Source organism: Papaver somniferum, chromosome 1 (assembly GCF_003573695.1).
Source record: "Papaver somniferum cultivar HN1 chromosome 1, ASM357369v1, whole genome shotgun sequence".
Lineage (NCBI taxonomy): Eukaryota > Viridiplantae > Streptophyta > Magnoliopsida > Ranunculales > Papaveraceae > Papaver > Papaver somniferum.
In genome coordinates this window covers 60,366,172-60,438,260 of record NC_039358.1, presented here as the reverse complement: position 1 = coordinate 60,438,260, position 72,089 = coordinate 60,366,172, and the positions used below count along the sequence as shown (strand labels likewise).

Here is a 72,089-nt window from a genome sequence, read left to right as displayed (position 1 = left end):
ACTTGTGCATCAATGGCATGCTCCCGGTCTACAGGGCCTTGCTGGAGAACCTTCGATTCTAGACTTTCTCAGAGCTTCACGAAGCTGCGAAAAGGTCGGTAACCACTGCACCCGCTCTTTTGGAAAGAGCAAAGTCTACAAAGACTGAGGATTCAAAAGACACTCGAGGAAGCAGGAATTTGATCAACAAGCAGTACAACCTGGAACCTTCAACAAATGTTGTCGCAGAAGGGAGTAAGCGAAAAGCAGAACCACAGCACAAGCAGACTTCCTCCACCCCTTCAAAGGAACACAAGAAGGAGAACTCGAAAGTCCCTCCTCAGTATACGGAAGATCCAGAAGCACCTGATTTTCCCTGTTCAATGGAAGAAGTTAATGAACTACTCGATGCCTGGATCCAAGATGATGCAATCAAATTGCCTTATGTCAAGAAGAAACCAACTGAAGAAGCCATGGAAAATCCTCGGTATTTCCGCTTCCATAGATACGTCATCCATCCCACAAGTGAATGCAAAATTTTGAAGCGCGTATTCAAAGAAAAGGTCGAATCAGGAGAGCTCAACCTGGGGACTAAGGGAGTACACAAAAAAACCCTCCCAGTCCGAACTTTTACCATCTCTGAACCTCCTTTCAAGGAAGCGGTCCAATCTCTGATCGAACATGTCTGCGAGTTGTTGTATCTTTCGAAAGCTCAAAGGAAAGACATGTTTGATGCACTGAACCACATCGTGTCCGGAAAACGCCTCCTGATCCAAGAGACCACCACCAAACCTTCAGCCACCAACAAAGAAATGTATGACTGGGGACTTCTCACCACAGTTCACATTAAAGGAAATGAGTTCAAGAGGGCGTTCGTCGATGTTGGTACCGCTGTCAACATCATCCCTTTGAAAACTCTCAGAGCTGCTGGTATTACTCGACAGGAAGCCACCCACGCTCCCATAGCAATCAGGGACCACGAATGAATCTCCAGAGACGCATACGGCTTCATCACTCTCAAAGTTACGGAAAGATTGATCTGCACTGAGGCCAAGTTTTTCATAATCCGGGAAGACCCTGGATACGACATGGTCCTTGGAAGAACTTGGATTCATGCTGGAAGAATAACGATGCCTTCAACACATCCTGTCATCGACAAGGATTCCGAGTTAGAAGACGAAGCAGAGGACGCACCACTGTTTGAGCATCTGGAAGAAGTAAAAACTCTGATGGGACTTACGCAGGAACTTGGAGAAAATCCGCACACCTTTGTCAGAAGGTTTCGAGCTCAGACAAGTCTTATTTCTCCTCATGCTCCAATATTACCAATGTTCAGATATGCTACTATGGCCCAGGGACTCCTCCCCATGAACAATTTAGCAGTCATCAAAAGCTACGAGTGGGTAACTTCACCTCAGCAATATTACACCCAATGGTTGGGTTCAGAACTTCTTCAAATCGGTCACTCCATCGAGAGGTTTATTTTTGAAGACCTGGCTAAGCATGATCAACACTATGCTAGATACTCTCTTCCACGCGAGTGTCCATATGTGCCACAATCGTGGAATTCCATCAAACAGGAAATTCCGAATCAGTGGAAGATATTCAAGGCGCGATCGACCAAGCCTAACAAGTTTCACGAAGGGGACCTGGTTCTCAAAGCAGTTCAGCGCGGTTTTCATTCTACAAGGAACTCCAATTGGGAAGAACCATTCATGGTCGCTAAGTACGTGGCCAGAGGATACTACAAATTGATCAACACAGATGACAGAACCCTGCCAGTAATTCACGAAAATTGGCTCAAGGCGTTTATCTGAAATTATTGGACATTTGAGGTATTGGTCGTTCAAAGCATTCATGGCGTTTGTATTTAACATTTAGGATTTTCTTTCATTTGTATTTCAATTCCTCCAAAACGTTTGCAATACTTGCAATTAGTATTTGAATTCAGCAACTTATCAAAATTCTGTTCATATTTCGTAAAAGAATATCTCTATCAAATCTACAAGAAAATCCTTAACCATCAGTCAATCCAAAACCATCTAAATATCAAAACCCGAGTATAAACCTCACATCTCTCAGAAGTTCAGAAGTTCAAGAGATAATCAAAGGAAATCAGCAATAAAAGGCTTTCGCTCATCAGCATCCTTCAAGATTTGCAAAGCCTCCCTCTCCTTGTTCAACTCCTCGGTCATCTTGGAAATCTTGTCCTCCTTCTCCTTCACAACATCATTTGGAAAGGGTATGTTCTTCTCACATGAATCCTTGATAATGTTTATTTTCTTGCGAAGCCATTTCACGTTGAAGCCAAGTCTCTCTGAATTCTCCAAGTTAAACTCCCAATCAAAGAGTATATCTGGAGTCACAGTATTCCTAGGCCTGGCACGCATATCACTCACGACACGCAAGATAACGCCTACTTGCATGGTTAAAGCATAAGCACGCCCAGGATTCCTGTCAACGATCATGTGGCCAAACTTCTTCCATATTGTCTCGTACAAGCGTGCATATCCAATGGGATCGTTGAATCCACCGATCAGTTCATGATATGGGAGTGAAGTGTAAAATGGAGGATCAAAATCAACTCCTGCAGTTGGATATTCATACAATATTATACGGTTCTCAGTCACTGGAGCGGCTTCCACAACCAAAGCAATAATTCCTTCGGTATTCTCTGCTGCTGTCTCGGTTTCTCCTATCACTGAGGCAACAACCATATGGGTTTTCATAACATCAGTAGCGACCTTGTAATGGCCTTGAAGTGCAGGTATGGTTGTCTCTTCATCAATAACTCCATAATGGTTAGAGTTATCATCGTTGGCTCCAGTATCCTCAACTTCGGTATTTAGCACCTAATACGAAGATTACATGAGGTTAGAGTCACGAATCCAAAGGATATTAATAAACACAGTATAACAGCAAGGAAACATCATCAAGTTTCATCATAATACATTCAAGGCACGAGCAAATAACATAAAAGCCATGAAAACACGTTTTCGATGAGTCCGTCTGAAGAAACTGAACTCTGCTTTGTACTAAGAGACGAACTGGGAGCAATCTACAAGGAATTTGAGGATGGGTCATATACTATTCTCTTCGTATGGATGTCCTCTACGACATGTCAAAATTTCATGACAATCCGATGACCGAGCAAGTATACGTGGCCAAAATATCAAGTGATGCGCAATCTGAAAAAGTCCTGGAAGTTTGCTATTTCGCCTTTTTCAAGCCCTGAACGTTCTCAAAACTTAAAAGGATTCTTTGATAAATCTTGGAAATTGTCCGGGCTTGAATTTGCACATGCAGATCATCAAAATCCGATTCCGGACGAAGATTCTACGGTATTTCTACTAAAAAGCTGGGTTCTGAATTCTCTGACGACGAAATTTGACTAAGTTTTCATATACGCACATGGATTCACATTCATTCATTCAAAATTCAGCACTTTTATACTTTTATGAAGAAGTTACAGGGTATATGCTTACTTGAGAGGTATCCAAAGCGTTCAAGGAGTTGGGATTGTCCGTGTCAACGATGGGAGGATCATTACTTTCATTCGGCTCCAAATCCTTGGCACCGCCTGTGTCTCTATTCTCAAGAGACGGACGAGTAGCAGAACTCTCCATTTCCATAACGACATCCTCCTGGACATATTCTCAAACAATTAGCGTTTCATCAATGAAGCATCATAATCGAACATGTGAAGAGATACTAACAGCTTCTTCTTCATCGCCTAAGTCAGGAATTGCTTGCTCAAAGGCGGAGAACCGAAGACCATCAATACTTGATGGAGCAAACCTCTGCAACGTAATAACAATATCGGTTTCAGGATCCTAATAATATGGGCGAGAAAGAGTCACAACAAAGAAAATACTGGAAACTCACCAAAGAACCAACTGGGGACTTTACGGTATTGGGTAACAGCTTATAACCTTTATGCCTGCCTTCTCCGCCATGAATAACCGCCTCAGTCTCTGAGAAATCCACACCGATTCGAGGTTGTATATTACGACCGTCCTGTGGTGAAATCAAGTAATATAATAAGAATACAATTCTTATAATTTCGTGAAGATTATATGAATAAACATACCTGAGAGCATCCTGGGGACGACTTTCGTTTATCACTAGAAAGATACTTCAATCTTGGTTGACTGGAAATCATCTCAGCCGAAGGAAGATCCTTGAATGGAGGTCTGGGAAATCTTACAAAGCCACGCAAACGCCCAAGTTGCTGATCCCAGAATTCTACATAACCCGGGGTTACATAGGCGAATCTATAAGAACCAGGAAACCAGTAGCTACCCCTTCCACGTGAGTATGATCCAAATGAGTCCTGAGTTGCTCAACCGATGGCTTCCTTCTCCGTATGGTTGGAACACACTGATCCATACCCATTTGTCGAGCTGCTCTATCAATATTATACTCCTCCACTGAAAGCTCTCCAAACGTGGCTGATAGCAAATGACCAGGGGTGCAACTCAACATGAAAGATCTTTCGCCATCACTCAGATGCGCACCAGACGTCAAACACGTGCTTTCTCCAGTATTGAAAGTCATCGGCTGAGAAACATAATCAGGGACTGACACCCACGGGCGAAAATTGAACTCAGATTCTTCATTTAACACATCAATGAAGCGTATTTTAGAACGGGGTTGCTTTGTGGACCAACGCATGATCCTAGCATTATCTTTCTCAGGTAAAGTATGGCGCGCATCAGTGTTCGGTCCTTGCAGAACATTACGAGGAGTAGGTGCATAATTCTTAAAGTGCTCCCACATCAAAGCTTGAAGAAACATCGTGTTGGCATAACACTCAATCTTCATAGAGCCGTTCGACACACTGGAGTCTATAATCAAGGAGTCCAGGTTGTAATACAAGGAGCCTAAGAATAAACTACCTATCGGAAGTTGCTCACCTTGAGCCATCTTAATAGCAAAGGGAATCACAAAACGCTTCAACAAGTTTCCACTGTCTTCAAAAACGTCTCTGGACAACCATAAACATAAGAAGGCAGCAATGGGTAACATACCGTCGATGGGTTTATCAGAAACCTCGTCTTTGGGCCACCAGTGTGTCAACCAGGAAGCATAGCATCCTTTACTACCAGCCTTATTCGGTTTCTCCATTGCAGTTGTCAAGACATGAGAAACGGCGGTCTCCTCATCTAAAAGATCCCCAGGAAGATTTCCCGTGATTGGGAGATGCATCAGAGCTGCCACGTCTTCCAAGGTAATGGTAAACTCTCCCCATCTACATATGAAAGTGTGAGTGGGAATGCACCAGCGAGGAAACAGAGCCACAATACCACTTGTGTCATGATAAATGAACAACTCTCCAGAAGCTTGAATAACTCTCGTCACCTTCGCCTGGTCGAGCATAGTCCTCACATGAGGAAAACCCAACATATGCCTCGCCCAGCCGGCGAATTTCTCCAAAGGTCGTCGAGAAAGCTTAAACTCTATGATTGATGAGGTGATGATCCCTCGTTCAAGAAAAAATCGAATCACTATCTTAGGAGTTACCAATTTCTTCTGAGTAACAGTTCTGGGATTTATCAAAAGACGATACACTGGGGATTTCAAATGTTGCTCAGCTCCTGGAATATCTTTTTCAAAGAATGCATCATCTATGTTCGGGACATTCTTAATCCCAGGGGTTTCGTCTTCGTCTCCCCCAACAGAAGTTTCATCCATGCATGTCTAATCTCTAGAGATATCATCATCAACGCACATCTCTTCCCTCGAGGCGTCGTCAGCTTGGGAATTAGTCATCTTTGCTGAGTAGCTGAAAAGGTTCACACTACATTCTACTTTAGTATGCCGTCCAGGTATAAATCAAGGAAATACAAGCAAAAATGGTAACCCTGAACTCTTACCTCTTTACAATTCTACTAATGGTAGTAGTTATGCCGTAAGAGTTAACACGATAAAGTTAGTTCGTTTCCTAAAACCTGCGATAATGAACGAGACTTTATTAATTTTCGAAACTGATTTTCATGAAATCGCGAACACAATTTTCATAATGTGAACACTCACACAACTGACCTATGAAGTTTATAACAATAAAATATTTCATCATAAATATATTGTCTATCTTCGAAGGTTCCTCAAAATACACGTTTTGATTTTTTTTTTTTTTCAAAAACAACAATTAATGCAACTTGCGTACATAAATTCTCAAGGATTTTTATCTAATGAAAACAAATTCATACAAATAAAATATACCATCATATTTTGCACAATATATGTCACGGCTGCATATAAAAAAAACTATTTTTCCTTCGTATCAGTTCAATTACTGGTATTTTATTATGGCCGGAAAATCACCATTTAATGCTGACTGAGGAACACAACTTTCCTCAGTAAGCAGGGGACTTAATGTAGATGGTGGATTTTCGACAAGGGTAAAATCGTAAACTCATAATTATACGAAGCTCTGATCCAGCAATCAGACGTGAGTATGAGACACGGGTCTCTCATCGAATTCTCAACGAGAGTACTTTCTCTCGGAGTACATGTAGATATGTAGTCTCACGACTGGACAACGGCATATCTCATGAATACTGAACACTTTCAGTGATTATTTCTATATAGTATCACGAGATGGACGGCTCCTAGACAGCTTGCTCTGCTAGTATAGAGCGATAACGTCTTCAGGAACAAACAACGAGTTTACCCTGACTATATAAAGGATGACTTACCGACAAGCTCATATCGGGATATTAATGCTCCTAGACAGCTTGCTCTGCTAGTATAGAGCCACAAAGTTAATTATTCCTAATTAAGATTAATTCTGTCGTGACATTCACTATTCCCAGAATAATCTATTATTGCTCCTATTCCATGGTCGAATCCACGACTGGTCCCATGGAATGGCAATAACAATTGCTCTATTCCATGGTCGAATCCACGACTGGTCCCATGGAATGGCAATAAACAATTTTTCTGATTCTATGATCGAATCCACGGATTGATCTCATAGAATAACAATAACTATATTATCTCATTACTCCGATTTCATGATCGAATCCACAACTGGTCTCATAAATGGTAATAGATAAAACTTAATTACTCTGATTCTATGGTCGAATCTACGATCCCATGGAATGGTAATGCTCACTTTATTATTCTGAATTCGTAGTCGAATCCTCAGCTGATCCTATGAATTAATAATAAACATCTTATTACTCAGTTTTGTGAATTATTCTCCACTGAATTCCACAATTAGTAATAAATAATCAACAATCGGGCGTCTGAGCTACCTCTAAGTAAGCCCAGATTTATATGGTGAAAGCGTATTCAACGACAATGCACTAACAGTCACCGCACGAACGAGCATTTCAAAATACAACAAAACGATAAACCTATGCAAAATAGGGAAGAAAATAATAAATAATTAAAACTATTGACCAGGGTGCTGGGAGCACGGACACACGACCAACTGACCGTGTCGTGGTCAATCCCACGCCAGTTTTATATTTTTAATATTTTTTTATTATTTTCAATGATTTGATGAAAATTCTCTCGTTTTATCAAATCTCCTTCGTTTCGAGGAAACTCCTCGGCTTCATGGTGTTTTCATAAACCCATGAAAATAAGATAAAATTAAGGAAAAATAGTGTGGGGCGTGACCATTGGCCAACCGGCCATGCCTTGGTCCTAGCCGGCCCCACACCTTATGGTTCCTCATTATTTTATTATTATTATTATTATTATTATTATTATTTCTCTGATTTCATGAAAAAACTCCTTGATTTCATGGTATTTTCAAAAATTAGGAAATAAATAATATAAAATTATGAAAAACTTGTGGGACTGGGCCCTAGCCGGTCCCACAAGCCCCTTTATTTTATTATTATTTTATCTTCCTTGAATTTATCAAATTCCTTGATTTCATGGTATTTCTCTCAAATTAGGAAAAATTCCCTCAAATCATGAAAAAATACCTAAAAATTATTAAAAATTAAGAAAACTTGTGGGACCGGGCTCTAGCCGGCCGGCCATGCCTCACACGGCCCCACACGCCATTGTTTTTATTATTTTAATATATTTGACTTCCTTGAACTCATGAAACTCCTTCACTTCAGGGAAACTCCCTAAATTTATCAAAACTCTTTAAATCCATGATATTTTTCATAAAATCATCAAAATATTATAAAATTAAGGAAAAGGCACCACGGGACCGTGGCCACGACCGGCCGACCAGGCCTTGGCCTCGGCGGTCCCACGCCTCCTCATTCCTTATTTTATAATTATTTTCCATCATCCCATGGTGTTTTCCTCAATTTCGTCGAAACTCTAATTTTGGCATATTTTCTCGAATGGATGCTCAATTGCATGCCAGAAAATATCAAAATTCTCAGGACTGAGACGCGGATGCCTTGGGGACACGAGCACGCTATCTTGACCGACCAAGATTGGCTCTTTGGCTTACAGAAGCCGATCCCATCGATTTTCACAGTTTTGACCTAATTTGCACAATTGCACGTATTAGGTCCAAAACTCTTCCAAACACTTTGGATTTTCATGAAGTGATCGTCATTCGATCCCGTAACCACCCAGGCCCGATTTTATGACCCCTTGGTCGGTCCCTTACCTCTTCATAGTTAATTAGGTTTTTTCACCTAAGACTCAGACGAGCATTTTTGAATAAATGATTAAACCAGCATTTGATCATATCTTCACCAACTCTTCAGGAGTTCTTTGTATTTTCTCACGTGAGCATATGGACACTACATGGTTGATCCACGGTCCCATGTAGTCGCTCCCTCCTTCATCCCATGGTTAAAATTCTGACGAACCATGAATTGATCATCAATTGATCAAATTAGGGTTTCTGAATCCAAGGATCATCATTCCAGATTCCAACCTTAATAATTTTACGACGACCTCATGGTCATTAATTTTATTAATTATGCTCAGTTCAACGACCAGTATTCTAATTAATATTTTTGGTACACTGCCAATAATCCATCAGATGATCAACACATCAAATATTCAACAATTCATCACCTGAGCAACACTTGCTCAGATGATAAATATTTTCTCAAACCAAGGAATATTGGTTCAACAATCAATATTCAACGACCCATCGAATGAGCAATACTTGATCACTTCATCGTAAGAACTATACCTCTGTCTCATGGCATATTCAACTCATGAGTTTCAGAACATCATGTTCAACTCAGCAACTACATGGACTCATCGTCCTATCAAACCACGAAGTCATCAATTTACTAACATACCACGAGACGTCAATCGTGTTACTTTGGGGGGATATCACTTAGGGTTTTGCTCTGGCGGTCTACGGCACGTGTGTTCAAACACACGATGGAATGTGAGCAAGTCGTGCAATCAGTTGAAGGAATTCACGAGGTAGTGGGTGGAAAATCGACCAAGTCTCCACACGTTGAGCAACTGGTTTCAAACACGATCTCCACTTCCCCACTCCTTGATTCTATCAACTGTCACACTTCATGGGATCATGGTGTCTAAAATTCCAGCAATATAAATAAGTCTCTGAATCATGATTGAATCATCAGCATCAACAGTATCATCAATCTCACGTCTCATCGACAACACGAGATCATCAACTCATCAATTGAGCAACTACTCTCAATTGAGAAATTTCAATCATTCAGAGCTTATCATATTCAGAATTCATACACCCACAATCTTTGATTACCATTGATTCCAAACATTTCCCAGCTTCCCTCCTACAGATCAACCCATCATTTCTTGTGACCGAATTTACTCTGGAATGGTCATTGTCTTGATTTAGGACGGAGTACTACAGATTGATCTCTCAAATCTAAAGCACCCCCTTTGCAGCGGTGCATCTGTGTGAGGTTTAACATTTCGCTCGGTTTGGGGAGTCTCCTCCGTACGGTCGTCTCCTCAATTCCTCAAAAACCAGCAAATCGTTTTTCCCCATCTACACTAAGTATCGGTCTAGGATAGTTAGGAATAGTTGATCTCCAGACTCCATGGCGATTATCTTGCAAAGACGAAGAACTACTCAAGGAACCAGTGGAACTTCATCCGACCAAAAGGTATGTGGAGACTTGAACTCATCTTGTCACTCAAAATTCTATCTACTCTATCTCCTACTCTTGAGACAAAATTCGTATAAGTATGATAGTTTTCATACATACACATTTGCTATTTCGAGCAGAGTTTACTCGCCTATCTTTTTCTCGAAATACGTGTTGGTAAGATTTTGCTTTAACCATCTTCATCTTTACCTGTGACGAAAGTCATGATGACGTTTCAATCTTGAAAATAGCTTTGATGACGATAGTCGATTCTTTATGTCTAACGACTGTTATAACATTATACAAGAATGTTCCAACGATTGAAATGTAGAGTTGAGAATATGTAACCATCTATGGATGTAAGCATATAGTGTGTTCCCAAATTAGTGTATAAATCCATGTGCCGGAAAACAAGTGTCTGCATGCGGTATTGGTGAAGGAGACAGGTTGGGTACGCTTACCCGTACGCGTACTGGCGGAAATTCACGTCCGTGAAATTCTGCTGAGTTTGAAGTTTACGAACTCAAAAACCAGTCACCTTAGGTACGCGTACCCATACGCATACTGGAAGAACTTTTTCACCCGAAAAAGTCTGCTGAGTTTGGAAACTAAAACCAACTCAAAATCCGGTAGCTAGGGTACGCATACCCGTACACGTACCCAAGCTAGTTATTTCTCAAATCGGTAGTTCATGGACTTAAAACAATAAATTATAAGGAATGCAATCTTTGCATACCGTGGGTATATTTTTCATGAATTGATTCAAATGAATCAAACCGATTTTGTTTCAATTGTGTCTATGTATAAAGACCTAAGCAATTGAACAACTCTTGAACTAGTTCTTATGAGTCTAGTTATGAGAAAGATGAATACGGTTAATATGAAAGCACTCATATGGCTAACCATTGGTCAACCATTTGTGAACCAACCAATGTACACGTTTAGGTACGGTTACTCAAACCTAAATGAATACATTTCATTTGTGTATGACAAGCTAAGTTTCAATCTAACGGTTGAAATATATTAGCTTGGATAAATCAGGTTTTTCATCTAACGATGATTATTGAATGCTTTGTTACCAAGGTAACTTAGATTGCAAACCCTGATTTGAAAAATATATAAACAGATGTCTAACAACTGTGCAAAACTAATCCCCACAACTCTTGTGTGATACTAATTCGTTTGCTAGCGTCGATTCTATTTAATCGTAGGTTTCTTCTCGAGACCCTGTCGATTAACGACTGAAAGACTTCATTGGGATTGTGAAGCCAGACGAAACTACTTCTCTTGTAGTTGAGCGATCTGATCTTGCCATTTTCTATCGTACGAGTTCCATTGAATAATTGACTTGAGATTATATCTCCGATAGGGCAAGATAAAAAGAAATCACAAACATCTTCGTCTCATCGTTTGTGATTCCACAATATCTAGTTTCTCTACCATACGATTTAGATTATTGTGAGGTGATTGATAATATTAAGCTGTTCTTCGGGAATATAAGTCCGGTTTATCAATTGGTTCTTGTTCACCTTGATTTTTATCAAAAGACAGAACAAAACTTTTAGGTTTATCTGTGGGAGACAGATTTATCTATCCTTGTAGACTTTTCTGTGTGATACAGATTTCTTTATTAGAGTTTTCGACTTTGGGTCGTAGCAAGTCTTGGTTGTGAATGAGATCAGCTAAGGGAATCAAGTGCGTAGTATCTTGCTGGGATCAGAGACGTAAGGAGCGCAACTGTACCTTGAATCAGTGTGAGATTGATTAGGGTTCAACTACAGTCCAGACCGAAGTTAGTTTGTAGTAGGCTAGTGTCTGTAGCGGTTTAATACAGTGTGGTGTTCAATCTGGACTAGGTCCCGGGGTTTTTCTGCATTTGAAGTTTCCTCGTTAACAAAATTTATGGTGCCTGTGTTATTTGTATTCCGCATTATATTTTGTTATATAATTGAAATATCACATGTTGTGCGTTGTATCGATCAATAGTGAAATCCAACCTTTGGTTGTTGATTGGATATTGATTGATCATTGGATATTGGTCTTTTGTACTATCCAAGTTTATCTCTCTTGTATTTAATCGAGACTCGCAGATTGCTTGAGTAAGATTTAAATCAAGAGATAGAGATATTAACTCCTTGATATACTTTTTATTAAGATTGAGTCTGACTGTCTAGTTGATTCTCTTAAAAGTATATTAGAGTTAGTTCATACAGATTGTTAATCGAAATATTGGGTGAGGTTGTTAGACCCCCGCATTTTCAAAGTCGAACATATAGGTTCGGCTGATTCTATACTCAAAACACAACATGTTTTTCAGCCGAACTGTTCTTCGTTTGTAGAAAAAAAATTAAGTTCGGCTTCTAAATTTGAGTCTAACACTACTCTGGAACTACCAAAACCTAGAGGAATCTTCGATTACATTTCATAAATCAACGAAATACGAAAAACCAAGCAATGGGTTTGTGGTAAATACCTTTCTATGTGCAATTTTGTAGAATCAAGGTCTATTTCTCGCTCTCCAACACCAATCAATCCACTATCCTCTTCATCTCCATCTTTCCAAAAACCCTAGATTGAGATGCTACAGAAGCAACACCAGGATTCGACACCGTATTTCTAGGGCATCGCTTAACACGAGGTGCCATGTATGTGTTTAATCGAGAACTTAATCGAACAAAGAAATTTTCAGAAATTTTGGAGAAGAAGATGAGAAGAAGAGGGAGAGAGAAATTGGCTTTTAAAACTTTAAACTTTTTTTTCTTCTTAAGTAACAGTTTTAAGATTAATTAGTGGATTAATTAGTGGGTAACAGTTATTTTTTTTTTACTCGGTCAATAAAATAGAATAAAAAAGCGAAACTGTACAGGGATCAGGCTAATTTAGCGCCAAGCCAAAAGGTCGCACACTAAAAAACCTAAAAACGATAGTAAACCTCTCCAGGCCATTCAACAGATTGAATAAAACCTGGCCTACCCTCATAAAACTCATAATGATCCTCAGCCAACAAACATGCTTGTTTGGCCGAGATATCTGCTGAAAAATTAGCCTCTCTGAAGCTATGAACATAGCTAATATTGTTGTAAAAAGACTTCGCTATTCCCCATCTCTGCATTAGTTGCCACGGTAACTCTCCCTTTTGAAGAGCAAATATGCAACTCATCGAGTCTGATCTGATACACAAGTTCTTCACCTTCCAGCCTTGAGCAACAACAGCACCGTAGATAACCGCACAAACTTCAGCATAGAAGTTAGTCTGCCAACCCAGGCCAACGCATAAAACACCCAAGACTGACGAGTTGTAATCACGGAAAACAACACCAGAACCAGCTTGGCCCGGGTTTCCAAGAGAAGCACCATCACAACAGATCATAAGTTCACCAGGATTTGGTGGCGACCAAGTAACTTCAATTGGATCAGAGTGATCGCAATATCTATGCTTCACTCTAAAGAAATTAACAATACGCAAATCATCCAAAGTATTATGTATATGGCCCTTTATTCTAATAGAGTTATCACGAATTACCTGATGAACTCTACCTTTAAATTCAAGCCAACGAACCCGCATGTTCTCAAAATAAGCTTTGTTACGCAACTTCCATAACTCCGTGACTATTGCCAGATTAGCAACAAGCCAAAGGTCTTTTATCATTCTACTCCGGCCCTTTGCCACCTTGTAAGATGCCACAAGATCCTCATTTGGCTGAAGACCAAAAATAGCCGCTTCCCAATTCCAAATCCTCTTAGCAAGTTTGTAATGCCAAGTGATATGACTAACATCCTCGCAATCATCTTTGCATAAACGACACATAGAAGGCATCTCCCTACCTGTCTTCTTCATAACATTATCATCGGAATCACAACATTTTTTATGAAATAACTTCCAGTATTGAACACTCAAAGTAGGATGCACAACACTTCTAGAGAAAAGAGCTGCAGTTGGCGATACTTCAATAGGCCCACGGATGGCAGCCTTGGCAGACTTGACAGAGAAAACACCCTTACTGTCCAAGTCCCAAATCTTATAATCATCTCCACCACCAATAAGAGGCAAATTATCAACATCAATATTGCAACGTATCATCAAATCTTTAGTCTTTGGAGGAATAACCCAAGAGCCATCAACAATAATATCACTAACTTTGGCCTTAAAATCATTAGGCCCCTTTGTTGTAATGCCAAGGCGGCTTGCAATTGAAAAATCAGCACACCAATTATCAAAGAATAAGGAAGTATTAGCACCGTTACCTATAATTGAGCGTGTATGTCGTTGCACAAAGTTATGAACCAATCTGATTCCTGGAAAAACCGAAGAACCCAACTTATAATCAATCAAGTTGCCACTAACCTTGAAATATTTTGCCTTCAAGAATCTTTCCCAAGTCTTATTAGAGTCACGAATCGAAACCCACAACTTCATAAGCATGGCCTTATTAACATCATTCAACTTCTTTAGCCCAAGCCCACCTTCACGCCTAGAACGACATAAATCATCATAAAGGACCGTGAATTGCGGATGGCCCTCTCCACCGTCTTGATGGCTGTGCAAGGCCATTTATACACAGCCATGGAATGAAGCAAATAACTAGAGATTACTGATTTGATCAAAACTAACCGGGCTTGAAAAGACAAGAGCTTACCCTTCCAACCAGCCAGCTTATCCATAATCTTTTCCATAACCTGACGAACATGAATATGACGCACAATACCAGGTTTCAATTGGATTCCCAAATACTTATCCGGGAATAGCGCCCTCTCCATGCCCATAAAGTTTGCAATAGCAACAGCACGAGAATGTCTATCTCCACCAAAATAGAATTTTCTTTTGGCATAACTAACATACTGCCCGGAAGCACGTTGATACATGCCAAGCATCTCCTTCAAATTCTGCAAACTATGAAGATTGCCTTTACAGAAAATAAGAATATCATCCGCAAAGAGTAAATGAGTTGGGGCCACACCTTTCTTACTCACCATGTGATGCATACTTCTAGCAGCAAACAACTTGGAGAGATTGCGGCTCAAAACATCTTCAATAAGAACAAAAATCATAGGGGAAAGAGGATCACCTTGACGAAGACCTCTTGTGATACTGAAAAACCTTCAGGGCTACCATTAATCATAATAGAAATACGGGCAGAGTTAAGAATACTAAGCAACCACGAACACCAAGCCTCAGAAAAGCCATATTGACGAAAAACTTCAACAACAAACTCCCAACTAACCGTGTCAAAAGCTTGGGCTATATCCAATTTAAGGCCAACATTACCATGCTTCCGTTCAACGCTAATCTCATTGATCAGCTCCGAGGCCAAAGCTATGTTCTCATGAATATTTCTTCCTTTCATGAACGCCACTTGTTCTTCAGAAATCAACTTATTCAACACCGTGCCAAGCCTGGTCGCCATAATCTTTGTAATGATTTTGAAGAAGAAGTTGCTTAGACCGATTGGCCTATAGTCCTTAATAGCATCAAACTTATTATTCTTTGGGATCAGAACAATAAACTAGAGTTAATGCCATTAGGAATTTTTTTCATCGCCCAACAGTTAGCAATAGCATTAAAAAGATCTCTAGAAATAATGTTCCAACAGATTCGAAAGAAAGAACCTGTAAATCCATCAGGGCCAGGTGCAGAATCCGCTCCCAGATCAAAAACCGCTTCTTTAACTTCCTCCAAGGATGGGATAGCATCCATAAGAGTACTCTCATCTGCTGAGATGCTCTCATGCTCATAATCAAACAAGCTCGGACCAATATTAACAGCTCCACCATTGAACTTTGCACGATAGTGATCAACAATGTAATCTTTTATTTCATCCTGCAAAAAAAAAGTAGAGTTAGTAGAAATCTTCAGTTCTGAAATTTTGTTTTGGCTCCTCCTCATTCGAATGGCATTGTGAAAAAAACGAGTGTTTTGATCACCATCCTACAACCAACTAGTTCTAGATTTGTGCTTGAGCATAGTGGCCAGCTCGGAACGCACATCATCAACAGCTTTCCTGGCATCAGCAACCTTCAAAAATTGGATCTCACAACTAACATTATGATCCAAAATATCATTCTCCTTATCAAGATTCAATTCCGCTTGTTTTAAGCGAAACTTAACATCCCCAAACACCGTTCTATTCCAAATCTTCAAAGCATCCTTCAATCGCTTCAACTTAGACGTAAAAACAAAAGGAGGCGCACCATCCAACCTAACATTCCAATTGTCCTTAACGAAGTCCAAAAAAGATGGATGAGAAAACCACATCTTCTGAATTCTAAAAGGAGCCCTCTTCGGCCTTGGACTATCAAAATCAAAACCCAAAAGAGGGGAATGATCCGAGCAGATCCTAGGCATAGCTTTGCACCTCCAGTTAGCAAACTTATCATGCCAAGCACCATTGATAACTGCCCTATCATGCTTAGAAACAATTATATGAACTCCACTCCGACAATTAGACCAAGTATATTTCTTCCCAATAGCATCCGCTTCCACCAAACCATTGTCAGAGATCCAACTTCGAAACTCATTCATATAAATTTCTTTGATCGGCCTACCACCCTTCTTCTCATCTAGACGCAATACACAATTGAAATCACCTAACACCAGCCACGGAATGAATATATATCCTATCCCCAGTTGACGCCAAAGAGATCTCCTAGCTACCGCATCAGACGAAGCATGAACAGCCGTGATAAAATTACCAGAAAAATCCAAAGTGATAGCCTGTTTAGACGAAGATAAAACAATCGGCCTTGCAATAGTATTCCTCCAAAAGACCCAAATGTTACCTCTTTGACCATGCACCTCATTAGTGATAACATCTTCACAAAAATCAAGCAAATTAAGCTTCCTAATAAAACGTGTAGTGCAACGAACCTGAGGCTCCGCAATACAAATAACATCAGGATTGTGCAAGCGATAAAGCTCACCCAACTTGGCCCTTGCACCTTCTTTATCCAAGCCTTGAGCATTCCAATAAAAGACACGCATTAATTAACTCTACTCTTTGAAGGGCTTGCCGAACCCTGTCTAGAAGACCTTCCACCTCGTGTTTGAACTTGACTGACAGCTACCACAACAACTGTCTTCTTCTTAGGAGCTTTCGATTTTTTCTTCTTGTCATCTAACTCCTTCTTCTCACGATCAGCTAGCTCCTTATCAGCAAGGATCTCTAAATTCCTTGCATCCTCTTCAACTATGTTTGAGGTGTTGGTAGCAACTACATCCTCAATCACTTCATCAGCCTCAATAACCGCCTTATCAATGTCTTCGGTCCCAGCTTCAAACCTATTAGAAAGAGATAAGTTTTCTAAAGATTTAGCTGGTGTAGATCTTCTTGAAGTCTTAGTGGTAGCACTAAAACTAGCTTCCTCATGAGCATCCATAGCAATTGGAGTATTAACCGGAGAATGATGCAAATCCAAAACCTGCTTCCTCAAATTCTCTAGCTTTGTCCTAGCAATATTTTGTTGAATTTTGGCAGCTTCGGCATCAGCCTCACGTTGCCTAGTTGCTTCTTTCATGGCCTCATAATTCCTATAAGCTTCCATCTCTTGCATCTCCAAATCGATATCATCTTCCTTTGTTAAATTATCATGCACCATCTCCTCAAGCGCTGCACCAACACTCCGTAAAACCGATTCCGCATCTTCATTGCGGACAGATTCCGCACCTTCTTTATGCAGCCCAGGAGTAGCTTCACCACCAGCGTTTGCATCATCTCCGCACTGCTCAGATATGCCACCATCTATAAGCTGCACGGACTGAACATCACTCTTGTTGTGAGCTTCAACAGTTGGAGCTACAGCATCATGCGGCACGGAAAAAGCTGTAGCATCGGTAGGCACCTCCAATTCATTATCATCATCTTCTAAAGTAGCACCAGCACTATTGCTATGCTCAGGAAATATTGTACGTGTTCCAGTTGCCATCTCAAGCACTGATTGCTTCTTCCTCAACACTATGGGCTCCTCACCATGCTTAGGTTGTTCTTTTTCCAAGAGAGGAGCATCAGACTGCACATTCTTCTTACCTTTAGGAATTCGTTCTTTTTACCAGAAATTCTTAAGATCATCCATATCAGCTTCAATTGCTTTTTTAATCTCAGGATCAGTTTCAACTTCAGCCTTATCTTTCAAATCATCATACTTTTTTGTTCTACAATCAGATTTTTTGTGGCCGATAGATTTACATTAGTCGCAAAAGCTTGGCCTGTTAAGGATTTCATAGTCTTGAACAAAAATTTCATCATTCTCCTCACCATCAATCAAAATTCTTCCCAAAGGTTGGGAAAAATCGATGTCAATCAAAGCTGCAGCAAAGTAGCCATATTCATGACGCAAAGTACGCGGATCAACTGAGACCGGCTTACCAAGCCCTCTTGCCATCCTAAAAATCGTCTCTTCATCCCAAAACTCCATTGGCAAAGCCGTGAAACGAACCCAAACTGCAGCTCTGGTAATCTTATCTTTCCCAGGATCAAACATAGGCGTCCATGGATAAATTTTAAGCTGTTGTATTCCGTTTGAAGATTTAATCTTCCATGGACCATCATAACTTACACGTTTACGATCATCTTCATTGTCAAGCTTAATAACAAAGTAACCCTTCTTCCATGGAATAAATTGGACCGAACCAGATAGCTTCCATTGATTCAATAACTCTCTTTTCACATCTTCAAACTTTAGGGTTTTGAAAAAAACCAAACGACCAACCAAACTAAATCTCCACACAGCCTTAATCCTTGCATGAGTCTCGCGTGGGATCATAATCAAAACATCATTATTAATTGTGGAACGAATTGGAGGATGGGAAAGAGTTTCAGCATCAATTCGTGACAAAACATGAGTTCTCCTCCTTAATATAGCCGCATAAGATCCTTCCATATTCACGCCATGATTCTTATCTTCTTGTGAATTCCTAAACGCGCCATGAGTTCCATCTTCAATCTGAGAAGCGCCATGATTGTTGTTCAACGCGCCATGATTGCTAAATTCAATCCTAGACGCGTTATGATTGCCGGTCTCCATCAGATTCCTAAACGCGTTAGGATTTGATTCTTCGTGCTGCTTCCCAAGCTCGGATGAGTTAGGGTTCATAGCATTAGTGTTTGATGAATTATTCCTAGGGATATAGATACTTTTTGATCTTGATTGATTCCATATCCTTTTGCCAAAAACTGGTGGATTATTGTCTTGATTTTGCGCCATGAAAGCGCAAAATCAAAAGAAAACTAAAAAACGCAAAGAGAAAAGAGGGGGAGAAAAAACCGGAGCTACACGACGTTAGTGGGTAACAGTTAATCAGTGGGAGTAGGGGATGGGTTAATTAGTGGGAGAATTTTAGGATTAGAATTTAATTAAGTGGAAGGGTACTAATGTAATTTAAACTATGGAAGGGTATTACAGTAATTGAAGCATCACTAGGACACCCCTTAGCATCTTGCATTGGATGGCATAATAAGTGTGTATGCCCCAAAATTTTCTTGTATGCCCGAAATGATGCTTCGTTTGAAAGCCTAGTTTTTGATCTTATCCATCTTGGGATAAATTCTTCGTCGAACCTCACTGAATTCTTTGTATCTGCTCTTCGTCAAGGCTTAATATATCTCGCATTCATTCATCCTAATCGAAATCTAGGCTTTAATTTTAAAAACAACATATCTTGAACCCTAATACCCACCAAATTAGTCCTGGGTTTAACTCACTTTTGATTTTTTTTCTATCTAATTTGCACCCATGTCTGTGTTTTAATGATTACAATAGATACAGTTGAAAATTGCCTATCTCAATAAACTAATAAGGCGTTCAAATGCTAGAATTTGAATAAGGTAACTAAGTGCAGTTCATTGTTTTCAGAATCATTACGAAGGTACCCTGAATCTAATCTAAAACCGATCAAGGCGCTTCCATGGCTTCTCTAGGTGGAGCAGTTCCAAAGCGTCTGTTGCGCGCTATTGCTTTGAAGCTACAGTCCTCAAGCTGCAAAAAGAAAAAAAAAAAGAGAGAAAAGAGTTGTTGCACCGCTTGACTGCACCAGCGCCACCTGTCTCTCCTCTCAAACCTTCCACGAAGCACTTCCAGCTGAAGGCGCTTGAAAAAGCCCTCAAGACGCATGCCTTATCTCACAAAAGGCCAAGTACCGTCTAACTTAACTGCATGGTAACTTGCAAATGAACTGTTGCTAGGACGGTGTAGCTTAAAGATGCTTCAATGATGCAAAGTCAATACTTCCGCTTAGCAATGAGAGCAAAGACGTACCATGGCTAGGAATTTGTGGCTGGTTCATGAGTCTGTCGGGGATGTTTTACGCTCTACAGAACCTACGTGACTAGGAGTATCTCGCCGAGGATGCGTGCTAGGAATCACGGCATCACGACCAGAAGTGTTTCGCGGGGATGTATACTAGAAATCGTGGCTAAGGATGCCTTGAGGGCCAAGGGCTTAATCTCTCCCGTGAGAGTTGAATTCTGGCTATAGGGGTTGAAATATCGCTTTTGCCCCTTATCCAAATTTCACCATCTACAAGAAGGTATCATCTTTTTGTTTCACAAAATTGGTCAATTAACCCAATAACGTCAATTCCTAGGTGAAAAAGATATGTAAAATTTGATGCGGTTTAAATGGACGAGAATGTACAAATAGCCAGGATGTAAACAGTTTCATCCTACCCATTTTGAAATATTTTTTCTTATTTTTAATTTACATCAGGATGCATCTAGTTTCACCCTCGCTATTTTTTAAGTTTAAGCCAGGATGAATCCAAATTCATTCTTGCTATTTTTTTGGTGTCCATTTCACCCATACTAATTTTTACTCGTTCATTAGAACCATGTTTTAAAAATATTCGGGCAATTGACCCAATTTCTCTTTCTGTTTCTTGTTCAAAAGATTCTTCTTTAGCCAACTGGTAAGGACTTGTCGACAAGGTTAGGCCCATGTTTAGATCTTATAAACAAGTAGGCTTGTGAAATGTGTCATGTGTGACCGTTTGTGTGTCAACCGAAGAACTATAATTTTGGGCATACCAAAATCTTCCAAGGCATACTGAATGAAGACAAAAAAAGGTTGTGAAATAGCAAAATCAGATAACCCCTTAACCCAAAAAAATTTTAATGGCAAATCTGCCCTTTACGTATTAGTGTTAATAATCTTGATTAGTGATTAAATATTTTGTTTAGTGATTAAAATAATTTTCAGAATTATAAGAGTTGTTTAGATGAAAAATTTGAGGAAAAAAAATCAAAGTTTTGGTTTGGTTAAGAAGGAGAGAAAGAGAAGGAGAAAGTGAGAAAAATCTAATTCTTGATTCAATGGAGGATGAGGAGGGTCATCATTCATCTAAAAAACCTAGGAAAATACATATCAACTACAACAATGATCCAGAAATGGCTGATTTCTTAGATTATGAGAATGATTTTACACCCACTCAAACTCAAGCTCAAACTCAAACACAAACTCAAGATGATGATTTTTATGAGCCAAATCCTGATGATGAAGACATTGATGAGGAACCCAATGCTTCTAATACACATGTACACTTATATCCTATACTTAATCTCACTTCTATAGCTCTCAATTATCAAAAGTTAGGTTTTTTTGAATCATGGTTCGACGAAACAGGTTGAGGTTCGGCTCACATCTATGAGCCGAATCTACCAATTGATGAACGGTTCGGCTTACTGAATCTGTTTACTGCATGTGCCGAACTGTTTGCTAGACACTAATTCGGCTTATATGAAAGTTTCATAGTAAGCCGAACAACATTCTGAATAGCTCGGAAAAAAAATAATTACCGGTCCGGCTTATATTTCAAAAATCGTATGAGCCGAACATCAATTTGTTATTTTTTGGGTTAAAATATTGTTATTGGTTCGGCACATATTGAGAATATCGTAATAGCCGAACCTCGTTAATGTGCTAGGTTCGGCACATATTATGATTATCGAATACGCCGAACCCCTATGCATCTCTATCTGTGACTAGGTTCGGCTTGAAATTTCATGAAATTTCATGCCGAACTGTTCATATACACTTACAGGAAGCTTTTGTGAAGAACAGTTCGGCTAAAAACGCAAATCAATTTTGAGCCGAACCCAACACTGTAACCGTCATTTAATCGATGAAAAACAGCAAATAGGAGATTGGGTTTGTAAAACTTGCTTTCTTATCCTCATTTCCGGAGTTGGAGATGCAGTTGGTTCAATTTCTGGTTTAATTGGTGGTTGATTTTCAGTTTCTACACCTTCATCTTCAATTGGTTCTTCTTCTTCAATTGATGGATTAGAAGACGATTTGGTTTGCCTAGTCCCTGCTTTTTTTTTGTACGAGTCATTATGTGGTTGAGTTTAATCGACGATCAAATTTTTACGAATCGACAATTAATCACGATGATGAATTTTTTTTTCGCATGAGGGGGAAGAGTTCGGTTAGAGGAGGAGGAGGAAGAAGAGATAGTAAGGGAAATTGATTTTGATTTTTTAAAAAACTGATTTTAGATTTTTGTATTAAGGGTATATAGGTAATTGAACTATCCATAGGGTACCCCTTATAAGGTCACCCAAGATGGGACTATTGTTTTGTATGCCTAGAAAGATTTTGGTATGCCCAAAATCAGGGTTCCAACCGAATGGGCCATAAGGTATCCACTAGACACTGCTGGAAATGGTTATGGATAAAGTGTTTTTCACCCAGATTGGCTATTTCTCCTCAGATTTTTGCAACCCGTAGAACTGTTCCAAGCCATGGTGAGTGTCTTGTCTAATTGACAGGGTTGTGCTGCTGCTCAGTCGAACTAAATGGACTTCCTGATCAGGCTATGTTTGCATGAGAAAAAATGAAACCGAAGGGATCCTGAGAAGTGCTGTCATCAGTCGTCACCTTGTCAAAGGAAAGAAAAAAATGCGATGATTAAAGAAATCCATAATAATACACTTCCTTTTGATTTTGCTGAACAAACCACACGAATACAGGAGGATTAAAATTCATTACATGATCTAGAATCATATAATTTTAATGAGAAAAGGTACGTATATGTCGCTTTTTTGCGGAATATCTACTCATGTTCTCTTCTCTTGTAAATACATCATCTTATTCTTATTCAAAAACCCTTTACAGGCAAGGAAAAAAAATCGCACAAAATTATTAAAACATAGTTCAAGAAACAATGGCTTTTTCTTCATCAACTGAGTCATATCCACACCACACTAACACAAAATAAAATGAGATGAAATGAGTATGTTTCCTAGTTGGGTACTTGGGTTTCTGTTAAGAATCTTTACTTGTGTGGATTATTCATTTCTAAGTCTCCTATAATTCTCAATTTCTAATCAAGAAAAGAGTTTTTTTTTTCTTTTCAAAATATCACTAAAAATTTCTCTCTATTCTCTACTCTGCTTTTGTGGATAATCTATATTATGGAACTCCAGAGGCAAAAACTTTGAGAAAAGATGATTAGAATATGGAGTAGAATAAAGCCAAAAGTTTGCATAAATAATTTGAGCAAATGGAGCCCAATTGTCGAACAATCAATATCAGATAATACTACATGATGTGATGACTTTGATGGCCCATTTCCATTGATGTAAAAATGGAAACACCCCGAATCTCTTAAACAAAGAACAAGAACAATTTTTTGGTACCATGGTTTTTTTGGGGACCATGATTTTATTTTGAATAAAGGCATTAGAAGTAAATATAGGTCACCCCTTATCTAGATATTTATGTTAATACCTATATTATCCTCATAATTAATTTTGGATGATGATTAGTTAGTGTTAATAATAGTTAGTGTAACGATTAGTGAGATGATTAAGTTAAAGGTAATTAGTGAGATTAAAAAATCAGATGTTTTTTTAAAGAAGTAGAATTATTGAGAGAGTAAAGTTAGAGAAGATGAAGAAGGAAAACATGAAAAACGATGGATTTTACCAACCACAACCGGAGGAAGGGTATTTGGGTACCCAGGTAGGCTTCGAACTTAGATAATGTTGGTTGAATTGCTCCAAACTTTCAAAAAAATGAAATTTTTTATGTAGATTTGGGCCAGTTCGGTTACCATATGTCACCAACATGTAACCGTACACACCTGAAAGTGTAGTTCGGTTACGTTTTCCAAACACGTAGGTTACCGAACTCGCTCGTTAATGGAGATTTTGGTCGTACAGTGTAATGTTCGGTTACCTAGGATAAAATGGTAGGTAACCGAACTTTGAACTTAACAATTTATTTGGGTACATCTTGTGTGTTCTGTTAGTTCGTAAACTTCAACGCAACCAAGTTCCCAGCCGAACTGCAGGTTAAAAGTAACCTAGTGTTAGAAGTTCGGTTGGTTCGCAAACTTCAACATATTTTGCGAATCAACCGAAATGGGTTTATATATGCATATATGCAATTAGGCAAACGTTCGGTTACTATGAAATTTATTTCTTGGCGAATTAGGTAGAGTTCGGTAACGAAGTTTCAAAGGTAGAGTTCGGTTACAAAGAAAACTTAATATTTTTGTGAACGAACCGAACTTGTGGACTTCTCATTATTTTCGTAAACTAAAGTTCGGTGATATCCTTATTTTGCGAAGGAACCGAACTTATGGACTTGTGTTAATCTAATACAAGGAGTTCGGTTAAAAGTATTTTTTTGCGAATCAACCGAACTCTGAGTTTGGTTAAGAAAAAATTAATTCTTGATAACCGAACTTTTCTCTGAAAAAAAACCCTCCATTAAACCTCTTTGCAACTTCTATTTTCAACTCATTTTAATGATTACTTCTCATTTATTCAACCAAAAACGAATGACAAGCAATGGGTTTGTGAGAATATCTTTGTTAATGTTTTAAATTAAGCTATATATATATAGTGGTGGTGGTGGTAATCAGAGGTGGTGGGCGGTGGTGGTGGTGGTAATCGGTGGTTGGTGGTGGTGCTAATCGGAGGAGGTGGTGGTGGTAATCGGCGATAGTGGAAGGTGGTGGTGGGAGGAGGTGGTGGTTATATATATAGGTGGTTATTGGGTTGGTTTTAAATTAAATTAGGTTAAGGGTAGGTTAGTCATTTCAATGCTTTAGGACATCCCTTATAACTATAGGGAAGGTGGCCTAATAAAACTATGGTCCCCTCAAAAAAAATCATGGTCCCTAAAAATCGTTCAAGAACAAATTGGTTCTTTAGCTAGCCCACTACCCAGAGGGTCCCTCCATCCTCTGATTCCCGTTATTTCATTATAATATATTCCGATATCCCATCGTTTTCAATGGATAATTTTAGTGGTATGATCATTCAATGACTTTACTATTTTACCATAATGATCATGATTTTAGGAATAGTATGAATCTAGTTAAATTTTCCAAAAGTTACGGATCGCACTTTTGAATTTTTTTCGGTAAGAACTATATCATTTTAGATTCAAAACCTTAACTTGTCAACAAAACCAAATAAAAAAACTCTAATATATTGACCTCTTTCAGAAATTATTAAAACCCTATTACAGTCACTTATATCTTCATTATTAAAAACCTATTACAATCACTTATATCTTCAAATTTTCTGTTAACATCAGATCTAATGTTTCTGAGTACATATCATAGATGTGCCAAGGATGGTGAAAAATAACCACCACAAGTGTAAATCTCCCTTATAAAGCATAGTTTGGACAAATTAGTCAAGTTAAAGAGTGGACCGGATTCATTTTTGGGAAAGCTAAATTCATGGTTGTGCTTTGCTTTAATTAAAATTAATCATTACGAGTGTTTTATTAATTAGTGTCTCATTAATCTCTCATAATGAATAATTTATTAAATTTTCATCATTTAATGTCCTCTTAATTATCTAATAAATATGTATTTTTACATTAATAAATAATTTTAATAAGAATTATATCAATAGAAATTAGTGGTTAGTAGTTGAAGAAATAGTGGCTGGTAGAAGCAGTGTTGGTGGAGGCGATAATATCAGTGGTGGTGGAAAAACTAATGCCGAAGGGTGGTTTTATGGTGGTGATGTTGGTGAATAGTCGTGAACATTAATAGTTCTGTATATTTACAACACAGGCAACATTGTATCGTGAAAGATGTAGTTCGTCATCACGATTGATAAAAACAGATATCATATTTTGTGAAAATATGAAAATTTGGCTACAAAAATTTGTGATTGGACAGATCATGAAAATTTGGCTATCACAGGTCGTCGGGGTTCAATTTATTCAAAAATTTTGGTCTAGAAATGTGAGATTTTCTCAAGAACCAATTTTTCGTTCATATTTGTTTAGACTTAGTAGAAATAAGATTTTGGTTTCATCTTGATTCAAAAACGAGTTAAAATAAAATTGATTGCAATACAACAGAGTATATAACAATAAAAAATATAATTGAATAAATTAATTAACAACCTAAGTTTGTTCAATCAAAACTTTACTCATGATGTGTGTGATTTAAAATTAGAGGTACGACAAACGGCCAACGGGAGGACGCGGCGTTTGTGGTGGAGAAATAAATGGTATTAGATGGTTTTGTAGTGGTGGCGGCTGGTGAGTAGCAATAGGCTACGTTAATTTTGTGTCGCTACAAAATGAGTAACATTATAAATTAGAAGTTGTGGTTGATAGTGTTATTAATAAAATAATCTCGGTTAAAATACGTGAAAGATCAATAAAATAAAATAAACCAAACAATGTCATGTTATATAATTACTACAAACAATCGGGCACAAGGTAAAATCAATACAAAAAAATTACTTATTATCGGAGGTGTCGTTATGGTAAGGGATGTACCCCAGGTATGCATACTTTTCTGCCTATTTTTATACAATGAAGCTTAGCTAAATTTGGAAGATAAAGACCGATCCTGATTTTTCCTTCCAGTTGGTCCTGATTTTTCCTTCCAATTGATAAAGACCGGTCCTTATTTGAGAAAAATTCATTACATATTCTTTTATTCTCATCTCAAAATCAAAATCAAAATGGAAAAATTTGATCAACTGAAAATAACAAACCTGCCTTCCCGTAAAATTGACCAATTGATTTATCGCTCAAATTCGGTAGGATGAGTGGGTTTGAAAACTCTAATGACAAATGCTATCCCACACGACTTTGCGGGATGGCTTCCCGCAAAAGCGGCTTCTTTACTGTTGGATAATCCAATCAACGGTTAGATTCACATTCAGGAAAAGACCCATCACTTTCTGGAAATGACTCATCATTTTCAGGAAAGGACCCGCCACTTCCCCTAAAGGGTCCAAGGCTGTTAGATCTGGGTTTTAGCAAGATCTAACGTTAAAGAAGCCGCTTTTACGGGATAGCTTCCCACAAGGTCGTGCGGGATAGTATTGCTCAACTCTAATTCCTTACTTTAGAGCAAACGAAAATAATAAATAAAGTTGGGAAGGGAGATAGATTGCGGAGAGGAAAAAACTCAAATCTAAGAGTATAGTTCCGCTCAATATTGTTTCAATTTTCTCTCAATCTTCGTCTATCAAAACGTACATATGTGACCTTAAACTACTCTGAGCTAACAACATATGATAAAATACTTTTATATATATATATATATATATATATATATATATATATTGTTTCATGTATGATTTTAGAATTTCTATCATTTTCTTGAATATTATTTGTTGTATTGTTTATTTAGCTGAAGCATACATTTCCAAAGATAACCTTATTGATTACAATAACCTCATGGTTGAAATTTAGGGGTGCCTGTATTTTGCGATTAGTCAGGTTATGAAAATTTGGCTATCACATGTCGTCGGGGTTTCATTTATTCAGAACTTTTTTGTCTAGGTTTAGACACTAGAGGAAATAGAATTTTGATTTCATCTTGATAGATAAACTTAGAGATAAACTTATAAGGTTATTCAGATTACACATTATAATTCGACAATAGATTGGTATTTACAAAATAATCTTAGATGTATACAAAAGCCTCTGTTCTCCGGGCTTATGTTTCAAAGTACAAAATAATTTGACCAGAAGTTATTTTCAATAAATAATCTAACATGATTATACGTAATTTATATAACACCCTTGCCATTATGGAAAGATAAAGAGTGGCCAAGATTTGTTTAGGGAAAATCTAAATCAACAGTTGTGGTGGTTTACATCATAGTTGTATATCAATAAATTCTCATAATGAATGAGATTGCTTACCTGTACAAAATTTATTAAAGACCTATTAAAAGAAAAAATCTAAGAAAAAAAATTCTTTCTTCAATGATCTTCAACAGATTTTGTACAGGTAAGCAATCTCATTCATTACTGACATCATTTTAGGAAGAAGAACTCATAGCCCCAGTTTGAATGAAAATTATTGATGAGGGTCGAAAATTGACATAAAAGGTTCTAATTATGTTGGACCTGTTGGTGGTGTTGAACCGCATGTACAATAATGTAGCAGGAGGGGATGTTTTATTTTATTTTTAACGCATGAAATGTATTTTGTTAACTAGAAAGTAATTACGCAATGGTATATACCAACAAAGTTATTAATAAAATTTGATATAAGAATGACGCGATCTTATGATCGCAAATTGTTATAAAGAGATTTCCCAATTGTCCGTCATCTGCTGCATGGTTCGCCAAACCATCTGCTGCTTGGTTTCCTTTCTTGTAGTTATGCTGAATATCACATTACAAAATTTGAATCATTTTTTGCTTGATTTTGGTAATTAATTATTCCACCTGTATACCATTATTGTTCAGTATCAGAGTCTATAGTCATAACATGATTTCTGAGTATGTTTCAAATTGTGTCCATTTCTTCTTTGTCATTGTTCTTGACACTATTAGCATGACCCATGTCTCTTATATTAGAGCCGCGGTGATGCCTAAAGGTTGTGTCGTCGCTACCACAGTTCTTGTCGTCGAATCCCTGCGTATTAAACCCACAACTGTAATTTTAGAGTGTCTCCTAGATGCCCTATCTGCGTTGATCGTAATTCATTCTAGGTTAGGGGTGAACCATCCTACCAAGATAGTTTTTGTTGATCGTGTGTTTTTTTCGGGTTTACGGGTAGTGGCGTACCAGGTAACACATGAGGTAGGATCTCTCTTTCTTAAGTGAACTCCTCCTAAAGTTTAAGAATCATCCGTATAATGTTTTCTGATTTGATTGTTTTTGGAGATAATTAGTTCATTCTTGGTTATCCACGAGGACCAAAAAAGATACCAAAACAAGGTAATGACAGAGATAGGGAATTTTGTTTGTAAAAGCTTTGAGAATGTTGTTCGGGGGTTAAGTATGCTGGAAGATATATATGTGGTATTTGGATGATTTAATAGACAAGTGAGAAGGATGTTGTCATTGATCGGTCGAACTCATAAGTGTTGCTATCTCAACCTCCTTGTCAAAACCGTATCTTGATTTCTAGTCTACTTAAGTCAAGTTTCAGATTTAGGATTAGAAGTGTATAGTTGAGTATTAGAAACCACCTAACACCCTTGAAGATTGAAGATTGGAGAATAAACGAGGACTTCATCAACAAAGGTAAGTGGTTACTGATTTCATTTGGATTCTTGTTCAATTATACCTTTCTAATCTATTGAAACAAATGCTCACTCAATGGAACAATTCCTATGACGGTAAACGTATTTATGTATATATACTCGAGGTTATTTGATCCATGAATTTAACGACAACAACCTTTATCCCTGGAAAGGTTCTCATCATATAGTGAATGGTATTAGAATTCAACGAGCCAAGAATCACTAAATTTTGAATTATAACGAATAAGTTATGAGTGATTTATTAAAGGAACAGTTATAAGTGTTGCCGTAATTGTTGCAGTTCGTTAGTAGGAAACAAGCGACGAACTGTTTGTAACGGTTCATGGACTTGAGCACAAATACGTGACTAGAAGTCTATTTTAATCAAGTTTTTGATGTTTCCTCATCTAGGAAAGATGGCTATTCTTCCAAACACAATTAATTGTCATATAAAAGTGTTTATGATATTTTAGAATTCCTTCCTAAGTTAAATTGTGATTTATTCACAAAAATACAATTTATGCTAAAGTAATTATTTATTCAATTATTTATGCAAGAGCTATAAATTTAGGAAAGGCGCCCAAAACTAGGAGAGTCTTGAAAAAGGAAAATAGTTCAAACTTTCTTTGGATTCAAGCTACCTTTGCTTAGCTTTCAAGATAACTTGTTCACTATAAATAAAGAGTTCGTGAACGCTACAAAAAATTATCCCTTGGAAAATTTGTCTGAGCTTCATAGGTTGTTTTCCACTACTTTTGTTCTTCGTGAACAAGAGTGAGATAAAGAATAATTTGCTTTAGGGATAGCAAAGCCGAGTTGGTAATAATCTTCGTGATAGTTACGCAACTTGTAATCTAGGTTTTCAACCTCTTGTCTATTCTAAGGTCTTCTCTTCTGGTATAAGACCATTCAAGAGTTGTTGATGATAAACCCGAGCTTTGATAGATTTCGGTGCAAGATTGTATACAGACACTAGTTGATCGAAATCGGAACCAGTTAGAAAACTTCAATTAAGGTATCTCATGAATTCCTTAGAAATTTTAACAAGATATCTCTAGGTTTATTCTAGTTGTTCTTGTTGTAGAAATTAGGTTTCTTTTCCAATTTCTTGAGGAGTATAATAATCTCTAATCTACTAGTTTGTTTTGATATTACATTTACCTAGTAATTGTTTTTCTCAAAACAAACACAAGATATCCAAAACCTTGATTCACATCTAAAGGGAAATCAAAACGGTGTTTCGTGGATTCAAAACCCAAAAGTATTCACTCAGGCTGAAGAAACTCTTAGGCTGTAAAGGACGTCAACTAAGGGAATCAAGTGCGTAGAATCCGGCGTGGTTCAAGAGACGTAAGGATCACGACTGTACCTGAATCGGTGTGAGACAGGGTTCGGGATCAACTACGTTGCAGTCCGAAGTTAATTGGTAATAGGCTAGTGTCTGTAACGGCTTAATATAGAACGATGTTCAAACTGGACTAGGTCCTGAGGATTTTCTGCACTTGCAGTTTTCCTCGTTAACAAAATTCTCTGTGTCTGTGTTATTTTTCTTCCACACTGTATTGTTTATCTTTATAATTTAAATATCACAGGTTGTGTGTTAATCAATTAAAGTAGATACATCCATCCTTGTTTGTTGGATAGGACTTGATTGATACTTGAAAATTGATCTTTGGAATCACCAAATAAACACAAGTGATTCGATAATCAACCCAAACATTTTTTTAATTAAAACTGTAATGAACCTACAAAACTTGTTCTTGGAATTCGTATCTTGAAATATAGATTACAAGATTCACAATTGTTGGAATTCGTTTCACGTACATACATATTTTCGAAGGATCATTAAGTTGGTTTACTTCCAATTGTATCAGGTTTTGTCTCATAGGTCCGAACGAAAAAGTTGATGGGTGCATTTTGGTACCCTCCATGTTTTCGGATGTCCCATTTGTTACAACAACTTGGTATTGAAGGAGTATGTGTAAAAAAGTTTCCTACATTAGTATTACAATGTGGGCATAAGTTGTAGTTGGTGAAATGCACAGGTATTTGGGGTTCACGAAAAAATCCGTGTTATCATGGTAGATTTAAAGTTATTTTATAGATTTTGGTATACCAAATATATTTTATAATGTAAATTTTAAGTTAAGCAATAGATTTTCATTTACTCTGCAAATCTTGGGTTATGAGACATCTTTTAGAACATAGTGGTAGATCTTGTGTCATTTTGTGTCTTGGTATATAATGGATGTATGTATTTTTATTCCATTCCATTGTGGACTTTACCTTTGTAGTACCTGTGAGTTGAACACTTTCGTCAAGATGAAAATAATTGACTAGATCTGATTGTTGAAAGGTCACCGCCATTCATTTAAGCAGTAAATCTCTCAAGTCGGTTTGGATCATGATTTAACATTCGTTGATTAAGCATTGCTTAATTGTTACGCATAATAGATATTAGCATAAACGAATTAATAAAAGTTGCGATTAACGATCATATTAGTAGAGTATTTCATACTTAGGTAAAGGAAAATATCAAGATTTATACAAATCAAGCATTCATATTACTGGAATTAATAGTTATCACACGTTTCATACTTTTTCTATTCAGAGGAGTTTATTATCAAAATTTTGTTGGTGAAAACCTAACAACAATTGAATTTTGTACATTATCTGAATTATAAGCATGCGATTTTAGATCAAGAAAGTAGATCTGAGTAAATCATGCATATTATCATCATGTTTCAGTCATGACTTTTACTCTTTCAAAGATGCTTAATCAACAATACAAACGTATTTCAACATTATCAATATATTAGAAATTTAGAATATTCTGAAAAGACGAGGGTACCCAAATATACCTCAATCTAAAACTTTTCCACCTATAAGTCCTTTCCCCGAAAGTGATTGTCTATGAACTGAGTCGAGAAAATACAACAAATCGGTTCACACTTCGTGTGATCATCTATGGATACGAGATAGAGACAATACAACGGCAAGATAACTTCCGTGATTGACTATGGATACAAGATCGAGACAATACAACAACGAAGTATGATTACTTGATAATAGGTGATTGCTGATTTTCTGGGTTGTAGTAGTAGTGGTAAGGATGGTTCAGACTCTAAGACTTGTGAAGGTGAAGGATTTTTAGATTTATAAAAATTATATACAAAAATATTGACAAATTGGTAGAGAGGTACTGGGACTAATGATTCGGCCAATCTTCATAAAATAGGGCTCAATGAATTATTCTCGACAATAATCGCTCAAAACATAAGTTATATGGACTCTTATTTTGCCAAAGTAGATTCTCAAAAAATTGATTGTAAATGTTAAGCATCGAACATCAAATCACTTAAGCTAAGCATGACCCATCTAATCAAATAACACCCAATTTAATCAAATCATATTTCAATTAATTTTTAATGCAAAATTCTTAAAAAAAATTAATAAAATTACCCATGTATGAAGCTCGGCCTCCTCCGTCGTCCCGGTGTTGGGGTTTAACTCAAAATAATTTATTATGGCTCAAAAATGGTTTACAAATGATGAGGATATGATAAATACAATAAAACCAGAGAACTACGACCCTCAGTGAGAAAATAAGACTGCTTGAGCTCTGTCGCAAACGCTGTGGAAAATAAGACTGCCTGATTACGACCCACAGGTGTTAGTCGTTACTACTGTAGAAAAACGACTGCTGTTGCAGGTCCGTTCTTCGTGTTCTTCGTGTTCATCAGCAGCAGCAGCAACAGCAACATAAACCGAGTTTGGGAAAACTCGAATTTCTTCTTCTCTGGCTCTCCTCAGCCCCCCAGACTCTCGACACCGCTTCTACATCACCCTAAGAGACTATTTATACCCATATCACGCATTGAATCTCGTCATAACTCCAAATAATCTTCATTGAACACAAATATTTTCCACGGGCAATAATTTCTATATTTTCTTTCTCCACGCGTTTCTGAGATGTTTCGACCAATATCTTCTAAATATGTATAGGAATCCTCAGAATTATTTTTCTTGCCTTTAGTCTCCTTTAATTTCCATAAATCAACTTGAAACCCTATTTTCCTTTTTTAACTGTTGTGAAAAATATCCGGCGATTGGGCCCAACTCAGGCCATTCCAGCACTCAAAATATATTCATATACCCATAAGGAGTCTATCCCTTGAATTTCAGCTCTTTAGTCTATCATAACCCTTTCAAATCATGCCCGTAAAATCTGCCAGTGTATGAAATAATTTTCCCGCCAAAAATATTTTCAAATTCTGGGAAGAAAGTGACCTCCCCCTAATCCATTCCTGGGGTCCCTTTAGCAATTGGGGCTGAAATAGTAATTTTTGGGGCTGAAACAGTAATTTTTCTGGGCTTCCTCCGAGGCATTTTTGGGGTTCTTCCGGTGCATTTCTGGAGTGTCTTTAGTACTTTATCTTAGGGTGTAAAACACCAATTTTTGAGCCAATTTTTGCCGCAAGAGCTTATTTCTCTAAAAATACCTATAAAGACATAAAATAACAAAATAAATAGAAAATCGAGTACTAACAATACATACAATTGAGACATATTAGACACATAAATGTGTCTATCAACAGGTTTGGACTTAACCAAACACTATAGAATTGCTATCAAGTAATTAGAAATGAACGTTTGTGTATTTTACTTCTAATTATAATAAATCAATTATAATTGCGGAAATAGAAAAGTAAAAGACACATCAAGATTTTGTTAACGAGGAAACCGCAAATGCAGAAAAACCCCGGGACCTTGTCCAGAATTGAATACTCTCAGAATTAAGCCGCTATACAAAATCTAAACCAACTTCGTATAATTGAGACCAAACAACTAAACTTATAGTTCACCTAGTTCCCTCAGTATCCCTGCGCCTCCAACTTGCAATAACTCACGCACTCGGAACAATTCCCTTGGTTCGTATTCCAAATAGTAAAGGAACAACAAATCTGTTCGGTAACAACTCTTTTCAATGAACGTGATATGAGTTTTACAAAAGGCTCTTTCGTTTAACCAATAAACTCCTTTGTCGGGTTCTAGATCAATCTATTTAACAACTACCAAAGTAATTGTTTAGATTATGCAACCAATACTATGAATCCCAAAGAAATGTATTGATGCCGATCTACGCAACTAATCAATCCAATCTATCAAAAGATAAACCGATTATAGTTGGATCCCCAGCCGATCAAGTTTTGTGCACACCAAAGATTATGAACTCAAATAAGAAATCTTCTTTGTCTTCAAATCTTCTTAGATCTTCAATAAACACCTGCACACAAACAACTTGAATCTCTTAGGATCAATCACACACAGAACGGAGTCTGTTAACGATGGATTATCACAAGACGTCTTTAAATATACAAACAGTCTAAAGATCCCCGTCGGTACTTCGGTCTAGTTTGAGTGAATCTTATATCAGAAGGGAAGATTCTCAAGCATAAACAAACTAGGTGCAATCAAAGTTCAACAACCGTTAGTCAATCAAATCAATCGAAAACTAATAATAAACTGCAATTATCTAGTTTCCCACCAACGATACTCGTAGATCTTCTCAATCCCAAAGAAGTCTTTAAAACGAGCGGTCGTAAGAGATTTCGCCTAATTAGGATACTTTCCTCTCCGAATAGACGGCTCCACCAGTAACAACGCAACTAGGTAGTTTTGCTGGCTCTGAGGATTAGTTTGCTCGAAATTCAAACTACAATATTTATAGACCAGGGAAGTTTGGACACCAAGGAATTTCCAAAACCGAATATTCTCAAAGATATGCAATAAAGCCAAAATCGGTTTTCATAATTCCTGGAAATACTCTGTCCAAATATTGACCGAAATCTCAGTAGAAAATCTCCAATTAGTAAATGCACATTACCAGTTTTTATTTTCTAAAGATATGCATTTAATTGCTGGAAATTAAAAGCATATAAAGTTAAAAACCTTAATTAAAAGATTCTCCATTTATTTCGATCCGGGATTCTCCTTTAGTTATTAATGAATATATTTGAACAATAATAGATAAGAATTACTGCACATGTTCAAAGTATGTCAATATATTTACTTTGTAAATCCTTTTTCATATTTACAATCTTGGAATCGATTTTCCGCACTTCCAAACGAGTTTAGAATTGGTTCATCTGATATCCAAGAACTATGTGATTGATAAAAAACATTCAATCACCATTCATGGGTTTAACGGTTCTACCAAACACAAAGTTTGGTTCTACCTCCAAGTGGCTACTAGGATCGGTTACACTAGTTTCCATAAAATGGCTAACTAAGTACCAGGATCGGTTACCACTATCTCATGGTATTACTTGTGATCGGTTGCACAAGTTATAGGATCGGTTACACCAATTACTAAAACTTGTTAACCTACTACAAAAATCAATTACACATCTTGTGATTAGTCCCACCAAGTTCCAGGATCGGTTACCCAATGACTAGGAATGGTCACGCCAATTACAAATATCGATCATACCATCTCAGGTGATTACTTAAGTTTGGTTTCACTAATAAAAGTCATACTGATACATAAGTCAGGCATTGTGAATAGTTTTACCAAGATACATAAACAAGTTATGAGCGGTTATACTAAACACACGTATTGGTAATCCAAAGATTTGCAATGAATAACAATACCAATAAGCCTAGTGATTTCCTTTCGATTCACAAAACAAGTTCATGAATTGTACTTCCTTTAAACGAATGTAAAACATTGTTTCCTAGGATGAAATCTTCACCCATACCTATACGTAATCAGAATAACATTCATATGATTATGTCGGTGTCTTATATACAAAGTTCAAAAGATAAACGTTATACTTCGTATTATAATTCCTTAATACTACGTCTAACTAGAGTATAATCATTCACAGCTTCGCAGTTATGTTTTCAATATAACAAGACTTGAAAGATACGTTAGGAATGAAACAGTTCAAGTCGAAATATTACTAATCTCAAGAGGAAGGATGATGTCGTCGGTGTAGCTCTTTACTTCTTCACATTCTTCAAGTCTTCGAGTAATACTTGTAAGTCTCATATCCTAATAACTTTTTAGATAACCTATACGAAGTTTACTCTAGTAAATAATCAAGCGACTCTTTAAATGAGTTTTGGTTCACTAAAGTATGACAACCAAACTTGACATACCAACGCTGGGTGGGTTCAACCGAGCAATGCTCTAGCAGATTCTAAGATCTAGAATTGGAAATTCCTTTTTTATCGAAAATTTTACCATTGATCTTCAGAATAGATCATGGCGATTATGTTTTGAGATTAAATTCTTTAAAAACATCAGTTTAAAGTTCGATCTTATTCAGAATCATCATATTATGAACCAACAGACGCACATATCATCAATATATGTACATATAATGCTTTTTCATGCAACTTGTCATGTTATTAGACTAAATCATGTATCACAATTAGATTTGTAATCTAACTATGTGTTAAACCATGAAGTTTTAAAAAACTAGTCCCGCCAATGAAGATACGTCGAAATCGTTCTCCGTATAGACCTTCACCATGTTAGATCGCATTCCTTAATCTTGGAATACAATATTGATTATTGATGAGTGCCAAATATTGTATATATTTGCACCTTTTTATTGGCATTTAACTCATCATTTGTGCACTAACGCTCCATTTTATCCCATATTCTGTGTTTTCGTTGTTTTCAAGAATAAATACTTTTCTCAATTAATTTTTCATTTTTAGGTACTAAATAAAGCCTGGTTAACTCAGGGAGTGAAAAGAGCAAAGAAACGACAAAGACTCCCGCAGAAAGGCAACGAAGATTGATATTTGCAAAAGCCGGATCAATTAAAAGTGGGCTTGAAGAGGAAGAATTGTTCTTAAAGAAGATATGGGCTTGGCATACCCAAGGCCCAAAAACCTTACCCAAATCCATTTCCATTATCCATACCCATTTCCATGAGAGCCGTCAGATTGGATCCATCTCATCATCCAACGACCACCTCATCATTGTGCATCAAAATCCGAAGCTCCTGTCAAACACCATAGTAACTAACTCCATCTGAAGCCGTCAGTTTTGTTGTATATCATAATCCAACGGTCGCTACATACCTCTCCATCGTAGCCGTTCGATTCAATCTATATGGGATCATCCAACGCTCTTTACTCGATGTGCATCAAAGTTCGCTACTCCCGCTCAACACCCAAACGCCAAACACCTACACCACAAACCAAATAGCCCCTAACCCATTCTTCATCGACCTCTTCTCCCCGAATTCCTCTTTTTCATCACCTGCAACTTCCGCCACCACCATCTCCTGCCACCACCAGACCTCGAGCCACACCACCACCACAACCACCCGACAACTCCATCATATCTCTACCTAGCCTAGGTGTTTCATCAAATTCACATCCCACTGACCTAGGGTGTGGAGTTGATGAGACTACTCGATCTAGGGTTTACAGTTCACAAAAAAGAGCAGCAAAAGCAGCAGAACAAGTGGGAAGAACAGAAGAAGGTATGGGTCGAGTGGGTACGTCAAATTGAAAATCCCCAAATTAAATTTTAGGTTTTCAAAAATTAGGGTTTAGAAATTTGGGGATTCTGCACTATAAATAGAACATGGTGTTTGTAATGTGAGGGGTATGCCCGGATTGGCCGGTGCACCAAGCAGTAGTTCATGTTTGATTTCATCATCTTCATCTTGTTCTAAATTCACCTGCTAGGGTTTAGATGAAGCCCTAGTTTGCTACTAGTTATTCCTGTTAATGGCAGTAACCTTGTTGTGCTTAATTGTTTTAGAATAAAATTCAGTCTTAGGACTTCAGTACTTTACTTTCACAGTGTATGCCATGTATCCATTGTAGTTAGAATAATACTGTGCTGAAGAACTACAACTCATACTTAATCCCATATATTGATCTTTTGATTAGTTGTTCCCTGAAAAGACAGTTAATGCTTAGAAGAAATACCTTAGTTGTGATTGAATCATTAATTTCAAGGTGACCTTAGATATACAGAGGATTGACATCCCTTTTGTTATCAGATATAGGGACAAGGTTAGTGTTATGAGCAGAATAACTAGTGTAAGTTAGTGGTGGACTCAAAGGCCCTAGTACCATTCTCATCATTTGCTCTATTTACTTTCTTTGCATATTACTTTACTGTTTCTGTTACCATCAATCACCTTCGTCGTATCGACACCCAACCAAACAAGAATTGTGTTACTCTTTCATAGAATCAGTTAGTAAAGACCATTAGAATTAACTTTAACACCCACCTTGTCCCTGAGGATAAACCCCTTCTTACCTCACTCACTACAACTGACCCTGTATACTTGCAGGTCTAAGTTGTAGGTTCTTTTAAAACCAAACCAATTATCACTTGGACCACCGATCTCTGGTCTGGTTTCCGGAGGTGCGGAGTTAGGGTATTCTGATTATCGCCTAAGTCGGTCGGGGTTAATGGAGGTTAGAATAGAATCATAGAGAGGGGGAGAGAGAATAATCTGAAGTATGATATCTATTGATCAGAATGAACTTGTTTACATCATCATCGTTTCTGGCTATTTATACATGATATGTATGAATACGAGAATTACATGTAGACCATTAAGCACGTGACAACTTGGACTTTATAGTTTCCCGCCTTGTGCTTGTACCGAGCTGGGACAACTCTTCGTTATGACTACCCATCTTTCCAAGACCTCCGCTCAACTGACAACATCCAGAACCTTCTTAATTTTGAACCTGAACTCAGGTCATCCGTGTATAAATCTGTGTCTCTGCCTTGTCTGTTCTCCCATGGCTCGATTCTTGAACATCTGGTTCAGGTCTTTGACGTCTGATCTTGAGTCTTATTCCGTGTCTCAGTTGTCTTCAGCTGTCAGTTCTCGGGTAGATTCTATATTTTGTCATCTACAAGGGTTTCATATGTGTTGTGTTACAGGGGGAGAAGTTAGATGTTGTTGATGATTTGATTAGGTTTGTACAATTGAAACAAGATATATTAGAACTGAAATTTCAGGATGAACTACAAGGTTATTTTGAATTGGTTTTATTACAATGTTGTAATAGTGAATTTTGTATAATGAATAAAACTAAAGTATCTTAGAATTGTAGAGATGCAGATTAGAAACCTATGACTCATGAAGTTGAACCTAGAAAGGGAGATGAATTACTGTTATAGATGTAATTAGAGGTTTAATAAGATTGTAGGCATCGTTGAGTTTTATTGCATACTTTGGTATTGGTATGTTGTTTAAGTGGAAAGAATGAAGAAAATGTTGGTAGTGGAGGTTTATCGCTACAGATAGTGTAAAAAATAATGAGATTATAGTGCAGTTGATGAACTGAACTCGACGCTAGTGAGGTAATGGTGGTATTTCTGGAATTGCATGTGGCAATAATTTGACAAGTTCATAGCCAAGAAGTGTTGAGAATATGAGAATGGTAGTGGATGAGTGTGTTATTAAGTTTGATTGACACTATAATGAGGGATGTGATCTTGGTGATAATAAAGTAGTATGATGTTGTGTGTAAGAGGATTGAGTAGATAGTGGTAGTTTTGGGGTTGCAGTTTATGGGATTGATTGTAGAACAGATAAAGGAGAAGAGGATGTTATTTTGGATGTAACGCGAAGTATAAGATGAGCCTGATATGCAGTAGATGTTGTTCATGAGAGAGATGAATTGAATCTGCAACATAATGAGTCTTCTACTCAGTTTGTGCATGTTATGTTGCACCATCCTGGTGTAACATTTCTATGGTACGCCATTATGGTGCATTAAAATTTATTGGCATATGCAATGGCTCAGGCCATAAACCATTCAGCCCAGTCAGGTAACTGACTGATTTAACTCACCCAACTCAGCTATCTGAATAAGTTGACTTACTGATCTGGACCTGACCTGACTGTGACTTAATACAGTTGACCTAGTTGGACTTTGACTTTTACCTTGACTCGTTTGACTAGCTGACCGAACTTTGACCCTGAATGTTGACTGTTAGTTTGACCCTAATAGACCATACGCTGAGATGGTTAACTTGGACACAAAATTTTCCATAGAAATTTAATAATAAAAGAGATAGTGGAATGTTAGAAAGAACATCAAGAAGAATCTGACGTAAACTTATGAACTTACTTCAGATGATGAAGGTAATAATGACGATGACCGGTGTTAGGAACTGGTGTTGTGGAATTTTGGAAGTTGGCGTGGTTGCCATCAAAATAGGTGGGAACTCTTGTAACCTTCTTGTAACCATCATTGAGTTAAATTTTCTACGAGCATGATATATTGCTTATGTAACCTTGTGTATGAAAAGCATGTTGTAATTGCATATAGGATGTTTTCTATGAATGTAATATGTGTATAAGCAGTGTCTGCGTTTCCCCACAGCTCTTAGCTATGTTGAGTAGGTCGGGAACAACTGGTTGAACATTTTTTAGTAGGCCGGGAACATCCGGTTGAATATTATTTACTACTATTTTATCTAGTATGACGAGAACATCCGGTTGAATATTATTTTACTTATAGTATTTATTTTGATAGTAGGCCGGGAAAAACCGATTGAATATTATTAGTAGGCCGGGAACAACCGGTCGAATGTTATTAGTAGGACGGGAGTAGCCAGTTGAAGATTATATATACTATTTTAATTTGGGAAAATCGCCTGTGTGCATATTATACTTGGTTGTCTGACTATCTGATCTTGATGGTAAATTTTGTTACTTCGGTGGTGGAATTCACGTGGATGGTGTTATTATTATGGGTTAAAGTTGTTATATCCTCGTCTTCTCTCATTAGAAAGGCGAGGTTAGGATAACACTTGCTTCTTGATGAATAAATTTCCGAATACTAATTTTTGTTCTTTAAATTATATGTTTAGAGCATCTTAGTGATTACTTGAGAATTATATGTTTCCACTGAGCACCCCTTTGGATTGTGCTCACTCGTTTCCATTTCAATTTCGGTTTTCAAATGAGATGGAGTACGTAAATACATTCGTTCTCGTAGCTTAAAGCTTTTTCGAATTAGAGATATAGAGTATCTACAATTTTATCTCGTCGTGGCTTACCAACGGGTGTGGAGTTGTTTCTCTTGCTTCTAGTATAAATTAACGGTGGCTTTGGATGTAGAATTTTAAAGATGGGATTTATGGGTCCAGGGGATTTTGTGGAATTACGTTTCTGACGGGATTCACTTTTCCAACAAATCCTCCATATGGAGTCCGACCCCTCCCCCTAAGATTTGTTGGGAAACTTATCAGGGGATTTATGGACCCACTTTTTTTTTTGCTCCAAATCTCATATATATATACAATTTTAAGATTCTTAGGATAATGCGAAACAATATATGAACTTTAACACAAGAAAATTTTATGAATCCTAGGAATCTCAACTGAATTATCAAATATACGAGGGATTTATATGAATCCCAGAATTTATAATCTCGCGGAATTATAAATTCCTGGAAATTGTGAATTCAACAAACAAACCCAACATAAGGGCGTCAAGTTTACATACAACACAAATAGGAAAAACTGGTTCAAGTGCACAACTTTTAAGTGTTGTTATACGTCCTAGCGGCCTATCTAAACCTAATCCGAAATTTAATATGGAGTTTGAGCAATGCTAGACAAAGTCTAATGATTGAAATAATTTCTGATGTTACGTATCAACACCAGATCCTATATTTGCGTCTTTGAACGAGAATTGACCTGTAAGAGTACACAGGAAAAGGGAAAAGAAAGGAGCCAGAATAAATGGGTCGGGGTCTTCACTCATCATCCCTCCATGAAGTTATCATAGCAGCAGATTTGGGTCATGCTTTCGTGTGACCAGATTCTTGGGATGTTAGCAATCTTGGCTTAAGCACCAAAATGTTGGGACAAAGACCATGACCACGTCTGACCAAATGAATGCTGATTGACCTACTGACCAATCTCCAATGCCATCCGAACCGTGATCGTGCAATCTTAAATCGACCCAAGCGGTCCCACAATAGCACCAAAATGCCTCTAAAAATATCTGGGCAGAAGATTGGTGCAGCAACAGAACTGGTAGCATGATCATGAATGACTGTATCATAATTTTTTTTATTATTGCGATCAAGATGATATGATCGACTTCAGATCAGGCTGTATATAGTTAAGTGACACACCATTTAAAATTAGCTTTACTGATGTTAATCATAATCAGATTTTTTCTTACTGTAAAGCAAAGAGTACTACTTTCACTAATTCTTGGGTGGCGATTAGAAAAGCTAGCTAAATGGAAAACTTTAATTTTCTTTTCAAAAAATTTGTCTTAAGAAAAGTTTTTGTCATGATTGCAAGACTTAAGGGGACTAATTAACCTCGAGTTCCGAACCCCGCAAATACTTTTATCTGCATTAACTTGTGCTTATGTCTAATCAACTTATTCTAATCCTTCTTTCACTTTCGTTAATTTGCTTCCCGCTTTATTCAAACTTATATACAAATTTCAAATGTATTAGGTATATACAACCTCACACACTCCATAATTCGCCGTAATACGCCGGTTTAAGATTATCGCCGTAAATTATTAAGTTTCATTTAACTTTGGATCAAAAGATAAAATATAAGGCATTCAGCTGCGTCTCTACATTTAAATATACGCTTATGGTTAAAAAAAATACTTGTGATGAGGTTAGTTGATCCAAAATCTGAATCCATCTTGTACACAAGAAGACAATCAAGAATTTACTAGTTAATGACTTTACAAAACAGTAAACATATCAACTTTGAGATTATCACCAAGTGATTATAAAAGATAATCTAGAAACTTAGGCGGTGGATGATTGAAAGAAAACATAATGGAAAAGGTTATCAAAAACCTAGCTAGCCTAGCTAATGGGAATACTGTTTAGGTTGCGTTACTCACATACATGTATCTGATTTGTGAACATTTTTTACCTTTTACAAGAATCACTTTGATTGATCCCCAAATAAAACCTAGAGATTTCCATTAGAGGCACCTTTATTGGTGAATTAGCTTTAATTAATTCTTCCTTTTTATCTTCCTTTCTTCTTTTCCCTGTAGGTAATCATGATTCTTGAATTAGGCGTGCAGCTGAAAATAAAACATTTACCTAACCTTAATCACTTGTTAATCGTTCATGGAAGATTTCATGGAAGTTTCATTAATGACTACATTATTATTCAGATTTATACACGAGCAGTTTGGATTAGCAGGCCCGCCTCTCATCAAAAGAAAACTCAAGAGAACACGTAAAGGGGGAGTTGATATAGTTTGACTGTGTGCCTGTGTGGTCGCGTGTCTGAGATAAGAGTGTGTCAGACTCGATGAAACCATTGATAACCCTTATGAGAGACCATGTCAATATCACCTTTGATTCTGGGCCGGAAAGACCTCGTTGATTCCCAAGATAAGTTGCTGCTGCTGCCTTTGCAACTTTCTTTCTTGATTGATTCTTTCTCTACGCCGTACGTGCATGATCGTACCCATCTGACAACTCACGTGGAAGAACTTGCAAAAACTCGTTAGCAGTATTTTGAACGTTCATGAGCAATTGTGCATGCATTGATAGTTTCATACCTAATACACACGGTTGGAGTGTTTGAATATTTCCTCATCATGCACAGATTTGTGATGACCATCATCAACATGAACGGGCAATATAGAATCAATCATCATGTGTCAAAAATTATAAGGGAATAATTGATGTGTAAAATTTACGAAAATGGGTAATTTGTCCAAATATTTTTAAATTAGGGTTTAAATGGACGAGTAAAAAAATAGTTTTGGTGAAATGGTAAAAATAAAAAATAATAAGGATGAAACTGGTTTCATCCTAGTTTAAATTTAAAAAATAGTAAGGATAAAACTGTATACATCATATGTAAATTAAAAATAAGAAAAAATATTTGAAAATGGGCACGATGAAACTGGTTACATCCTGTCTATTTTTATATTTTTATCCATTTAAACAGTATCAAAATCTAAATATCCATTTCACCCAAAAATTGTTGATTTTGATCTTTTTAACCAATTTTGTGTATAATTTGTTTCAATCCTACCTACAAATAGTAGGAAGCTGACGAGGAATCAAGGAATACTACTAGCTAGATGGATTAATGGATGAACTTACCGCGTAAACTTTATAAAAAAGAGATTACACGCATCAAAATATATATGGATGAGCTAATGGAATTTGATCCATTTCAAATGGGATGATTCCAAACATACAGAACAAATTCACAGAAGCCACTAGCATATGTATGCTGGCTGTATAGCGCTCAAAAGATAGTTTTTTCTCTAGAACTATCAAATCAATCATGATAACTCAATCACATTTGTTAGTTACATAATTTTCTTCAACTTGGTAAAAGATATTTCAAGTTTTAACCAACCAAATAGATAGACAATTTCTTGAGGAATCATAAAAGAGACTAGAAAAACATTTGCTGTCGTACATTAAGAGATGGGCACGTATATACCCTCTCCACGGGACGCCCTTAATAATATTTCAAAAGTTTCAAGCCTACATGCTGTATACGTGGAAGCATCATTTTATGAATTATTTTTATTTAATTAATTAATTAATTAATCTAACACAGAATTTTCACAGGTCTATAAAAGGAGAACCTATTCTACCCAAATTTTCAGTTTCTAATCACTCACTCTAACTGAAACAATTAGTTTCATCTTCTCATTTTTCTCTAAAAACCCATTTCAAATCCCTCTCTAGTTTTCTTCCCTCCTCTCTCTTGAATTTCCTGCAGAATTCTAAACCTCTGTTTTTCTGTTCAGTTTTGCTTACACTTGATTAGTTATCAAGATATTATCAAGATCATGGAGTTTGTGGATAATGTGAAAATGGAGAAAGCAAATGCAATGAAAAAATACGATCAATTACAGAAGATCGGAAACTTCTTCAGGATTTTTGAGATATGTGTTGTTCTGGTTTTAGTTTCTTGGTTCTCAACTAGATTACCAAACGTAATTCAAGTCTTGGGGTATTACTTTCAGGAATTCTGTATCATATTAGTAAGTCCTCGGTTCGTATTCTTCTTGGGTAATGCAATTATTTTAACACTTTTCATCAAGTCTGGTAAAATATCAAGAAATGATGATTCTTCAGTAAACAGTGGTGGAGACCATATATATGATGAGTTTATCAAGAAAAGTAACGAAACAAATCAGAAAATTCAGAAGAACATTCACTTTTCTCCAAAAGAAGAGATTGTGTACGAAGATAAACAAACAGTATATGAAGAGAAGAACAATTATACAGTTCCTTCTTCTGATACTACTGCCCATGTATCTTCTTCAACGACCGCTATGAACACGAAGATGACGAAGAAGATGAACAAGACTAAGGATACAAAATTCAGGAGAACTCAGTCTGGGATTCCCAAAGGTGTTTCAACAAATGAGAACCCTATTAACAAAAGTGAGTTGCGACGATCAGTGACTGAGAAATGCCGAAGACCTAACCCACCGGTTGTTGTTGAAGAATCAGTAGAAGTGGATTATGAGCAAGAGATGAGTAATGAAGAGTTCCAGAGGACTATAGAGGAGTTCATCGCGAAACAGAGACTATTTCGTAGAGAAGAATCAATGGCTATTGTTCTTCAGTAATAATATGTCCATTAATTAGTGGTTAATTTAATTAATTAACGGTATTTTTAAGAGATTAGAGTTTTTCTTAAGTACTGTGGTAGTGAAAAAAAGAAATTAAATTTCTTTTAAGTTCGCTCACTTTTTCATGGGTCTTTAATGATCTGGATTATGATGTACATACAGTTGTTAAATATCACGAGAGAAAGGAAGAAACAGGGGCAATTGAATTCTCACTTTTGCTCTCTCACCTTTACATTTTATCATCTCTTTTTCGCTTTATTTTTATTTTTCCCAGCAAAATATCAAAATTTACACAAATTTCTTTTACTTTATTGGCATTCCACTTGTCAAATGGAAGAGGAGAAAAAGAAAAAATCAAGTCTAATTTCCCTAAACACTTCATTGGCATTCCACATGCCGAAAGCTGCCTCCATCCCTGATTGTGATCAAGGGGAATTGTACTTGATAAAATTTATTCGCATTTCCTGGAACATATACCTCGATTAATATACTTTCGCGTGCAAAAATTATACCTGATGGCGCCATAATTTTCAAACTTGTATTTGGATGTTTTTCGTATCATGAAACTGATGGAATTATACTTGTTTTATTTTAAAAAGTTTAGTAGGAAGGAATTTATTCTAAAATCCTTTATGAGGTGTATATGCTTTTTAATCGAGTGGTTCTCTTCCATTGTCTACTCTTTTCTGCTCTCATATAACATGAAAGTGATGAAACCGATCAGTATGGGAAATAAAGAAGCATTTCAATGACTTAAATTAGCTGTTGGATACCTATATCTTCCGGTCCGTACAAAAACAGTTGTGTTGAATTTGATTTGACCGTGACAAACATAAAGTTAAGGTTAGGGTCAATAGTTAGCGAGTTTGCGGATCAAAAGTTATCAAAGTTAGACCGCCAGTGGTTATTCTGTTTCCAGTGACTGACTGACTAGTGAGTATACCAACCGACTAGTGAGTAGTAGCTGCACTAGCTACTTACTCTAGCTAGTGATCGCTGGTTGGAATTATAATTTTCCACATGGCGGTATGTTTTTTCTCTCTTATATATTGGATTTATTCTTAATTCCATAGTTTTTCTTTTATATATAACATTCATAATTTATTGATTTAAGTTGAACTGATAGCCAACAGTGAACTCTCCGAGGATTTTTTTCACTTTTTTCTTTTCTCGAAGAAAAGAGATAAGCCTCGTATATTATAGATAAAACAGATTGAAAATCAAAATCGATACACGGGTGATCAAGGCTCAAATTACAATCATCAAAACTATGGGGACCCCACCTAATCCTGATTAAAAATTCTACAATTTTTACTGTTCCAGCTATCCCTAAAGACCAACTAAGTAATAATATCATAAAAAGTCAATTTTGTTTGAAACAAATCAACTGCACTTTTCAGTGAAGCCACAGTGGGATCTTTTGAATGATCCAATCAAGAGTTTTGGGTTAAACGAATGTTTTCATTCTCTTGATTTAACCAAGGATTTTTAATCTTATGTGCAAAAGAGTACTAGTCACAATAACCTAAGTAAAAATAGCAGTAACACGGGTCTTCTGGAGTGGTCGAAATTGTGCTAAATCATTATTGGAGTCTTGATATCTTTTGTTGTTGCGGTTGATGAGTCTGGTAGAGGAGTTATTGAAGTCATTGTTGATTGAGTTTTCCTTGAAGTTGTTTATATCCACATTAAAAGAGTTGTTCTTGTGGAAGAGATCTACAGTTGAATCAGCAAAAACTTGTTGTTTTCATACTAGCCATTATCTTGAATCATCACTATAAAAACGAACTTGCGAGATTTGAAGATCAGAGCTACAAAATAACTTCCAACGTGATATGTTAATAAAAATTACTGAAAATTAAAACACAAACAAACTAGGAACTAAGATTAAACTAACTAAATCTAGGTAATAAGTAAGAAGAGAGGATGGATGAAGATTTGATCTGCTCAGATATGATCGTAAGGAGCAATCTGAGAAGAGGTTAAGCAACTACGGATTCGCTGATCCCAAGTTTTTAGAAGAGATAGTGCTTCAAGTTTCAAAGTTGTTATTTTGTAGGCAATTTTATTACTGGGGTCTCTTTTTATTTGTAATAAGTTTAGTTACTCGAAAAAGAGACAAACCTCATATACTAATAGATAACACTGATTCAATATCAAAATGATACAAGGATAAATTGTAGGATCATATTGCAATCATCAAAGCTGTGGAGACCCATTAATTCATGACTAAATATTCTGCAAAACATCCCTAACAACTCAATTAGTATTAGCAACATAACTTCTTTAAAAGGTTAAAGTTGTTTCAAGCAAAGCAGATTTACGCTCAGCAAAAAAGATGTAGCGGGATCTTTAAAAGGATCCAACTAAGGGCTCGTAATCTCTTGGATAAAATAATAACATTAATATAAGTGATAACAATACTATCACAAGTCTTCTGATTCGGTATCTGAATCTTGGTGTCGTTTGTTTTTTAGTTATTAGTAAGTTTGTTGATATAGTTTTTGATGATGTAGTTGCTAAACGAGTTTTTATTAATGTCGATGTGGTTTCCATTTTTTCCAAAGGACTTGTTCTTTTGAAAAGAATCAACGACAATTGTCAATACTTGCACACAATCCTTAACTTGAATCACCATTATAAAAACAAAAAATTGCAATATTTGAAGAACACAACAAGAAAGTTGACTCCCAATATATAACCATATTTGATAACTTTAAAAAAAAAAAACTCGAAATTACGATTCAACTAACTAACCTAGGTTTATTGATGAAGTATAAGAGAGGATGGTGAAAGTTTGATCTGCACAGGCCTGCTCTTTTATGTCGGCATTAAAGTTAAGAACTTTAAAATGTTAGTACATTTGAAGTTTACGTCAAGTAAGACTTACCGAAAAAAAACTTCTAGTAGTTCTTGCAGGAAAAATAATAAGCAGGAACATATATATATCCAAAAGTGGACAATACAACCAAAGGATTGAATTAAAATGGATTTTGATGTTGTTTTTTGATTATAATACTAAGATGGCAGGGAACGATCTAACATTCAGGTATGATGCATGTAGATTTTTAGAGGCCATAATGAACTTTTATAAAGTTAGAGATCATGAGCATGTTGAAGCGCTGACACTGCTTAAAGATGCTAAGGTGGGAAGAGAAAAAAAAAAGGATATAAGAATGTGGTTCTGGAAGGAGATTGCACATTTGTGATCGAAGTTGTTGCTTCGGATTTCGGAAATGAAAAATTGGAGGATCATAATATCCTAGATGATATTATAGGTTATTAAAAGTAGCTATGAGTCTGAAATGTTCTCATGTAGTAAGGTTTTGTAACGACATTGCGGATTTTCTCGCAGAGCAATGCTAAATTCCTATATTAGTGTAAGGTATAAGAGTATAACCCCCAAGTTTTATTAATACTTTCCTCGTTGAGGATAGGAGAGTCTTGTAATACCTCTGCTTTCTTAATAAATTTGTGTTTTCGGTAAAAAAAAGGTTTATTAAATAGGAACATGAGTTCTGGCTAAGGCTTTCTCTTATTTTGAGTCAAGATTCAAGGTTCAAACCTTGCCACATCAAGTTAATTCAGCGTCTAAGCCCTACAACAATTCAAGGTTGAATCAGGTTAGCGTCATATATTTTACCATGAAGCGTCAAATGGTTTGGCGCGGAAAATTGGAGCCGTTAGATTTTAAAATTTAAAGAAAATCAGATAGTTAATAATAAAAACGCCCAATGATTAGGCACAAATAACATAACCATTAAATTTTACCTTTTAAACACAAAATTTAAGGGCTCAAGTTTAAAAATTTAAAAGGCCAAATGATATGCAGCGCCAAACCATTTGCCGCTGCATAGTTGATTACAGCTGGCGTTCAAGCAAACCCTTGAACGCTATGTTGAATTTAATTTTTCGGCTATAGATTTTGGCGTTGAATGTTGAATTTTGGTTGTCCATAATACAAAGCCAAATTACTCAAAATTTTACACGAATATTTTTTCTACTCAAATTACTCAAAATTTTATACGAATATTTTTTCTACTGGTCCTTTAACATCACTATCCAGGGTAACGAGCGTTATTTTAGTTGCACTTCCTTCTTGTCAGCTTTTCTGAAACCTCAAAGCTTCCATTCTTAAGAAGTCCTAAAAATGGTTTACACTGTTAAGTGTTGAATTGGACCAATTTTAAATCAATCAAGGGTTGGATTAGGTTTATATTTTTCCTTGGATTAAGGTCAACATTTTTGGACTAAAGTTTTTCTCTTTAGTTTGGAAACTTCTGTTTAACCCTATTAACTAAGATATGGATTATGGGGTTGTTGAGGTAGAAATTAAACTTCGTTTTTCAAGGACATCTTGTTAGTTTACTTGTAAAGCATGGTCAGTACTCAGACTAAATTTCCAAAGTTTCCACTATCATTTCTTTTTCTGAACTAAGCAAATCCTTCAAAGTTCATATAAGGCATGTCAATATCCTCTCCTCCTTTCCTTTTTCTCCTCCTTTAATTTTTGGTTCTAAATTTCATTCTTTATTTCTCATTGATTAGTTTTCTTCCTAACTATATCTATATGATCCATAAGTTTGTATGGATTAAGGGGCCCATAATCAATTTTTAGGGAAAAAAGTTTTGGCGTGTCCTAACAAAAGAATTTTTGGTTGTTGGTCGCCAAACATAAATATGTCTTTGGTTGTAGTAGTATCTTATTTTTAGTATATGTTTGTTAGAGGTTAGCTAGAACATTAATGTTAAATGATGCTATGATATGAGGATTTGCCATGTTTTTATTCACTAGCTCTCTTTTTTCCTCTTGGAGAGACATATACATCACTTAACTGTTGATTTTTGGTGTTTTCTTTTATACAAAATTATAACATAATCTTGTTTCCGTTTGTGCTTGATACTTCCAAACTCCAACCATGTTAAAATTGGATTAAAATTGTAATTACTAAATTACATTAGGGTTACAGAATTTATATAAAACAAAATAATAATCTTCACTATTGGAATCACCGGATTGGTAGTTTTCGTGGAATTTGACAGCTGCCTGTAGCAACTTTGTTTTTGTACTTAGCTAATGCAACGTTCATAGCTTTTAAGTAATAGAATGTATGCTAAACTGTCAATCTAGTACTAATCTAATTTATACTTTCTTTAAGATAAAAAGCAAGCAAGTTAGCAAGATGTGCGTCTCATACAGAGAGAAAAGAAAGGAAAAAGAAGACGCGCATATACTGTCTGTATTAAAATTGAGTGGGATGGATATAATTTGTTGTCATTCCCGTGCCCCAGATTATCAACTAGCTTATCTTAAGATCTAACATGTCTCTGTTAACAACTGGAATTATTGTTGTTCTACTTCTAACCTGTGTGGCTGTGTACTTGTATGGAAAGTGCAAGTGTGGATAAATAAAATCATTTAAACAGGCATAAATGCAAAATGATTCCCCAATTAATAAAAATGTTTGTCTCCATGGGGTTGGTTCTCGCTTTAATATTCGACTCTTTTTTGTTTCTGAACTACTGTTTTGCTGTTTGATTGTTGCTCCCACCTAACTGAAAATGAAATAGACCACTCAGTATAACTATAATACTTTCCCCCTCTAATCCATTCCAATTATTATTCCTAAACTTGTTTAATCAAAATCTTCTGCAATTGATCTAATTTGTTAATCTAAACCTGTACAATAACCTAAGTTTTGTTGTACTTGTAGGGTTCAGGACAAGAGTTTGGTCTCGACCTCGGATTCTTTTTAGTATAAAGAAAAAATAAAATAAATCCAATATTAGTGTAGTGGTTTTAATTTTAATGAGAACTCTTAAATTTCATTTTATTTGTTTAATTTAGTTTTGTTTGTGATGGAATTGTTGCCCTACTAGAAAGCTAAACAAACCATGTTTTACAAAATAGACCGATATGGTATGGACTACAATAATAATACTGTTGGGCAGTCAAATATGGAATGAGTTAGATGGTGACAACAAAATCAGGATCATCTAATAAGATCATTGATCGCCATATCTTGTACTCCCTCCGTTACTTTTTAATAGGTCAGTTTCTTTTTTTTTGAGAAAATTAAGGAAATTAAGAGAACTAATTATTGAAAGTGGTCCTCTAGATACTTGTCAATAAAAGAAGTGAAGTGAAATGGTCCCCATGACACTTGTCATCAAAAGAAGTTAAAAGAAAAGTGGTCCCAGAAAATTAAAGTAACATTTGACTTTCCCAATTACGAAACTGTCATATTTTTTTGAAATATTTATTTATAGAAATTGGTATATTAAAAAATAACGGAGGGAGTAATTTATATTCTCCCTGGGAAGCGAAGCAACATATTTGATTCAGGAATTTAAATAAAACGCATGCAAATTCAAAAACGGACTTCAACTTCAGTATAATCTCTTGAGGCGGAGTTTTTTCAACACCGTCGGCTACTACTGAAGAGTTTTCCCAAGAGAATTTCTGGCAGGTAAACATGCTCCGGCGAGTTTCAACTTTACCGCCTTCAAAAACAGAGACATCAACAACCCTTTGTTGTGAAACAAAGACATCAACAACCAGATCAAGATTATCACCAAGTTCTCATATTTTTGCAACTATCAACAAATCTTCCATGCCGATTCAGACCGATTCGTTCCGATTCAGACCTCTAAAGACCGAGTCAGATATCCAATGCTACTTGAGACACTACTGCTACTGTTACCGTTACCCGAGACACTGTTACCGTTACCGGAGACGCTGTTACTGCTACTGTTACCTAAATTGCATTAGGCAATTTTATTTAAAAAACCTAAGTTCATGTTTTTTACATGTTCTTTCAAACACTGAGTTGGATCTGATCCAATCATTGCTTTATGCAGTGATACATATTGATTGTTCTTCAAAATCACTTTGGCCCTCGGATGATGTTTGGTCCCGTCTCTTTCTTTTGAAAGAGTCAGAGAAATGGTGTTATGAAATAGTCTTTAAGTTTGAAGGATTCGAATTGTTAGTCAAGAATTGGGGAAGATATATTAGCTTGAAAGAATGTACGATGATCTTGAAAATCTTATGTAAGGTTTCCGACTACCGAAATCGGCATTTTGAATGTATCAGTTTAGGTTCGCCTCTTTTATGAAAAACAAAATGAGGCGGGAAATAAACTAATAGTACAAATAAAAAAAGAAAAAAAAGAAGTATGGTCCACTGACTCCACTCAAGCAAGTCATGAGCTAATTTAGAAGGCCTACTACATCATGATTTATAAAGGAGGATACCAGTTCTACTAAGTGCTGATACCGTTTCATATAGGACAAAAAGATCCCACCGATCTGACCGTTGGATCGATGAAATGGTATCAGCATTTAGTAGGACTGATATCCCCTTTATAAAACAAAGTTCGTTAGCACGTGTTTTCTTTTCTGCCTAGCCAAATGGATTGCGTTTTATTTATTTTTCTTAAGAATTAGTTTAGGCGTTGGAGGAGCATAATTTTTATTAGCTCGGTGAAATATACTCGTTTGATGGTTACATCGATCATTTTTATTCCTTTTTTGGCAAAATAAAATACGTTAACACTTAACACCATTAGCCATGGGAGAAAACCCTCTAGCAAATAAGCAAAAGAGCAGGAACGAGTCGCAACAAAGCAAAATATACCACAAACAGCAGGTTGGAAATGCACAGAAGAGTGCTCGAGAGTCGAGTTTCATCTCCTAATTTATTCTCATCCAGGCAGAATTCAAACTTAAAAATATACAATCATCAATCCCACACTTTAGCAGTTCTAATTTCTAATAATAGAACTCAGCCCAGGCATTAGCAAGTACATTATTGGTTGAAAATAAAAGAAGAAAAGAGGCAGAATCTACCTACTAGATATTTTAAATTAAAATAAAACAAACAGAGGCAGGGAATAGATGAACCAATATATGGATTAATATACTAATAAATTGTGTGTCTGTCTACGTATGCCAGATCTCATACCATACAAAAACAGATGTGCATTATACTGTTGGATGGTTGGATAGATTTGTGCAGAGACAGTAATGCCAATTACAACACATTTGTGTAATTTTGTACTACATGTATGATTTGGGATTTCTTGTTTGGATTTTTGGTTTAATGAGGGAGGGGACACATAAATGAACTTATTAAGTACTTGCAAACAATAAATCCATCCATTAGGTTTGATAGGTAGCAGTACTGCAGTAGTGCACGAATGTACCTAGAGATTTGGCTAGAACTAGAGGAAAGTCACTCTGTTTTTGGTATCTTTTGAGTTTTGTACTTAGACTCCTAGGCCCTAGCCAATCTATCCAGAAAGCTAGGCCATTAATTGTGGTGTCAATCAATTTCCTTCATGGTTCACCCCTATTTCCCTTCATTTTCCTGTCCATCTCCAATGATCTGGATTTTTGTTTGTTTCTTAATTTAGATTTTAGTTTCTCATAATTTAATACGTACAAATGACGATGATTTATTGGTGCAGTTGTACATGTATAACTCGGAGAAGTGCCTACAGGCTATGGGATATTACAGTTTCAAACAAGACTATCAACCAAAAGAGTTCAAACTAATTTTAAGCAAGTACACTGTAGTTTCCTCGTGTTGTTCATTAAATAGATGTAACTCGAATTGGACATCCACTTTTTAATCTCGAGAACATTGCCTGCTTTTCAAGATTTGGATCTGAGTTGATAACTTCCCACCTGTTTGTTTAAAATCACATATCAGAAAGGGAGTGAAAACTTGACTTGTAAGCCGTTCCGATGGTGCGTTTAAAGTTCCGTTTAAATGCCAAGTCCAAGCCTGTCATTAAGGCCCATATGTCCAAAATGACCCAAAAATTAGGATACCTGTAAGTGGTGATCAGACGGTGTAGGAAGACGATCATCATAGATTTAGCAAGATTCATCCCAAGGCATGTCCTTCCTCCTGTCCCGAACGCCAAGAAGCTATACGGCATCAAAAGATGATGTTCCTGTTTTACATGGTAAAACAATTGCATAACGCCAAAGGTTCACAAAGAGTTCAGAAGAGGAGGAGAATTGAACCAAAATGCAAACTGAACAACTACTCTACTTACGTCAAACCTTGCTGGATTGAATCGAGTGGCGTCATTGTAGACCGTTGAATCCAGATGTATTGATTTGGCATCAATGTTAACCATCCACCCCTTTTTAATAACGAAACCTTCGATTTGAGTGTCTTTAAGGGCTACCCTTGGAAGCCACGGTACTATTGATGCCATTCTTAAAGTCTCTTTAACAACCTTCAAAATTTAGCAATCATTTCAATGATAAACATTTCCTTTTCATTTTTCATACTATATCTTGAGGATTATTTCAATATTATTACCTTGGAAGCCAAAGACATTTCATTCAGGTTTTCGAGTGTAAGAGCAGATGATCCCGGTGGAGCCAACTTGAGTTGCTGATCCTGAACATTAGAAAATGATTAACAGCTTGGCACAGGGCCGGTTGTTATGCTCAATTGAATCGGAAGCCATCCAGCTGATTCGAAAAAGTTGTGTGATAGAATATGTTTACCCTTACAACATCTTGAAGATCTTGATTCTCATCTAGGTACTTCACCATCCAAGTCATTGCGCTTGCTGTTGTTACTTGACCTGCATTGGTGTAACTGTTAAAAGGCGCAGCAATAAGCCACATGACATCTTTCTAGGCCTAGGCCCATGAGCATTTTCTCTTTCACTTTTCTTACTAAATTCAATTTGGTTATAAAACAATAAGAAACAAGACAATTACCAGCAATGATCATAGTCAAGATGTTGTCTTGTATTTGAGCATCACTCATATGCATCACTTGTTTGTGATTATTAGCATCATCTGATAAAGATCCGCCGATCAATGACTGTAACAAATCTTGATAACAATGTTGTGTTTCCTTAGCTGCTGTTTTTGTCCTCCTTTCGTTGATTATCTTCTTTATCTCATGCATCATTCTTTTTCTAGCCTATATTTCAACATTAAATACAAAACATAAAAATGGAGATAAGTTTTTGCATTTGGAACGGGCTGCTTTGATATATTGATTGAGGTCTCATTGTACCTTGAGGCCATTGTAGAATCTAGTCCCAGCTAACTTGAGAGGAAACGCCAACATTGCTTCACAAATTATACCAACTTCCTTGCAAAGCATTTCCACCAATTCTCCATCCGTATCATCTAAACTAAAGATCATTTTACACATTGCCTTAAAGGTTATCTGCAACAATAACGCAAATAAGACCGATTTATCGAATTAAACTCTGGCTGATTGATTTCAGCAAATTTGGAAATGCAAACCTTAAGAGCTTCCTCGAACACAATCACATCAGTATCTCTTTGTGCCCAGTCTGCCAGAGTGTTAATAATGGACTCATCAAATTGTTTGATAAAACAAGAGATAAAAGATGTGGAGCCGAGGTTAGTCCCTAGACTGCTCCTGAGGAACCGGTGTTGTTCTTGAGTTGCACTAAGTAATAAGCTATGTTCTCCAATCAATTGTGCTATTGATCTTAGATATCTTTTGTTGAAATTCACAAAATCACTTCCAAGAACTGCTTTTGCGCATTCAGTACTACCTGACATGAACACATGCGTGTCCCCAAAAATGTTGGTTTTGAAACACTTCCCGTGCCTGTTTATAAGACGTGCAATCAGAAGCATAAGAGTGAGAGACGCAGGGAAGGTAGAATCTATGCATAAGAGATGCCAGCCTTGTCAACTAGCCAGGCCTAGTGAGCGCAAGCTAATCATACGGGTTCGATCCGTTTACATGTGAGCAGGCCTTGGCATTGCATAAAAGAATTGTGGAAAATGAAGAAAAATATGGAAAAGGTAAATTACCTGAGTCTTCGAGAGAGAACGAAATCATAGAACCCCTTGGTGCTATTATTAGCTGATAAGAACTGTATGGTTTCGCCAATAAAAGGGAATCCTAAGCTACCTGGAGGAGTTTGAGCGGTGGATACAATCGGTTTACCGCGATTATAAAATATGATTATCTTAGCAATTTGAATCAACAATAACACTACGATTAGTGATGAAATTAAGTGGATGAGGAAATAAAATGGAACTTGAATAGGATCACCACCCATTCTCAAAACTCAATGTTTCTAGTTTCAATTTCTAACGCAATTTTCAAGTGCATTTAGCTAAACACAATAATTTCCCCCCTATAAATAGCTATTTGAATCAAGATATTTAGCATCAGAATCATTACATACTTTGATAGTGGTGGAAGTGGACGCATGTATGATTAGGGGTTTAAGTTTTGTCAAGATAGGCCATGATTGTCTCTTTCACTATTTCAATTCTCTTTAGTGTTTTTTTCCCATGGCACTCCACCACTACTAAACTTTTTCGTTAAGTGATGTCTTCTCCCCAATAATACATGTCTCCCATTTCAGATCCCTTTATGCATCACATTTCCCATGCCTGCTATATCCTGCGCGCAATAGTCCGATCTTTTTTAGTTGGCACTGACGGTTGAAATCAGCGCATTGAGTTTAGGACGCTATTGTTAACTACCCCGTGTCTACCGTTCATTTCGGAAAAATCTGCATATGTACATCAGTCTTATTACAGTTCCGGAATTTTGCACCAGCCATAGAGCTAGGGAAGTTTACTGGAGGCCAAATGGCAAACAGACTTCCGATTTTGGTATTGTTGGTCAGAAGATGCTGCACTGAATAATATTTTCGTCACTAACTATATCGATACGATTAATAGGGCACAAGATTTGAGTTGTGGAATTTATATGCAGCTAAAGATGATTCAGAGAGACTGTAATTTTGTTCAGACACCCTGAGGGCGAAGATGTCATATTAATATAATTTCGAGTACAACAGAAATGCAACTTCAAGTTCAGCTAAATAATTTTCTAAGAACTAAGATGAAGCTAAGTGGCCTAATATCTTCTTTAACAATTTCTTCATCAAGTAATTTGGCATAAACATCAAATAAATGGTCAATGTTTAATCCTTCTCCGAAATGGTACTGCAGCATAGACTCTTGGATCGCCCTGACAGCCATAGAGACCATGGTTCCATAGCTTAAAACTTCCCCATCCTTCATTCCACCACTGCCCGGTCTTTCTGTTTCAAACATCTCCAGCTGATCAATTTCAAAAGACCCTTGTTTGTTCACTTCGTCTTCTATTTCATCTTTCGATGGTGCGTAGAAATGAACCTCATATGAATCCAGTTTCTCCTCCGTAACTTCTCCCTATACTCAAATAGAATTGAACATAAAATTAGTGTTAAAAACGAAACGCAAGAAATGCTTAACTAACTCAACTCAAGCAAGAAATGTGCAACCACCTGAGAAACCAACTGAGCCATGGCCTTAGTAAAAAGTGCCCACAGAAACGCGTTACCCCTTTCGTTACAATGATCAGACTCTTTTCTTCCTAAGAAGATCAAAACCATTCGTCCGCCAACAACGAGCTCTTCTGACCTTGATTGGAGAAAAACTGAGAAATCATCTTGGAACTGAGATAAGTAAGCATTGGATACTATTGCAGGGCTTGATTCACATATGTATATGTTTCCTTTGTTTATTGACCTGCCTCCATGCCCATAAATTGCAGGAGGAACCTATACAAAACATTTATGTATATGTAAACAAAGTGTAAGAATACATGCTAACAGAATTTCAGACGTTAAGGTCTAGACTGGCGATTGGACATTAGATTTGGAGCCAGAAGTTGGCAGTTAAAACAAGGTGGTAGACAAAACTGGAGTCCCTATCCATCCAGTCCAGTGATTGATGGGGTCTTTTTGTACTACCTTTGAATACATCTAATGGGGCCAAATTAGCTCTAAAATGAAAATCAAATCAGTTGGAGATTCTATTAATTTGATTAGCTATATGTAACTTTATCCATGATAATAAGCACAAAGATTTCAAAGTACAAACCTTAGATAGCCAGTGCAAACTGTTAGAGGAATGAATGAAGTGCAAACTATTAGCAGGAAAGAGTCTTCCATAGAAAGTCCCAGGAACACCAGCTACGAAAACCAAAGGCGCTGCTGCCTTTGATCTTTTCCTGCCTTGTTTCCCAAAGATGTTAACAAGTCCCTTGTAAAAGTCTGGTAGACCGGTAAATATTGAGTTAAAATCGTTGCTAGAAAGATCATTAAGAGATACTCTAAATTCTGGTGTTGCTTGTGAAATCTTGTTACTCGCTTCATCGATAACTTCGACAATTTCTTGAATCACTGATAAAGTGTTGGGTCCTGAAGAACAACCCAAATCAGCTATTGCAAAACTCTCTGGGGTTAGCGTCACGTAGAGGTCTATTATGGTGTCTATTCTTATGCTCTTTACCATATCCAAAGCCCTCTTCTACAAAACAAAAAATGTAAACCAAAATCAGTACATGGTGAGAAAAAAGAAGAAGAAGACGGGTCTAAAGATTAGAAAAACTTACTTGGAGTGAAGAATTTTTTGCATAGCTTTCATTTCCAATACCACCTTTCATGTGGAAAATTTTCTCTACATCCATACTTAGAAAAATTAAGTGTTTTTGGGTTTCTCAATAATAACCTTAGTTGCCTGAACTGGGAATGTGGGAAATGAGAACCTGGGCATCACTTTCTTTCCATTTTATAACCAATCTTTTTTCTTCAGCTTTATTTACTTATTTCTAAAATTTTAAATGGTGGTTGATAATTTGTGTCATTGGGTTTTCATTTCAATTATTTGATGTAACCAATTGATGAGAGAGATAGAAGAGAATAACGGTTGTTATGACAAGTAACATTTTTTACCATGTCTCTTGGAGACCAATTATCAAAAGTTGACTAATGATAGAAGCCAATACTTTTTGCCATCCCAAAGCCAGCTATTGATATCACTATTCAGATGTGGAAAACATTTTGGCAGCTCTCAATTAGTATATATTTGGCATAACTATGTGTGCTGGATGGAGTCTGAAATGGTAACTTTAATCCCACCGTGAAGATAATCATGCATATAAGTTTGCCAAAATGATGCACGCAATTATTTTTTTCTTCTGATATTTTAGAACATGATATTTTACCAAACACAATTTTATTACTTTCTAAAAAATTTACAAGCATATTACGATAATATGTATAGAAGTATTCTTACGAATCTCACACCAATATCAAACTAACAACAAAAACTGCCAACTTTATTAGTTGACCTTGTTACTCGGCTGAGACGACTGGTAGTGTCACATATATGTCGACTTCATATAGAAATTTGCTACTCACCAAGTTGTACTTGAGAGTAGTTGGGTATTGAAGAAAAAAATGCATAGATCTTTTCCATGATGAGTGAGTAGCGACAGAAGTATGCCGATAACTAATAAGTTCCACCAGTGCTTTATACGGAAGAAAGAAGTTTGGGGTGTCTATTCATGAGTGACATTATTGGATCTCGTATCAATTGGATTTGATTCACTTATTGCTTTGGGAGGTTTTCTTTGTATTGAGCAGTGTTTTTCCATAATTGCCTGCCTCTTTTGTTCCCCATTGAAAAAAGGGCAATGCTGTTGGGGATACGTGTCATGCAAGGGAGAAGTATCTTTTTTCTTCTTCTCTTTTGAATAATAAAGTCGAAAATGCTTCTCGTCCCCATTTTCCTCCCCTAACTTTCCCCCACACGCGCACAACCTGCATTCTCCAGTGGCGTGGCTACAAACTAAAATATAAGGTGAGGATACTTGCAACCTATTGGGACAAGAAGAGGAGTATCAGGTGAAACACCCAGAGGGCCACAAAGTTTTGGATAACAAACAAGTGACCGGAAACCTATTATTGGCCGGGAGAGATTGGGGTATATCCAGATTTATTGGGATATATCCAATATTAAAGGGACTCATTTAAAGGGTTAGGGGATGTTAAAATGAGCAAAATTACAAAAATACCCTCATGCATTATAACTAAAACTAAACTTAATTCTTTTCATTTCATCTTCTCCTCTTCTTCTCCTCCACCATACTGGCTGAAACTGGTCCCCCTCATCAAAAACCGATTAAAAAATCATCGATGAATTCTTCGATTCGAAAATTTCATCGTCGATTAATCTTCAAACATGGAGCCGTCGAGGGCCAGTCGTTTCAAATAAACCAATAGATAACCTAATCAGTATGACCCTAGAATTGCAAATTTAGTTCAACACAAATGGAGTAAAAAAAACGCCGAAGGAGAAGAAATCAACGCCGCTCAAACCGAAGAAATGGCGCGATTGAGAAAGTAAGGGCCTACTTAAACTCACTCCAGAACTTCAATTTTATGTTTGCATGTCAAATTATGTCAAAAAAATCAAATTTGTGAATCTGCAGTTATTCAGCCGGCAGGGTCTCTGATTCACGACTCTGCCGACTTTTCGTATTTAGGGTTAGTCGGCAAGATCTTAGGTTGAATATCATGCCAGCAGTTTAATATCTGTAACTGCTTTTTACAGGGTCGGCAAGGTATTCAACCTTAATACCTTGTCGACGATATATGATTTTTTACAGTCGTTGGGTTATAATTTTTTACCCTGCCGGCGGTGTGTTTTGATAAATGTATATAGGTGTCTCCTGATGCCTAAAGTCATAAGGTCGGCATGGTATTTGAATACGACCTTGTCGGCTGCATTTTACCCGGCATTGTATGGGTTATAGACCCTGCCGACTAATTATGTGGAAAATCCTTGTATCTACTGTGTTCAGAGTTGTTATAAGCCGACACGTTAGTTGAATAAGACCCTGCCGACTATTATTTAGTCGGCATGGATTATAGTTATCGGCCCTGCCGACTATTGTTTGGCCGGCATAGATTACAGTTGTCGACCCTGCCGAATATTGAATTTATTTTTTTAATTGTTCTTATTTAGGTTGCAAAAGGGAAAGAAGAAAAATGTTACTCCTCCTTCAAGACCTCCTCGTGTTGGTGAAAAACTCTTGACTGCAACACATCGAGGGGCATTAGTTGAGCCGAGAACGCTCAAAATCCGTGAACAAAATAATTCTTAACCACCAACGGAACCAAGTGATTCAGATAAAACTCCAGATGAAGACCAATCAAATCCATCTGGTAGAAGAGGTAATGATCATGATGGTGTTGAAAGAACTCCGGCTGCTGGAGGAGATGATGAATATGGGGATGATGATCAAGATATGCCACCTATTGGAGGAGGTAATAGTGTCGGTGATAACAATGATGGAGATAAAGATAAAGATAAAGATGGTGAAATTGTTGAAGAGAAAGAGGGTAGAGAATAGGAAGAAGAAGAAGATGGAGAAAAAACAGGTAATGATCAACAAGCTGAAGCTGCAACTACAACTACAACCGCTACCGGAAGACCGAAGAGGGTTATCACTAAACCGGCTGATTCCCGCATGCTTTCCCCTCACTTGAAAGTCACACTTAAACCAGGTCAGCCTCCACTAGGGACCCCAGAAGATGGTGGACATGTTCTTTTTGGATACAAAGACACATGGGCATGTGAAATCCATAATCCTATCGTAAGTAATTTCAATGAAACACTGTTTTTATTTAAGTGTATCTATTTATCTTAAATTTTCTTCAAGTGTTTGTATTTCTTTTAGTTTTGTGTTTTTGGTATTTATGATCACAAGCGTGCGATCTGTCTTTTGAGGTGCCAAGCTTCAAACACTATGATGAATAAATGGCCACTTGAATGGGAATGTGCCGAGGTGCAAGCGATTGTCAAGAACTCCGAGATGTGGCATGCGGTGGAGAGTTCGATTGTGAGTATGACAAAATTACTGTATCTGCATTCTGTGAGAGGTTCTATGGAGAGACTGATACATTATTCCCATTCGGTGAGATGGCGGTAACTCCCGATGATGCTCATCAAATTCTAGGCCTCGAGGTTGAGGGAAAAGAACTCCAAGATGTCTAAGAAGATGACATTTCTTGGGAGAAGATCTTCAAATTGACCGAGATCTTGTTCGGTTTGGATGAGAAGCAGTATGAGTCTTTGTTTATGAAGAAGGATGGTTATATAAGCAGGAAGTTAAGTCTTAAGACGCTGATGGACACATACTCTGGGACCCAGAAAATCTATGATGAGGAAGGAAGTGTGTCCATGGTCCAAATCAATTCTACTGCGTCAACTTATTTGTTATACATCTTGGGAAACTATATCTTCCCCGGCAGTTCCGGAAGATTGGTCGATGGCAAGTATCTTCAACTGTTGCATCCCTTTGATCAGATGCATAAGTATTCTTGGGGTACCGTGGTGGTTTACTTCTTGAATACAGAGTTGACAAAGGCTTCAAGCGCACTCACTAAGCAAGTTAACAGAAATCTATGTCTCTTACAAGTAATTCAATTGTATAAATCATTTATATTTGCAAACTTATAAGATAAGATTCTTACTAAACTTTGTGTTTGCATAGGTTTGGATATATGAGCACTTCACTTCTTTGGTGAAAGGAAACCCCCACATCAAAGTGAACACTAAGCTTGCGAGTCACCTTCCAAGAGGACAACGATACAGTTTTACTGTTGCTCAGGAGAAGGATATGCCGCAGCAGCTTATCAACATGCGAGTCGCCTTGGACAAATTGACTGCGGATGAGGTAATATTTGATGCGTGTCGAGATGATATAAATGAAGGTATAATCGTAAGGAGAGATGATGTTGCATTCTACTACGGTCCCTTGTTTTACCCCAAAGGATTTTCAATGTACGATCCATACCGGGTAATGCGGCAAGTGGGTTACGTCCAAGAAGAACCCCATCCCGGTGATAAACCTCACATTAAAGTGGTAAGGGAGGAGTGCATCACGTCCCAAAAAAGTATTGGCATCCATTACGCTCCAGCGCCTGATATTTCTCGTTGGACGAAAGACGTGACCATAAAATCGATACGAGTCTTTTGGACGAGGTGACCGAAGGTCATGAATCTCATGAGAATTACATGTCGTGGTACTTGGGTTTTGCTCGTCCTATTGTGATTAGGGAAGAGAATGTTGAACAACCGTCTCGTAAGAAGAAGATGCCACCGAAAGACCCAGCAACAAGTCTTAAGAACTTTGTAAGTATTTTAGAGTTGCTCTTACTGTTTTAAGATTACATTATCGAATCATTCTATTGATTGTTTGGTGTTTAATTGAAAATATAAGGAGCATTTTAAGACCCTTGCGAAGATGGTTTTCGCGTGAGAGAAAGAGGAGAGCCTTTGTCGATTGAAGAGCAAACTAAGCACATTGACTATACTAGCAATGTTGACAATGAAGATGCCACTGAAATGTTCCAGCAAGCTAATGCTGAACTAAAGACGGAAGCACAAACCAAGAGGGAAGCACAAGCCAAGAGGAATGCTGAATGAAAGAGGGCTCGTACCAATGGTGGTGGTAGTGGTCGTGAAAATGCTAAATAGGGTGGTGGTGGTGGTGGTGGTCGTGAATGAATGCATTTCTAGTTTATTTTTTTATGTGTTAGAAAAATGTTAAGGTTAATGGTTGGAAAAATGTTTATTTAAGGTTTATGGGACACATGTTTTCTTATTTCGGACAAATGTTTGATTTCTAGTTGTTGAATGAATGGTTTGTTTAGCTATGTTAAGTTTCAATCATTCCGCCGGCAGGGTATTCAGTGAATGTTTTATTAAGTTACAATTCCAACTAAACTAGGGCCGGCAAGGTTGTGAACTGGCAGACTGCCGTCCCTAACAGCAGAAATGATGCAGTTAGCAGGGTCGGCAAGGTAAGAAAATAACTACCTTGTCGACTATTTGTTAGTCGACAATGTAATAAACAAATTCCGTGCCGACTTAAAACAACAGAAAATGACCTTTTCTTGTGTTACAAAAATCATAACGTCGTCAGAGTAATAAAATTACTTCGATGCCGACTATGTTTTAGTCGACATTGTATTAAACAAATACCTTGCCGACCATATGCAGCAGAATATGACGTTTCTTGTGTATGAAAATTGATATATCCGGCAGGGTAAGAAAGTTACGACACTACCGACGGTGTGTTAGTCGACATACTGTTGAAACAGTAACCTATCTAGCGGCTTCAAAATTCAAATTTTTGCAAGTACAACTGCATTGATTGACTACCCTAACGGCCAAATTCGGGCATCATCCTATAAATACACTAGTTCTCTCTACAAAACAACGCACACCTATTTGCATATACTCTCCAAAGCTCAAATCATAATCTAATCTTTGTAACTCTCCCAATACCTATACATACAACAATGACATCATTTGATTCAAATGAAGATCTATCCATCACCAAAGCATGGTATGCCGAAACTCGAGTTAGAAATCAGTCCTCTGTAAGGGTAGATATCGAAAACTTTTGGGAAAAGGTATACAACAAATATAGGAAAGAGTTTGGGAATCCAAATGGAAGAAGTATTCAACAAATTCATGATAGACACTTAGTCATCGAAAATGCGATACTTGCTTATTTAGCTATCCAACATCGGATTTTGAATGCTACCCACTTTAACTTGTCGATTGAAAAATTTGTAAGTATTTTTGTGATTTATTTTATGTAATCCATGTTGTTTGGTCTTCCTATTAAACACCACTAACAAAGTAAGTTTGTGTTTTGTTTCGTAGCATGAAGTCGCGAAAGCGCATTACTTGGAGGAAAAGGGGGAAGCATTCGCATTTGATGCAAGCTATCACTTCATGGTATCCAAGATTCCAGAGTATGCCCCGGAGATGATGGTGGGTGAATCAGACTCGGATTCCTCGGAAGAAGATTGATGGTTTTAGAATTTTTTGTGTTGGTTTTGTGGGTAGATCTCTATATAAACCCTCACAAGACTATAACTCGTCCACTAGGGTCGCCTAGGGGTTCAAAGGCTTGAGCACGTGCTAAGTGAATCCGTTATTCCTACGACAAGGAGTTAGATTTTATGTTTCAATCAATGTAGTAACGAAATTTTCATGAATAAAGTGAATTACAACTTTCAAGAATCTGTTTTCTTTTGGGTATAGCCAAATGTCGGCAAGGTAATAAGATTATTACACTGCCGACTGTACCTTGGCCGGCAAGGTGAGAAATTAATTAAATGATGACTGTAGGTTAGATGGAAAGGTAGGAAATCAATACGATGCCGACTAGTGAAACATTAACAACGGTCTCCTGTGTGTCTAAAATAATATAGTCGGTACTGTTTTTTAAAAACAACCATGTCGTCCAACATTAGTCGGCAGGGTCTTCATTCATCGACCTTGCCGACTTTTCATACTTTCAGAACTGAAAGTGTTGATTTCTTCTCTAATTTTGAGTATGATTTCATACAACAGCTTAGCAATCCCCTTTTTAGAAATGTTTGGGTATTGTGCTTTCATTTCCGTTGCAAAAGATTTTCTCAAAACAAATTTTTTTCATCAAAAATCTCCCCTCATAAGTTCAATCAAAACAAAATTTCATAACTTAAATTCATAATTTGAGAAGTTTTAATCTACTCAATTGTTCAATTTAAACTCAATTAATTAAGCTAATCATATTTTTAGTGTTAATTAAACAAGGGTATATTAGCCATTTAGAAAATACATGATTAAGGGGTGTCCTGTTTTACTTCAAAATGACCCAGTTTTGTCTCATTAGGTATACCCCAATTAATCTGGGTATACCCCAATCTCCCCAGGATTATTGGGGCTGCACGGTGAAATTTGAGACCTGATAAGAAGACAAAATAAGGTCATTTAGTATTAAGGTCATTTGAAACATCTGTGTGACCAAAGAAAATCAGAAATCTTCTCCCTCCTCTCTGTAATTCTTTCTCTGAAGAACATCTCCATTAACCTATTTTCCTAATTCAAACTCCGATCATTCATAACCTTCCTATTTGTTTTACAACTACATCAACAATCGTACCCTCTATAGAACAAAAGTAATTTGGATTTCTTCGTATTTCAACGAAGATTTCCATTTCTTTAATTCTCAGATCTCTTAAAATTTCCTAGCCTTTGGCATTTCTATAAACTTCTCAATTCTTCTCTCTAACAATGTCTCAATCTTCTCAGTCCAACTTACAACAACAAAACTAAAACATGGATATGATCCGACAGTTTGCAAACCTTCTTAACCAAGATACTCCTTCAAAACAAATCTGCATCGATACTCCATTACCAAATTCATCTAATAATTATCAGAACTGTTTGATACTTTTGATTCTATCTCCTAGAACATTTCAAATAACAAATGTTAGAGAGCTCTTACAAAAACTCTGGAGATCATTTAACCAGAATTTTTATGTTTCTGAATTCACTTCAGACACATTTCTTATCAAATTGGAGTCCCACTCAGACTCAGAATTTATCATGGAGTCATCCCCATGGGTTACTAGAGATGATCTATTGGCGTTTGAAAGATGTGTTCCAAATAAACTGCCACATGAATATCTATTTGACAAATTAGAATTCTGGGCACAACTTCATGGGTTACCGGTTAATTACTTGGACAGCAAATTCATACAATGACTAATTTCGTATGCGGGAAGTCAAAGAACAATAACATTCCAAGAATCAAGGAACTGGGGAAAGTTTGCAAGGGTTCGTCTGCCGGTTGATGTCATATAACCACTCAGAGACTCCATTACATTCCCAATATCTAAATATCAGACAATTTCGGCTGAAATTAGATATGAGAGACTTCCCAGATTCTGTACTTTCTGTGGACTTATATGCCATCTCATGAAAATGTGTCCTAAAGTTCATCACTTGAAATATAAAGTTCACCAAGACTTCCCACCAGAACTTCACCAACAGGCGTATTATTTAATTATCCCTAAATATAATCGCACAATCAATGCTTCGGTGAAATACAATGCTAATGAAATGAAAGATTTTCAGAAAGAGGAACATGAAGATTTAGATACTTTCAGGAAAACCAATTCAATGGAGATCATAGACATGATGAATCATCAATCCAACTCATCAATGACTAGGAACTTACAATCCACTTCATCAGATGACTCTCGTAACTGCTATGAAGATAACTTATTCAGGCAGTTACCACTATCTGGTTTTCGTCAGGATAATACTAATCTGACAGTTAACAACTCACTAATCTTCAGTTCTCAGAACCATGATCTCTCCTCTACTGTAACTGCCCAAGATTCAGATTTTGAAACTTCATCATCAACTCGACACCCATATCTACAACAATTGAATTCTGAATTATCTAAGGGAAAAGGCATTGCTTATAATCAGGAGAACTCATCAACGGACTTCCAATACAATAGTTTCAAAACTGTGCAAGTTTCTAAAACTTTCAAGTTCATAACTAAAAGACAGAAATCTACTTCTACTGAAGTTTCAAACAAGTCTATCAATGAGAACCTTCATCAACTTCTATTCGGGTCCAACAACAAACCACATAGTGGTAACAATGGAAGGATTTTATGGAATCCCAGACAATCAAGTAAGGCTACCAAACAGCGTGATTGGAAATCGTTGGCTAGGAGTTCTAGCAATGCCACTATTCCGAGGCCAATTACCGACAACAATCCGAGAGGTTCTAAACGAATGTTGGATGGAGCACGATTACATTCTGGAACCACACAATCAAAGATGGCTTCAGGAATCATCGAGAATTCAGATAATCAATGGGAGATGGCGGCTATCCCTAATAGGCCGCGTGGTCCATGTTAGTCTTTTCTTGGAATTGTTGGGGGTTAGGGAATGACCCAACAATTCAAACATTAAAATCTTTCCTAGGAAGCTCTAGACCTGACATTGTTTTTCTCTCGGAGACAAAGTTATCTGAAGCTTCTTATCAATCTATTCTACATAGATTTGGTTATTCTAATCATTGTGTAGTTCTAGTAATAGGTCGCAGTGGTGGCCTTTGGTTAATATGGCAAGATAAAATTGATGCAGAAGTTATTTCTTCTTCGAAAAATCTGATTCACCTGCAAATAAAACAATCAGGTCCTTATCCTACGTGGAATTTATTCTGCGTTTATGGACCACCAAACAGATCAGATAGAGGAAACTTTTGGCAAAGTTTATCAATTTACTCTCAACACGTAACTGGTCCTAAGTGTTTCATCGGAGATTTTAATGCACTCTCTTATATTAGAGAAAAATTTGGAGGTAATAATTCTTTAAACACAACAATATCAAAATTCAACAGCTTCATTCATGAAAATCATCTGCTGGATTTGGGTTTCTCGGGTCCTGCGTATACTTGGAATAATTGTAGGCAGTTCCAAAGTATAATAAGACAAAGACTCGACAGAGTTATTGCAACTCCAGATTGGTGTTTAATGTTTAAGAAATCAGGTTTACTGCATATGCCAAGAATCTCCAATGATCATTCACCTATTCTGCTCAACACCTGTAGAAATATAGAAAGAAATCCTCCGGCATACATATTTGAAGCATATTGGTGTACACATCCTGATTTTCTAAAAGTTGTTCTGGAAAGTTGGAATATCAACCTCCCTGCAGATTTGATGACCAAACTTACTTCTCTTGGAAAATTTCTAAAGAGCTGGAGCATAAACAAGATAGGCTGCATAAAGAATAAGATCAGGAAACTTAAGAAAAAATTACTTCATCTTCAAACTTTATCTCCTAACCCTAATGTAATCTTCAATAAGAAGCAACAACATCTCAATTGAATGATTACATCATCATGGAGACTACTTACTGGGAACAGAGAATGAAACAAATTTAGATGAAAACGGGAGATAAAACACCAAACAATTCCATATATCAGTACAACAGAGAAGGAAGAAAAATCAAATTTCTTGTATTCGAAATAGTGACCAACAATGGATTTATAATCCTAAGGATATTGAAGAGGAGCTTACCATATTTTTTGAAGATTATTTAAAGAAGATTTGAACATTCAAGCTCCTTCAAACTTCCAAGTTTCTTCTTATTCCATGGGTTCTGAAGAAAACTTATCATTATCCGCGATTCTTTCTGGTGAAGAAATATGGAAAAATGTCAAGAATATGAACTCGTTGGGTTCTCCAGGGCCAGACGGATTTCCGGTTCTTTTCTTCAAAAAATGCTGGACAATTGTGGGTGAAGATACAATTCAATTCATCCAACAATTTTTTAACACGGGAGAAATACCAAGTAAGTTGAGTCACATTCATATAAGCTTAATCCCAAAAGTGAAGAACCCTACTACGGCTATGGAATTTCGACCAGTTGCATTATGCAATGTTCTATACAAGTTTGTGGCAAAAATTTTAACTGTCAGAATTGGTCCTTTCTTGAGTTACTTCATTTCTTGGTCTCAGAATGCTTTTGTTAAGAATAGACAGATAACTGATAATGTGGTCATTGCAAAATAGTTATTCCACTCTATGAATAAGTCTAAATCTAAACAAGGTTCTTTTGCTCTCAAATTAGACATGTCAAAGGCATATGATCGTGTCTCTTGGTCTTTTTTGAGCTTTATGCTTCATCAAATAGGCATTCATGGGCATTCTCACAATCTAATTATGAGTTGTGTGTTACTTCTTCTACTTTTTCTATCCTCTTAAATGGTGCTCCTTATAGAAATTTCAAGAGTGGAAGAGGATTGCGTCAAGGATGTCCTTTATCACCTTCTTTATTCATCATCTGCTCTAAAGGACTATGTCTTCTCATGGAGAATTTTGAATTAAATGGTCTTTACCGTGGATACAGGATCAATGTTCACGCTCCAACAATAAGTCATCTGATGTTTGCAGATGATTTATTCTTCTTTGGGAAAAACTCTGAATCAAATGTGGATCATCTCAAGTGTATTTTAGATACTTATTCTTCTTTTTCAGGACAAATAATAAATTTTATGAAGTCCTCTATTCACTTCAGTAAAGGTACCACTGCTCCTAATAGATGGTTAATTATCAATCCAGAAATTAGGTGTGAGGGAAATGGAAAAAGATGAAAAATATTTAGGCACTTATACTTTGAAATCAGATTGTAGTATTGAGACTTTTGAACCATTGAATTCTAAATTTGGTTCAAAACTAGCAGGATGGAGAATTTTTTTCGTCAATCCGGCATGAAGAACTATTCTCTCAAAGAGTGTTCTATCAACAGTCCCTAATTATACTATGGGTACTTGCATCCTTCCTAAGGGAGTCACAAAAGAAATATCTCGATCTCAAAGAGCATTTTGGTGGGGTCATGATGTTAATACAATAAAAGCTCATTTTATCAAATGGGAGAAGGTGGAAAAACCAAAAGAACATGGTGGCTTAGGCATTCGAAATATGGAATTTGTGAATATTTCACTGGTTTCGAAGCTAGTTTGGAGATTTCTGACAAATACAAATGCAGTACGGGTACAGCTTTATTCTGCAAAGTATCTCCAATACAATTCTTTCTAGGATTGTATTTCTAAGCCTACTGATTCTAGTACATGGAAAGATATGCTCTCAGTAAGGGATATCTTCATAAATAACTGTTTCTGGTTCTTAGGATCTGGAAACAATATACATATTTGGCATGATCCATGGATTTCGGGGATACCAGGTTTTAGGACATCAAAACTTCCAAATGCCACGGTGGAAGTAACAACGGTATCAGATCTTATTAACCATGAAGATAAATCATGGAATTTGGAACTTCTTTCTCAAGTTTTCACTTAGGACCAAGTCGAGGCTATTTTGGATATATATATTCCGTTAGACACTGAGATGGAAGATAAACTTATCTGGTTGAAGACTCCTTCAGGTATGTTTACTTCAAAATCTGTATACAAGTTACTTATGGATAATACAACCACAAGTTCTTCAGAATCGAAATTTCCCTGGAAGTTATTTTGGAAAAAAATAAAGATTCAACCTAAAATACAGATTTTTATATGGAAATTTCTTCATGAAGGTCTAGCGGTTTATCATAACCTCAGTAAATTCAATAATCAGATTAATAGTGTCTGTCCATTATGTAATAGTGAAGAAGAGACGGTATTTCATCTCTTTTTCGAATGTCAATTTTCATTGACAGTTTTACAGGAAAGTCCGATTCTTGTAGAAGTGATTGCTGGTATGGATTTACGTCAAACTTTTCAGCACTGGTTATCGTACCCTGA

General features: G+C 36.8%; 3 protein-coding genes across 4 annotated transcripts; 1 reads left to right on the top strand and 2 right to left on the bottom strand.

Annotated features, from left to right (window-relative positions):
* The first annotated feature begins 45,115 nt into the window (after positions 1 to 45,115).
* LOC113288503 lies at positions 45,116 to 46,338 on the top strand. The gene has a single exon (XM_026537556.1). It carries the CDS (start codon positions 45,308 to 45,310, stop codon positions 46,094 to 46,096), a length of 789 nt encoding a protein of 262 aa, XP_026393341.1. The 5' UTR covers positions 45,116 to 45,307; the 3' UTR covers positions 46,097 to 46,338.
* Positions 46,339 to 54,523: 8,185 nt separating this feature from the next.
* LOC113288486 (abscisic acid 8'-hydroxylase 4-like) lies at positions 54,524 to 57,266 on the bottom strand. Of its 2 annotated transcripts, XM_026537544.1 has the most exons (9): positions 56,933 to 57,263; positions 56,390 to 56,723; positions 56,154 to 56,309; positions 55,850 to 56,057; positions 55,631 to 55,710; positions 55,440 to 55,520; positions 55,168 to 55,353; positions 54,938 to 55,062; positions 54,524 to 54,790 (listed from the first exon to the last, which is right to left on the bottom strand). In XM_026537544.1, the coding sequence occupies exons 1-9, from the start codon at positions 57,181 to 57,183 to the stop codon at positions 54,697 to 54,699; spliced, it is 1,515 nt and encodes a 504-aa protein (XP_026393329.1). In that variant the 5' UTR covers positions 57,184 to 57,263; the 3' UTR covers positions 54,524 to 54,696. The 2 variants fall into 2 exon arrangements, with proteins under 2 accessions (XP_026393329.1, XP_026393322.1); XM_026537537.1 differs by lacking the exon at positions 54,524 to 54,790 and having other exon boundaries at positions 54,797 to 55,062; positions 56,933 to 57,266.
* Positions 57,267 to 57,877: 611 nt separating this feature from the next.
* On the bottom strand, positions 57,878 to 59,744 carry LOC113329550 (salicylate carboxymethyltransferase-like). Its single transcript, XM_026576417.1, has 4 exons — positions 59,520 to 59,744; positions 59,006 to 59,434; positions 58,408 to 58,683; positions 57,878 to 58,312 (listed from the first exon to the last, which is right to left on the bottom strand). Exons 1-4 carry the CDS (start codon positions 59,592 to 59,594, stop codon positions 57,953 to 57,955), a joined length of 1,140 nt encoding a protein of 379 aa, XP_026432202.1. The 5' UTR covers positions 59,595 to 59,744; the 3' UTR covers positions 57,878 to 57,952.
* Between the last annotated feature and the right edge of the window lie 12,345 nt (positions 59,745 to 72,089).

Excerpts from the sequence above, each read along its gene's own strand:
- LOC113288503 (XM_026537556.1), top strand. The coding sequence starts at position 45,308 with ATGGAGTTTGTGGATAATGTGAAAATGGAGAAAGCAAATGCAATGAAA.
- LOC113288486 (XM_026537537.1), bottom strand. The coding sequence starts at position 57,183 with ATGGGTGGTGATCCTATTCAAGTTCCATTTTATTTCCTCATCCACTTA. Across the intron at positions 56,058-56,153 it reads GATTCTACAATGGCCTCAAG|GCTAGAAAAAGAATGATGCA; the intron begins GTACAATGAGAC and ends GTTGAAATATAG. Across the intron at positions 55,711-55,849 it reads CTTGACTATGATCATTGCTG|GTCAAGTAACAACAGCAAGC; the intron begins GTAATTGTCTTG and ends ACACCAATGCAG.
- LOC113329550 (XM_026576417.1), bottom strand. The coding sequence starts at position 59,594 with ATGGATGTAGAGAAAATTTTCCACATGAAAGGTGGTATTGGAAATGAA. Across the intron at positions 59,435-59,519 it reads CAAAAAATTCTTCACTCCAA|AAGAGGGCTTTGGATATGGT; the intron begins GTAAGTTTTTCT and ends TTTGTTTTGTAG. Across the intron at positions 58,684-59,005 it reads GTTTGCACTGGCTATCTAAG|GTTCCTCCTGCAATTTATGG; the intron begins GTTTGTACTTTG and ends TGTTTTGTATAG.